General features: G+C 48.6%; 5 protein-coding genes across 6 annotated transcripts; 2 read left to right on the top strand and 3 right to left on the bottom strand.

Moving 5' to 3' along the window:
* The first annotated feature begins 737 nt into the window (after nt 1–737).
* LOC124463541 (nuclear factor 1 C-type-like) lies at nt 738–3,458 on the top strand. The gene is made up of 5 exons (XM_047015283.1): nt 738–882; nt 989–1,161; nt 1,279–1,444; nt 2,208–2,293; nt 3,196–3,458. Exons 1-5 carry the CDS (start codon nt 771–773, stop codon nt 3,214–3,216), a joined length of 558 nt encoding a protein of 185 aa, XP_046871239.1. The 5' UTR covers nt 738–770; the 3' UTR covers nt 3,217–3,458.
* A 12,180-nt stretch (nt 3,459–15,638) lies between these two features.
* On the top strand, nt 15,639–20,145 carry LOC124463545 (regulator of G-protein signaling 5-like). Of its 2 annotated transcripts, XM_047015289.1 has the most exons (6): nt 15,639–15,994; nt 16,413–16,511; nt 17,292–17,359; nt 17,769–17,882; nt 18,075–18,238; nt 18,845–20,145. In XM_047015289.1, the coding sequence occupies exons 1-6, from the start codon at nt 15,951–15,953 to the stop codon at nt 19,088–19,090; spliced, it is 735 nt and encodes a 244-aa protein (XP_046871245.1). In that variant the 5' UTR covers nt 15,639–15,950; the 3' UTR covers nt 19,091–20,145. The 2 variants fall into 2 exon arrangements, with proteins under 2 accessions (XP_046871245.1, XP_046871246.1); XM_047015290.1 differs by lacking the exon at nt 17,769–17,882 and having other exon boundaries at nt 15,673–15,994.
* Nucleotides 20,146–24,886: 4,741 nt separating this feature from the next.
* Nucleotides 24,887–31,809, bottom strand: rgs5a (regulator of G protein signaling 5a). Its single transcript, XM_047015285.1, has 5 exons — nt 31,664–31,809; nt 30,265–30,378; nt 29,376–29,437; nt 27,606–27,772; nt 24,887–27,090 (listed from the first exon to the last, which is right to left on the bottom strand). Exons 1-5 carry the CDS (start codon nt 31,705–31,707, stop codon nt 26,926–26,928), a joined length of 552 nt encoding a protein of 183 aa, XP_046871241.1. The 5' UTR covers nt 31,708–31,809; the 3' UTR covers nt 24,887–26,925.
* An 8,049-nt stretch (nt 31,810–39,858) lies between these two features.
* Nucleotides 39,859–42,228, bottom strand: LOC124463544 (regulator of G-protein signaling 5-like). The gene is made up of 5 exons (XM_047015288.1): nt 42,143–42,228; nt 41,817–41,900; nt 41,644–41,705; nt 40,935–41,101; nt 39,859–40,664 (listed from the first exon to the last, which is right to left on the bottom strand). Exons 1-5 carry the CDS (start codon nt 42,184–42,186, stop codon nt 40,452–40,454), a joined length of 570 nt encoding a protein of 189 aa, XP_046871244.1. The 5' UTR covers nt 42,187–42,228; the 3' UTR covers nt 39,859–40,451.
* Nucleotides 42,229–47,783: 5,555 nt separating this feature from the next.
* Nucleotides 47,784–55,314, bottom strand: rgs8 (regulator of G protein signaling 8). Its single transcript, XM_047015291.1, has 5 exons — nt 55,219–55,314; nt 50,753–50,863; nt 50,291–50,352; nt 48,158–48,324; nt 47,784–47,978 (listed from the first exon to the last, which is right to left on the bottom strand). Exons 2-5 carry the CDS (start codon nt 50,851–50,853, stop codon nt 47,784–47,786), a joined length of 525 nt encoding a protein of 174 aa, XP_046871247.1. The 5' UTR covers nt 50,854–50,863; nt 55,219–55,314.
* Nucleotides 55,315–55,901: the final 587 nt, after the last annotated feature.

Here is a 55,901-nt window from a genome sequence, read left to right as displayed (position 1 = left end):
TCCCCTCTGCTCCTCTCTCCTCCTCTCCTCCTCTGCTCCCCCTCTGCTCCTCTCTCCTCCTCTCCTCCTCTGCTCCCCCTCTGCTCCTCTCTCCTCCTCTCCTCCTCTGCTCCCCTCTGCTCCTTTCTCCTCCTCTCCTGTCTTCCTCGCCTCCTCCTCTCATCCTCTCCGCACAATTGCCTCTTCCTCCACGTGTCTCTACTTCCTCATCCTGCTTCCAGGGGCAAGGATCAGTGAAGAGGTCAGAGTGCCTCAAAGATACAGACACGTGACCATGATTGGGGGATAAATGACAGGTATATCACCTAGGAGACCATGACAGAGAGAGCAGATATATCACCAAGGAGACCATGGTAGAGAGAGCAGTATATCATATCGGAGATAACGACAAATTATGAGAGAGCCAAGGAAGGCAATATCTGTTCTTCAGATGTCCCCAATTGAGCCTGAAGCCCTAATTAATTCACGGAACGACGTATTCATGAAAGTCTGCAAACAAGCCGACGGACCAGAGAATATACCCAACACTGTTTCATAGAAAGCTTTTGTGAAGGATATAGGTCAGCAGAAAGTTAGTTAGGTATTGCACAATTTTGACACAATCAGATTCCTGTGTTGTCAGCCACGAGTTCAAAATGTGAAATACACTCAATTTAGCCTGCCATCTAGTGGTCAAGGGCCTGAACTACACCCGGAAAGATCATGCAAAGTTGGGCCACTAACAAGCTCTATGCATGTGTGTGTGTGTGTGTGTGTATGTGTGTGCAGGCATGTCCCCCACAATAAAGAAGACAGAGATGGACAGCCCGTCTCCCCAGGAGAGTTCCCCTCGTCTAGGCAGCTTCACACAACACCACCGGCCTGTAATCGCAGTCCACACTGGTCAGTGCACACACACCCACACGCGCACGCACTCCTGTCAACACGCATGTGCACACCCACTCACGCACACACACATAACCCCCCCTCCCCTCCGCTCTCTCTCCAGGGATATCGCGGAGCTCCTCCGCGTTGCACTTCCCGCCCTCGTCCATCCTCCCCCAGACCACCTCCTACTTCCCGCACACGGCCATCCGCTACCCCCCTCACCTCAGCTCACAGGACCCCCTGAAGGACCTGATGCCCCTGGCCTGTGACCCGTCTAGCCAGCAGCCCGGTTCCGTGAGTACCCGGCCTCGCGCTGACCTTTAACCCCCCGGGGTTTCCACTCAATCTGACCTTCAATGTCCCACCATGATCCCTGACCCCTGACCTCTCTCTCTCTCTTTCCCTCCCCAGCTCAACGGCAGCGGGCAGGTCAAGGTGACCAGCTTGTCCAACTACATCTCCTCCCAGATGCTGGCCCCTCCCCCTCCGCCTGCCATGCCCCGCCTCTCGCTGGCCCCGGACTCCAAAGCCAGCACCACGTCCTCTGATGGGGGGGGAAACTCCCCCACCTCCCCCAGTAGGTGGACCAGCCCGCCACCACACTCAAGCACGCTTCACGTAGCGGAGGCTTTCGTCCCAACGCTAGCATGAAAGACGCGCAGCAGGTCATGGTTCAGAAGCGCATAGTTCTGGGTGGTCAGAGTACACTGAGCACAACACAAGCGTTTCACTACTCCTGCACAGTAGCCAATTGGCATGCAGCGCGAAGACAGTAGACTGACCAGCAGTAGAGTAACCAGCAGTAGAGAGACCAGCTGTAGAGTGACCAGCAGTAGAGTGACCAGCAGGATAAAGTAACCAGCAGTAGAGTGACCAACAGTAGAGAGACCAGCAGGAGAGAGACCAACAGGAGAGTGACCAGCAGTTGAGTGACCAGCAGTAGAAAGACCAGCAGTAGAGAGACCAGCAGTAGAGAGACCAGCAGTAGAGAGACCAGCAGGAGAGTGACCAGCAGTAGAGTGACCAGCAGTAGAAAGACAAGCAGTAGAGAGACCAGCAGTAAAGCGACCAGCAGTAGAGACTAACAGTAGAGAGACCAGCAGTAGAGAGACTAGCAGTAGAGAGACCAGCAGTAGAGAGACTAGCAGTAGAGAGACCAGCAGTAGAGAGACCAGCAGTAAAGAGACCAGCAGTACAGAGACCAGCAGGAGAGAGACCAGGAGTAGAGTGACCAGCAGTAGAGTGACCAGCAGTAGAGAGACCAGCAGTAGAGTGACCAGCAGTAGAGAGACCAGCAGTGGAGAGACCAGCAGTAGAGTGACCTGTGGTTCTCCCCTCAGCGTACTCCGGCCCCGGGACGCCCCCGGCCAGTCGCTCCTTCGTAGGACTCGGCCCTCGAGACCCAGCTGGACTCTACCAGACTCAGGTACCAGGACCTGTGTGTGTGTCTGTGTGTAGGTGTGTGTGTGTGTATGTCTGCATGTGAATGTTTGTGTGAGCGAGAAAAGGCAGACTTGCAGACAGACAGACAGACAGCAGAAAGACAGGCAGTCAGACAGACAGGCAGTCAGACAGACAGACAGACAGGCAGTCAGACAGACAGTCAGACAGACAGACAGACAGACAGGCAGTCAGACAGACAGACAGACAGACAGACAGACAGACAGACAGGCAGTCAGACAGACAGACATGCAGACAGACAGATAGGTGAGGCTGTAGGGATGAGGACCAAGGCTGCTGCATTGCAGTGTTGCTGCTCCATAAAACTGCTAGAGCAGCTCAGAGACTGCTGAGCCAGGAGTGTGTGTGTGCGTGTGTGCGTGTGTGTGTGTGTGTGTGTGTGTGCGTGTGTGTGTGTGCGTGTGTGTGTGTGTGTAATGAAACTTGAGTAGTGAATGAGATGCAAGTTGAAATGGCAGAGTCAGCTCAGTTTAGCCAGTTGAAACCATAGATATATAACCAGCACTGTGTTGTTGCTTTTTGCTGAAACATTACGGTCACGAAGGATCATGGATTTTGTCGTTTTCTCCTGTGACTGGAATGCTGGAGTTTAGTGCATCAATGTTTCTCTCTGTCCATGTGGACCTCGAAGAACATGCCAGCCTGAGTGTGGTGTGTGTATGCGTGTGTACATGTGTGTGTGTGTACGTCTGTGTTTGTGTGTACATCCTGGGATTTCCTACTTGTACCTCTGTCTCCCCCTCCTGGCCTTTGATCTGAACTACACAACAAAACACTCCCTTTGAATCCCTTAAGTGTTTCCGTCGTTTTCCCCATCAATGAACTCTGACCCCAAGTCTGACGCGTGTTCCCTCTTCTGTGTTGCAGTCCTGGTACCTGGGAAACTAGACTCCGGTTGGAGCAGAAGCACGCCGATGAAACACTTTATCCGGAACCAAGGAAAGAGACACTCGGACAAGCCTGAGGAAGCTGTATATAAACGTGTGTGTGTGTGTGGGTGCCGTCTGTCAGTATGTCAACACACGCATCGGTGTTAACATCAGGCTGCTCCGGCAGCTGTGTCCGGAGGGGGAGGAGGACGGAACGAGAGGGGGGGGGGGGAAGGTGGAGGGAGAGAAGGGCTGAAAGAAAGGACGAAAGAGAGAGAGAGAGGGGCCGAGGACTTGGAACAGAACCCCCCCCACTCCTCTACCCCCCTTTTTCAGGGCTGGGCTGGGGGGGCCCCCCCCAGATTGACCATCAGGCCGCACATCACCCGCCTCCCCCTCCCACCACACCTCTCTCGGACAGTGACCCCCACCCCCGCTATCTGCAGGTGCTGCTTTCTCATTTATGCAATTAAGTATCCTTTTTTCCTCCCCCCCCCCAGTCAACAAGAAAGAGAGATGGATGGAGAGAGACGGACGACAAGGTAGACACGCAGAGGAGAGAGAGAGAGATGGAGAGAGAAAGAGAGAGATGGAGAGAGAGAGAGAGAGCGAAAGAGAGAAAGAGAGAGAGAGATTCTTTCTCTCCGGGACACGGACCTATTCACTGACAATCACGGACACGTTCCGGTCTGTTTGCAGCCCGGGGCGTGGGTATGGGTGGTGGTGGTGGGGGGGGGGGGGCAGTTTGTTGTGGAGGCGGAAGATGTAACAGAGCCTGCGGTGTGTGTGTGTGTGTACTTGCATGTGTGAACGTGGGTGCTTCGGCACGCGCCAGCTGAGGTTCTCTTATTCGGGGGGGGGGGGAGCGGGGGGGGGGTCACTGTTCTCCTTCTACTTCCTGTTTCCCCTCGGTTGGAGTCATCAGAGAGCGACGCCACGCAGCTCAAGGACTCCCGTCTCTCAGTGCTCCTCCCCCACGGGGCTTCCTTTAACAGCTTCCTCCTGGCGTGTGATTGGTGGATGGGGACAGGTATCCTGGCGTGTGATTGGTGGATGGGGACAGGCATGGGTGATTGGCGGAGGATGACAGGCATTTGATCGGAAAGGGATGACGAGCATTCGGATTGGTGGGGGGTTACAGGCATTGTGTATAGCGGGTGAGCACAGGCGTGCGACTGGCGGATGAACGCAGGCTTGTGATTGGTGGAGTCTGACCGGTCCGTCCAAGCATGTAGAGAGGTGCTGTAGATATGGGTGTACATATTGCTAATAAAGGTCAACATTTGTAGGGATTTTTTTTCTCCATCGTTTCTCAAATACCCAGTGCTAACCCTTCTGGCTTTGTGATGAGTGACAGTCATTCCGGAAAGTTCTAGAGACAGAGCCGCTTGGAAGAGTCACAACAAGCGTATGTAATGCATGGTGCTTTCTAGACCAGCCCATCGACACTGCTGGGTCTACCGGACAGCCACTAGAGGCCTGAGATACCTGCATGATCTCTCTCTTGCTGCAGTGGAACCTCCATCCCTCCATCTCGCCGGCCGGCCTTTCTCCACCCCTCCATCCCTCCAACCCTCCACCCCTCCACCACTCCACTCATCCTCTCCCATCCCTCGATCCCTAGCTCACCGTGTTATCTCTTCTTCCCTGTGTGCCTCCACTACATATCTCCCTCTATCCTTTTATCGCTGTCCCCGGAATTCCACCTCTCCATCCCTCCATCCCCCCATCCGTCCTTCTATCCCTCCATCCATCCCATCCTCCCTCCTTCCCTCCATCCTTGTACCCCGCCACCCGTCAGCCCCTCTGCCCCTCCATCCGTCAGCCCCTCTGCCCCTCCATCCGTCAGCCCCTCTGCCCCTCCACCCGTCAGCCCCTCTGCCCCGCCACCCGTCAGCCCCTCTGCCCCTCCACCCGTCAGCCCCTCTGCCCCGCCACCCGTCAGCCCCTCTGCCCCTCCACCCGTCAGCCCCTCTGCCCCTCCACCCGTCAGCCCCTCTGCCCCGCCACCCGTCAGCCCCTCTGCCCCTCCACCCGTCAGCCCCTCTGCCCCTCCACCCGTCAGCCCCTCTGCCCCTCCACCCGTCAGCCCCTCTGCCCCGCCACCCGTCAGCCCCTCTGCCCCTCCACCCGTCAGCCCCTCTGCCCCGCCACCCGTCAGCCCCTCTGCCCCTCCACCCGTCAGCCCCTCTGCCCCGCCACCCGTCAGCCCCTCTGCCCCTCCACCCGTCAGCCCCTCTGCCCCTCCACCCGTCAGCCCCTCTGCCCCGCCACCCGTCAGCCCCTCTGCCCCTCCACCCGTCAGCCCCTCTGCCCCTCCATCCCTCCATCATGCGTCCCTCCCTCCACTCCTCATCAGGAAGTGAACGAGGGACTTGCGGGGACTCCTTTTCTCTTCTTAACTTGTACTTGCACGGTATTTTATAAAACACAAGATGTGCCTTGCCTTTCGTTAGCAACAGTATTATTAATCGAAAACTATTAGTAATTATGTTCTTTCTTTTAACTGGCAACAGTGGGGTAAGCTTTCACATGATGTTGGGATTGGGTGAACAGTCACACGGACCAGGCTGGTGTTCTGATGGGGTGAAATGTCACATGACCAGGCTGGGCTTGATGATTGGATGTAGATGGTACTGAACGGTGTTGGTTTAAGTTGGGCTTCTGGTTTTACAGTATGTAATGTACAGTTCAACCAATTGGTTTTGAAGTGGCCACATGCTCGAGTTAAACTTATTTTGAATGACATGAATATGCATTCATATTAACGCATGCACTAAACCTGTTTCTTGTACCCTCGCCAAGTTTTATAGTTATTGTTATTATTATAGTATTAAGATTGCTACACTTTGGACACAGTGAAACTGTGTATAAATACTTTTAGTATATCAGTCAAAGACTAAGTGTATATAAAATGTTTTCTTTTTCTTGAGTGTGTATCTAATACGGTGTTTTTGCCTGTATTTGGCCTGTGGCCAAGCCACATAGTGCGTGCTCCATGGGACACGTGCAAGAGGATTGTTCCGGAACTTAGACCGACCTCACACGAGGGTCTGTCACACGTTGAACTTTGACCTTTGACAACGGAGAATCAAGCTTCCCCTTGCTATCAAACAAACGGCACCAGACGCATTTGCAGCCTCTTTGCCAATCAATTCTGTTCAATTAAATTCATAGATTTTTTTTCTTATTTTTTTCTCTCTACATACTTGTACATCTAACCATTGCGCGTTTTGCCGATTTGCATGTGAGCTTCAAGGTGTCAACTCCCCCCCCCCCCCCACCAGGGTATTTGCACTAGAAAACCTTGTTTTTCACTGTTCCGTTTAAGGAAATGTATTTAAAAGACGTGCTTCTGTGGAAACATTGCCAAAAACTCTTCTTTGTGATGTACAGTTGATGAGAGCGAACGAGAGAGAGAGAAGTAAGAGAGAGAGAGAGAGAGAGAGAGAGAGAGAGAGACTGGGAGGGAGAGACTGGGAGAGAGAGAGAGAGGGAGAGACTGGGAGAGATGCAGGGAGAAAAAGATAGAAAGAGAGCGAGAAAGAGATGAGGAGGGAGGGAGGGTCAAAACCTAGACATGGATCTTGTCATCATAGTACTCTGTGTTTTTGCTGTACGCCCCGCTTGAGTCCTGGCTGAGAGCCACGGGTCTTTGGGCTTCCTTCTAGAAGGATCTGCTGTGGGCCGTTGTAGTTAGAGGACCAGTCTTTGAGACAAAATGCACTTATGGAAAGATCGATCCAACTCAGCTGTTGGAGTGTGGGGGGAGAGGGTTTCCATCTGTCTGATTGTTAGTGTGTGTGTGTTGTGTGTTGTGTGTGTGTGTAGGACTGTGTTAAATGAGGTTAGGGTTAGGGTTAGGGTTAGGGTTAGCTGATTCTTTTAGCCCTCCAGCCCCCCAGTCCCCCAGTCCCCCAGTCCTCCAGCCCCCCAGTCTCCCAGCCCCACCCAGGGTCCATGGTGTGTGGCCTTGCTGTGGTCTGTGGATGTGTCGGTTTGGATGAGGTGAAGTGGACTGGGATTGGCTGGTCCAGAGACTGGCTCAGTGCTGCTGCTTGTGAAGGGTTTGAGTGTGTTTGGGGGGCAGCAGGGGAGAGATGTTGGGGGGGGTGTGTGTGTGTGTTGGACGAGCGAGGGTGTGTGTGGGAGGGCGGTGGCTGTGAGGAGGTGAGAGGGAGGGAGATTCACATCATGAAGTTCTGAGGCAGGTTCAGAAGATACTAGGTCAGACGGCGGCACGCCAGGTGGGACCCAGGGATCCACATTCCTTTGCTCCCCAGACGGGAGGGGATCAGCCCCTCAGTGGCTGTGTCGCTCTGCGCTGGCAGCCAACCAGAGAGCCTGACTCCTCCCCCCACCTCCTGACCCCCCTCACCAACAGTTTTTTAATTTTATTTTTTACCATCCGAAGTCCAGCGGATTTGAGTCACAACCACTGACGTAAGCGGAGGGTCCCCTAGCCTGACTGGATAAGGGTGGCAGTGAGGGGGGGAAATGTGTGTGGACAGCTCATGAACGTGTGAGAGAACCACACTTGTGCGCTCACGTTGTGAACCAAGCCCGTTTCGATGGACGATATGTTGTCTTAAAGGTCCACTGATTCTGATGGTCCCAGGTCATTCTAATACAGGCAGCAATGTGATGTCATGACGACACTAGACAGAATACTAGTTCAATGTTTTTACAAAGGCTTTTTATTGAGAACATACATGTTCTACAGCTAAAAGGATGGAAATGTGAGAAGTTTAACAATCCATAATATTGTGTGGAAGCAAAATTTTAAACCATAAACAGAGATACTTTTTGTGTCTCGGTAGGCTTGCATGTCGTGACAGTGGACCTTTAAATGTGTTGAAGTTCATGTTGTATTGAATTGAATAATGAACGTGGTGTATTTATGCAAACTGGAGACCTTGTCTCTCCTCTATCCTCCGGCTCTCCTTTCTCCCTCCTTTCTGGGTAAAGATTTTACAAGTTACAAGAACTTTTACAAGTTGTCAGGATTATAGGCTAAGTTCTGGACTGTACACATAGCTAATTTAGTGCACATGGTGTTTTAACTTGGTTCCTTTGGTTCTTTGTGTCCTACTTTCAACAAACCAGCAAAAGCAAAACTTTCATAATATGTGAAAACTGAATACTGATACCAAAAATGATTTCAACAAGCAGTGCCTGCCATTTTACTGCTAAGTTAGTTTGATTTCTTTTTCTTTTTTTGTTGGCTAATGACCTTGTATGCGCTTGTGTCTGTGCTTGCGGCTGCGTGTTCTGGGTACCGCTGTCAGAACTGCACTGGATGAATCCAGACCTTAAGTAGACGCCCAGGTACCTCACAGGCCTATAGCAGCGGCCCTTACAGCTAGCAAGGAACCCAGGAGCCAATAGCAGTCGTCCTAACACAGGTACAGAGACGAGAAGCCATACAAAACCAAGTGCAGTTATGGAAAGGCGTGGTACGGCCGGCCCTCCTGATCACTCATTGGCTGGTGGAGACCAGGAAGAGGGAATCAGGCAGAAGTCCAGGAAGGACCTCTTTCTTGTCTTGGTCCTAAACTGCTTTGCCTCACCTTGGTTCCTGCCTCTGTCCAGCGACTGGTTCTCCTCTGCTCACCCCAGGCAGGCCCCCGTCTCCTCGTGGTCAACTCCGCAAATGCAACCGTGTCGTTGGTTTAAATACCTCCAGTATAAAACACCGCCCTCCTACGCCGGAGCCCTTGCTTTTCGGTTGGCGTGGCTGGTTGCGGCGGGGAGGAGGTCGGGCACGCGCACGCGAGTCAGAGCACCCTGGTTCAAACCCCCCGGACAACGGGCGAGAAAGGGAGTAGGTACTGACGAGCGAACCCATGACATCTGTTCCACACGGTTGCTGCTGTGGTAGGGGATGAGGCGGGGTGGATTCAGAAGTCGGCGCGTCGAAATGCAGTGTTCAATTATTAGGATCTTTTTGTTTTTGTCCAATTATGCTTTTGTCATTATACAGATATGACCATAGTAACGCAGTATATCGCTTGCTTGCAGTACAAGACATTGCTACAATCTTCACACCAGAGCATGCACTTATGTGCTCTCCTCAAACAGTAGAGTGGGTCAAAAGAAAATTAAATTAAAAAAACTTGAAAAAATAAACACGTTTTTATTCCATAAACAAATCACTTTAAATAGCTTGTTTCCCCCCCCCCCCCCTTCCCCCGTTTTACAGGAGTGTATTATCAGCAAAAGTCGGTACTCTGCTAATTGTTTGCAATCATTCTGATACTGGAGGACATAATTTTTACCTGGTGTGGGGGAGATCTTCAGCTTAGACAGTATTTCATAATGACTGTATTCAGCCATCGCTGTTAGCAAACGCTCATGAGTTCATGACAGGAAGTATGTTTCCCTATGCAAAATGTACGAAAATAAACAAGCTATGCCAGAATGCAGAAATGAGTTTCCTTCATTCTTTTCGGAGTTCTCAGGCCTCTTGGCAAATGTGTTGGCTTCCTGTGAGTGGCTGTGTTCACGTGGAGATCAGGATTTATCTCTTCCGGAGGTTGTCAGACAGGAGAAAGGAAGACTATAGCCTTGAATGACACAAGTCAAGTCTTAACTTGTGTAGTTGTAGTGATGTTTGTTCTAGATGTTTCCCTGCTCCAACACACCTGATTCGAACCATTTATTTGAATCAGGTGTGTTGGAGCGGGGAAACATCTAGAACATACAGGACAGAGGGCACTGAGGTCCAGGGTTGAAGACCACTGGATCATGTGACGACCTGTAATGACGCTGTCGTATAATGACTGACTTAAAGAAACCACTAGAGGGCACTATGCTTCTACAAAATATTCAACAAATGATCTATGAAATCTCCAACAATGAATGATAAAAATCTCCAACAACGATTTACAAATCTATAGTATATATATGAAATATGCAACAGATGCACACAAAGCACTTTCAAACTGATGCACGCAAAGCACACTCAATCGTCAGAATAATACATTTGATGAACGACGCCAAACACAAAGGCTTGTATTCATTCACAGCGTCAGGCTATTCAAACTGAGTAAGGGACATACGCTGTTGCTTCCAGTCAAATGACGTAACCTCTCTCTGGAGGAGAGGGCCCTGACATCATCCCCCAGTGGACGAATCGACCCGGCTTGGGACGAGATGTCCTAGAGGGGAACAAGAAAGAGCAGGGAGACGAAGGAGGGGGGATGAAGCGTCCTCCCCTCCCCCGAGGCCCCCCGGACCCTCTCACCTCGGATGACGGCTGGACCACACCAGAGGATGATGTGGAGCCCAGGCTGCGTCCTAATCGTGAGGGGTTGGGGTTGGGGTGAGTCTCAATCCTGTGGAACGGCTTGTCTTTCATGTCTTCTTCCGGAACCATCCATAACTCCTGGTGAGCTTGGAACCCGATCCTGAACCACAACCCACAATCCTTTATTTTGTACCACCAAGTAAACCCAGGCACAAAACAGTAAACATCTTTCTTATTCTGCACCACAGTAACGTAATACTGGATCTAACAGTATATAAATACAGGATATTACAGTACACACACACACACACAGACATAGTTTTATTAGGAGGTCATCAGTGTTGACCAGGCCAGACTAATTCTGCCTCATATTTTATTTTTATGCAGACAATCATGGGCGCCTCTTACGTAAGGTGTGGTTTGTTTTCCAACCTTTCAGGTGAATTATTGCAAGGGTCATTTGATTTAGTGGCACTCTTTGATTTTAGGCCAGCGCTTCGATTTTAGTGCTGCTCTTATCTGTGAGCGGGAAACTGGTAGAAAGCCAGGATGACGTGAACTTGATTTTGTGCAGCCCCAAACTCAATGTGAGACATTGGATGAATTATATTCGTTTTTATTATTATTATTCATTATTATTATTGTCAAATTGTGAGATTTGCCAGATTAAAAAAACGATAGAAAGATTGTCTGTGAATATCCCTTGTGATGTGTGTTGTATTCTGAGCTGTCGTGCTTCTGTTTGCGTGGCATGTTGGATGTGGGTACACGGTAATGTGGATGCGACCACTGAAGCAACCAGTCTGGAACACCAAATGAGACGCTTCATTACCAATAGCTTTCATCCTACTGACCCTACTTTCGGAACTTTTAGAACTTTCTGCGTTGAAAATGGTGTACAAATACACATGCACAGACACACACACACACAATGGGTGCCAGTAAATGTGTCATTTATCCTCAGTTATGTCTGAGGTTACGCCCCAGCCCCCCCTTCCAGTCTTCCAGCCCCCGAACCTCCCAGTCCCCCAGCCCTCCAGCCATCCTCCCAGTCTTCCAGTCCTCCAGCCCTCATTCCTCCAATCCCCTGGTCCTCCAGGAGCCAGGCATCTAGCCCTCCAAACTTCAAGCCCCACAGCCCCCCAGCCCTCCAGTCCCCCAGTCCTCCAGCCCTCCAGCCCTCCAGTCCCCCAGCCCCCCAGTCCTCCAGCCCCCCAGCCCCCCAGCCCTCCAGTCCCCCAGCCCTCCAGCCCCCCAGCCCCCCAGTCCCCCAGTCCTCCAGTCCCCCAGTCCTCCAGTCCCCCAGTCCCCCAGTCCTCCAGCCCCCCAGTCTCCCAGCCCCACCCAGGCCTCCAGGCCTCCACACCACAGATCAAAGCGTGGAAGGTGGTCACTCAACGCCATCTGGTCTGATATCCATCTGGTCTGATATCCATCTGGTCTGATATCCATCTGGTCTGATATCCATCTGTTCTGATATCCATCTGTGCTGTACGGCACGTAGCCCTCTGATCCCTCAACATCCCTCACCTCCTGACGAACGAGATCCCTAAACAAAGAGCACATGTTCCCTCCTCCTCCCCTCCCCCTCCCCGCCTCCTCTCTTGATATCAGGGTCAATCGGTGAAGAGTGGTGAAAGCGTGTTTGTTTTCCCTTTCGAGACCCACGAAAGACCCCGAGAAAAAAAACGCTTCGTACCAGATGTTGCCGCGTCGTTGTTGTGATACGCGCCAGTCGCTCACCTGAAAGAACGTGCGTTTCTGGAGCGTCTCTGGTTGGAAGATGTAAGTCCTAGAACGACTGCTCCGGGCCTGGACTGAATGTTCCTGCTGTGATGGAGAGCAGAGAGACCCTTTAATCAGATTACGCACATCTGTAAGCATTACAGCAAGGCTGTGGTGACAAAGGAGGTTAGACATTCAACATGAGCTTGGATGGCAATTTCACATGCATTCTGTGTCGATGGGGCCATCTTAGACATTAAGTGTTCAACTAGATGTTGCACTTGACCAAGCGGTTCATTAGGTTTTTCGTGCACATTCCCTCTCTTTTGGTAACTAGATCTTTTTTTGATGATTCCCTTTCTTTGCCCCTCTCTCTGTCTCTCTCGCTCCCTCTGACTCCATCTCCCTCTCTCTCCCTCCCTCTGACTCCATCTCCCTCTCTCCATCTCCCTCTCTCCCTCTCTTTCTCTCTGTCTCTCTCTCCCTCCCTCTGACTCCATCTCCCTCTCTCTCTCCATTTCTCTCTGTCCCGTTCCCTGTCTCTTTATGTTTCCCCCCCTCTTCCCCCTCCCTCCCTTTCTCCAGCCGTCTCACATTTTCGTGCGGTTTCTGTCCCCCTCTCTCCCCCTCGCGCCCCCACCTCCCCCCTTTGCCCCTCCTCTCTTGCTCTGTGTCTGTTAACCAGTCCCAGGTCCTTCCTGATAAGGGTGACGATGTCGGAGCAGCTGCGAGACAGGGCTGCTGCTGGTGACAGGTCACATTCAGCCCTGGGGGCACCTGGTGGTGCTCCAGCCCTCCAGCCCCACTCGCTCCCCTGGCTCCCAGGCCCCAAACTCCAGCCCCCCAGCCCATCAGGTCCCCCCTAGCTCCTCCAGCTCCAGACTCAGGGCTCCAGCACCCCCCCCGACACCTTTTTCTAATCCAGATCTGAACCCCCGGGCTCCTTATTTGTAGTTACAGGTTTGAAGGTCAGAGATCAGCGGGGGGCCTCTCCACAGTATCTGCACAGGCCCAGACAGGAGAGGGGAGAGTGGCCACGGGGCTTATTGAGACACAGCCACGCCTGACCTGACCTGGTCACCTGACAATGTTTACAATGTAACAATACATTGGTTTCTCCAGGTGTGTGTGTGTCAATGCGAGGCGGCGGGGGTGGGGGTCTGCGCACTCTGTTCCGCCCAACTCTACTCTATTTACGTGGTTCTCTTATCTCCTGGGTGTATTGAGGAAAGTGTTAGCTACAGCACGCTCAGACTCTCGACCCTTGGACTCCCCTGTATTTCTTCACCCACCGGTTTCTCCCTGCGAGTCTGCTGGGATTCCTCACGCTCGGATTAATTTCCCATTTCGCCGAAAATAGAATGTACTGGAAAGTCTGCGTATAGCTCTCTTGTGTGTTGTGGCCACAACGTAGCCCAGGGGATGAGCCGCGATGACGCTCTGCTTTGTCAACACGATTCAACACGATTTGAGTTTCAAATGTTTCCGGTGTTAGTGGGGGTGAGATGTGAGAACCGCCTTTGTTTGAGGGTCATCGCCTCACTCCAGCCGCTGATGTGAAAGCCTGGAACCTTCTGTGGACGTGAGACTGAGTTGTAAGTTGTAAGCTATATGAGTATAGCTCAGTGGTACAGCGTGGGGATGAGTATAGCTCAGTGGTACAGCGTGGGGATGAGTATAGCTCGGTACAGCGTGGGGATGAGTATAGCTCAGTGGTACAGCGTGGGGATGAGTATAGCTCGGTACAGCGTGGGGATGAGTATAGCTCAGTGTTCTACTTCATGGTTCTGTTACACAGGGACCACGGCGCTATGATTGTCCCTTAGCTCCACCCACTCTCCTGTAGTGATGGGCAGTCATGTTCCAGAATGTTCTTGACAGAACTTGTAATACGGTGTCATATTAGCATTCTAATCTCGATTAGGCGTTGATGGATCACACACCTTTGAAACAATAATTCTGATGACCGGGTGCATTAAATCTCGTTGGTGAGTGTGTGTGTGATTAGCCTTCCTTGCCTGTGGGGTTGTACTGTACAGAGCCATATCCTGTATTGTCTATCCGGTGTAACCATGGCAACATTCCCTCGGGGATCAAATGAGATCAGTCCTAATCTTTGATTGGAAAACCTTCGAGAACTTTGATCAAACTCAGACGCGGGCGGTGATGTGGCGCGCTTGTACGTGCACACACCAGCATGCTTGGGTGTTGAGCTCAAGGCTCTGTCGAGCTGGCCCAGTCTGGCTCACACCGGTTTGATTGTTCATGTGGGTCTGGATCCATTACGAGGAAATCCACCCTAGTCTGTAAGATGTTTGCAGAGTGCAATAAAGATTCCGTCGTCCTGTCGCTCTACAGGCATTCAGAGGTTAAGGACACGTGCTGATTTGTTGTTCGGTTTCTTGCTCTGCTTTTCTCTGCAGCTACCACACACACACACACACACACACACACACACACACACACACACGTACACATTCACACACATACAGGTGTTTCAGTAATTGCAAATCCTGTGTTTTGCTTTGAGCTGAAACATGAACTCTGACTGATGTCATCCGATGACGATGTGCCTAAAGTAGCCACACACGCATCATGCTTTCCTCTCAAGAACTCCTGGCGTCCGACCTCAGTTAAAGTGCTTACATGTGTTGGCTGGGAAAGCTAAGGTTTATGTCTGCCCTGTCCATCTAGAGCCAAGATTGGAGAGTAGAGGCAGGCTCTGGGCAGGAAATGAAAGGAAAAACTGGCCAAGGGCCATGGAGGTAGAGATGCCATCTCCCCTGGAGCTGTTGCCGAACAGATTATGTACCTCTAGAACCTTCTCTGAAACCTCCCTCGTGGGAGGAGCCGTGTTTAGGACATCCCACTGGGACCAAGACAGAGGCAGGGAAGGCAGGGAAGTGGGGAAGGCAGGGAAGTAAGGGAGGTGGAGAGGCAGGGAAGGCAGGGAAGTGGGGAAGGCAGGGAAGTAAGGGAGGTGGAGAGGCAGGGAAGGCAGGGAAGTGGGGAAGGCAGGGAAGTAAGGGAGGTGGAGAGGCAGGGTAGGCAGGGAAGTGGGGAAGGCAGGGAAGTAAGGGAGGTGGAGAGGCAGGGAAGGCAGGGAAGTGGGGAAGGCAGGGAAGTAAGGGAGGTGGAGAGGCAGGGAAGGCAGGGAAGTGGGGAAGGCAGGGAAGGCCGGGAGGTGGAGAGGCAGGGTAGGCAGGGTAAGCAGGCTCAGTCTGCTGGAGAGACTGAAACACAGGTACTTACATTTTGATATTTAACATTATTATTACTTCTGCCAAACCATCTGAAGCCGTCTAAAAGCGAAACATCGTCCTTTTAGAATCATTAGATGTTGAACGAAAGGCAAAGAAAGCCTGTGCTCCGTCAACAAATGACATGAAATCAAAATGAACACAATGCTGCTCAAATGGAATTTTCTATTGTGAGGATTTGTGTATCCAATGAAATTATTGAGACAAATCTGTTTAGAGGAGGATTGAGTGAACAACAGCATTGATCCTTCGGGGGTAAACAGCATTTGTTTGGTGCCTAACTCCTTACTTTTCTCCTTGTGTGAAAAAACACACACACACGTACACGCAAACACACAGCCAGTCTGCCAGGCAGCACTGTGATTGGCCAGTCCTCAGTCAGTGGCTTATATATTTCGAGCTAAGGGAGGAGACTAGCAGCTTGTTGACTAAGAGGCCGAGGTTCTAGAGACTGCTCGGATCACGCTGTGGATATCTCCACGTCCGTCTGACCACACGACCAGGGCCTGAGACATCAACATGTGTAGGGGATTAGCAACACTTCCTGCAACATGTCTGAAAAGGTAAGACTCTTATTGTGGCTCTTATTGAGGTTTTGTATTTGGGTTCTGAGGTTGTGTATTTGTCAGACACTGTTGACAAATATTGAAAAATGATTCAGTGTCTTAGATGCTTAGTTGCTGTGCTAGGAAGTTAAAGTACAAAAAAATATATATAATAATGTTCTCTACTGTATAGTTTGTTTAGTGTATTGTATAATGTGACTAAATATACACACAGAAAAATGTACAGTTAAACCAACAATTTATTGTAAAATAAAAACAATACAAAAAATGATAATAATATAGATACATGCTTATACATAATATACTGTATATAACAGTTGAACAGTTATTCAAGTTCAATACTTGACTTCAGTGTTGTTGGTAAACGAACATGTTACGTGATCCAGCTTTCTAACCGTGTCGATTTCCTCTCCAGTGCCAGAGACATAAAACACAAGATCGGCTTTCTGCTGCAGAAACCAGATCTGCTACCAGACTCCAAGAATGTCAAGGACAGGAGCATACAGGCAGACAGGTTAGCGCGGAACATGTACACACGCGCTCACGCGCAAACGCACACCCACATTCACTCACCGTTACAGTAGCGCGCGGCACGTAGTACACTAGACAAGGTGACATACTATGTCGGAAGGAGATGGAAATGTTTTCAAATGCATATTGAATTGCATATTGCATCCTAACCTCACCATAGACCATTGCATAGAACAAAGTACGCAGCCATCCATAAGTCATGTATCGTCAATGATTAATCATCATCTAATCATTCATAATTTTTGCAGCTGATTACCTTGTGGCCATTGTGACAAGAAACGAATGTGTTGCGTTCGCACTATTTCCCACCAGAGATTAGCTTGCCTCAAAGGAATTAGCAGTGACACTATTCACGTGGAATTGTATTATAAATGAGCGCTCTCCTGCTAAAAGCTAATTGGACAAGAAATGGAGATTCATGTCGTTGAACGCTGAAACTACTCATGAATAAACTACATGAATGAGCTAAATGAAGAAGCTTCAAGAATAAACTGAGTTGGGTATTGCGTTATGTTTGGTTACTCATTATCTTAGCTGTTAAGTATTAAAAGCACGTAGTAATAATACATCACATATTTACGTGGTGTTAACTAACAGGTAAGATATGAGTTCAACCGTCCACGGCACGTTGCGCAACATTGAAATGGAATTCAATAAGCAATCAAACACGTCTTACGTAATACCACGGACAGGCTGTGATAGTGAACAAAAACACCTTTCTATGAGGTCTGACAGCTAAATGAAAAGACCTCTTGTGTTTCAGAGTCCCTGATGGGCCCTCCAAAGTCCAGAAGTGGAAGGAGTCCTTCAACAACGTGATGAACAGTGAAGGTGAGATGATGTGATGTACACCGTACTACTGTAAACGTCTTCAGATCGCCCTGATCCCTTCTGGAGAGACTGTCGGATGACGTGGGTGGGGGTGGAGTGTGACTTGGCCGGTGGTTTGTTCAGGACTTGGCTGGAACACACACGTTTAGACTTGCGTTCTCATGCTCTGAACGTTTTCTACGTGTCTCAAGGCAGAGCTGGGTGGCCACTGAGGGACTGGTGTACTAGACTGTGTGTGTGTGTGTGTGTGTGGGACTGAGTGCCTCTGTGTGTGTTAGTGTGTGCATGTGGGTGTGTGATTATTGAGTGACTGTCTCTCTCTCTCTCTGTCTGTGTGTGTGTGTTGGTGTGTGATTATTGAGTGAGTGTCTCTCTCTCTGTCTGTGTGTGTGTGTGTGTGTGTGTGGAGGGCCCCCAGAGTGTCAGTCTGCAGGGACTAAGGAGTCGGAGCAGTGGCCTCTTGAGAACCTCCAGAGCCTTGACCTCCTCATTCCACAGCTTCCACCGCGACCCCCAGGGAGTGGTGGGACACATGCACATCCCACACAGGGAACATCAGCTTGGATCGATGCCTCGAGATCCCTCTGCGAGTTGACTGACCCCTTCTCTCTGTCTCTCTCTCTCTTTCGCTGTCTCTTTCTTTTCCACGTTCTCTCTTTGTTTCTCTTTCTCTCTCGCTCTCTGCCTCTCGCTGTCTTCTCTCTCTGTCTTGCAGATGGTCGCACGGTGTTCGCTGACTTCCTGAAGTCAGAGTTCAGTCAGGAAAACATGGAGTTCTGGAACGCCTGCGAGGACTACAAAAAGACCCCTTTAAACAAGATGGTCGCCAAAGCCAAACAGATCTACGAGGAGTTTGTAGAGGCAGACTCTCCCAATGAGGTAACCGGCAAGTTGACAGGTGCTCGTCTAGATGTCCTGCAGCGTATGCGTTGCCATGGTGACAGACACAACCTCAGAGCCGTGTTTCTACCGTTTTTCCAGACGTGGTTAGGCGGCTGTGTGATTTCACTCAAAAGCACTTTTACTGTGATCCACACCAGTGCTCCCAGATATACTGAGATCATTTATGAATCTGTTCTTTGTCTAACTGCGTCTTGACACAATACAAGTCGGACAAATGTAATCCCTCTTAAGTACTTTTGGCTTTGAAAGTTCCCAACACAGGAAACGTTGTGTTGATGGAGTATCCAATACATGACTGAAATTCTATTTTGAAATCTTCTCCTGATCATCAAAAAACTAATAAACTTAAAATTAATTGAATAATAATAATATAGGTCTGACAAATGTAAACCCTCTAAAGTGCTTTTGGCTTTGGATCTTCCCAACACAGGAAACGTTGTGTTGATGGAGTATCCAATGCAATGCCCAAAATTCTATTTTGAAAATCTTCCCCTGATCATCCAAAAACGAATAAACCAAGAATGAATTGAATCATAATCATCCATTTGATTTGAAGACCTCCCTTCCTCCTCCTCTCTCAAGGTAAACCTGGACTCAGCCACCAGAGAAGAAACCAAACAGAACCTTCAGTCCGCCGGGCCTTCCTGTTTCCACGAGGCCCAGATGAAGATCTTCACCCTGATGGAGAAGGACTCCTACAGGCGCTTTCTGTGCTCCAAACGGATCCAGGATCTCAGTGCCTCCGCCGGCCCCCCGGCCCCCCAGGAGGCCTCCAGGGGGGTGGGGTGCGTCCCAGGGAGCAGAAAGGCTCTCATGTCCGGAGCTTAGATTCACTTCAGAGTCCCAAACGCCTCGTACTAAGTTGTCTGGGAAACTGTGAGAACACATGATTTGGTGTTGTAATTTGAAGAGGCTGCTGGAAGTAGAGGTGCAGGTAGAAGGGGGGAAGAATGAGTCGTGATTTTTCTTGTGTTTGGGACTGATTGGATGATTGGGCCTCAGCTATGAATGTTAAGAATGTTTCATCTCTGGCTACTTTTCTGACTTCTCAAGGTCAGATTTTAGTCAAGTCTTTCTAACAGAACCTTAAGAAATACTTTTGAACTTTGTCCTTCTGCCAAGCATCCGTAAGGGGTCCAAAAGTGTTGTAGAACTTGTCATATTTTGAGTTTTCAAGTAAAACCATAACCAACGATGAATTTTGTTCATTTGACAAAAGTTAAACTTACATTTTGAGTCTGTGTCTTGTGAGTTTTACAGCTTCAAGCTCACTTGACCTTTGTTGACCTTGCGGTCGAGTCACGAATAGGTGTTGTTTTGAGGCGCAACAAGTTACCTCGGAAACCAACACCCATATGCTGACACATCCATGCAAACACACACAAACATCACCAGTAATCATTCAGACTGGTTTGTGAAGAAAGTGTTTGCAATCACATGACTGTTACAATTTTTGTTTCTGGATATATCTGTATTCCGGGGGGAAATTCCAATGTGTCCAATTGGCGTGAAAGTTGAATCTGCTCACGATAGCTTCCCCCACATAATTACATTGGAAATGCTGCAACCTGACTTCATTGACTTCATGTTTGTAACTCTTTATATTAACCCGTGAACTTTACATGATATTATTGTTGTTGTTTCCAGTATATGTTGAGGCAGTAATTAACGTCATGTAGCATTGTAATTGTTGGTAGGCAACCAGGACCAATACATGTGCTTTGTTACTATGGTTTGTGACATGTGATGCTTTATAATGTACCAGAAAGTCATGGTGCTTCAGATCTCATATGGAAATGTTATATTTATTGTAAAAACGTCATGGCTATATTAATGTGCTCGGTAATATTTATAATCCTATCCAAATAAAAAGATGTGCCACATAAAGTGATTATTATGTGTTTGACATTTCAGACAAAATGATCTGATTGAATGAATGTTGGATTGAATTGGATGCTAGTGTTGGCCTACGAACAAACTCTTATCTTAGACAAACAGTTTAGTGAGAGCTCTAAGTGGAATATGAAAGCCTGAATCCGTCTCTATCTGCGAAACATTTGCACACAGTTTGCTTGACAAACAGGCAGGCGCAATTGAATTACCAGCAACAATGGGTTCGACCATGAACATGACTCCTCCCTCAGTGTCAGTGAGGTGCACCTGGATGGGATTCTTATCGTGTTGCAACTGCGTCCTCTCCATCAGTGCGATCTCCTTCCTCTGCTCCTTTCTCTGCCAGACACCGTGACGACCACAAACCCTCCAAATGCTTTTCTGAAGTCGAGGCATTGTCCAAGGACAACCCAGTGAAACGGAGAAGACGTGTGCGCTCGATTGCTCAATCAATGAGCAAAGAAACGCAATTTGCATTCTCGTCCTCAAAGGGAGACATCGATACGTACCTGCGTAGCCTCAATTATGCTTCGGTATCGTTCCCCGAGAGCCTTCCGGTAGCATCCCGAGCTTGAGGGAGAGACTACGGGTGTAAAAACAAAAACAAACAAATGTACACACGCACGCGCACAAATCCAAGTAATCTCTTGAAATTTGTTGCATGAACTTACTCTTGAAAGTAAGTTCATGTAACAGCTCAGTTGTCTGTTCCCACACAGACCACGTCACCTTGACAGATTCTAGGTCAGGGAGACCTCCGTTTCACAGGGGCAGAGAAGGGGGTTACGTAAGAGCGGATGATTGGGACTAGAAACGAGGTTTAATCTGAAAAAAAGAGACCTGGTTTTGTTGATCTGAAATGACCAAGACAAGCCACCAGGCCTTGTAGGCCTCCTTTGGGTGGAGGACAAATGAGAAACAACGGATCTTGGCCAGGTCGCAGTTGTAAATGAGAACTTGTTCTCAACTAGCCTACCTGGCTAAATAAAGGTGAAATAAATAAAAACAACCGAGTTTGTTCGGAAAGTAGGCGAGAGACTGGAGCTCGATTCAGCAACTTTAGCATATGTACGTGTAAGCAGAACATTGGCTGGATTGTGTTCTATCGTTCAGTCGTAACACCACAATGCTGAAGGAAGGAGGAAAGGTGATGTCTCATCATAATGGATGACCTGCTCCGTCCATCCATCCCCAATTGATGCTGGACATTATGGTGTATTTCCCTACAATAATTACGCAGGAGACCGTCCGCCATTTGCTTCAAACACGGCCTTTACTCAAATCAATCACGATACAGGTATCCCAGCATGCATCTAGTTAAGCTAAGAAAACTACGGCACAACAGAGTATCCAAAAGTGCAAACTCGGGATCTAAATACATCACAGACATCGAAGGCTTTCCGGTTGGAAGATAAATGTCGATTTGACAGTCCAGGGAAGATGAACAGTGCGTTTTCTGTTGGCCATTATGGAAGGGTGGGGATTGTGTGCCAGGATAATGAGGGTTTAACTACACAGGATGTCTGCAGGCGCTGGAGGAGTTAATGGTCTCTGTGTCATTAATAACCTGTTTATCACTCCCTCTCCACTCCTCTCCTCCTCTCTGCTGCTGTTTTCTGAGTGCAGGACGTCAGCAGACAGGCAGGCAGGCAGGCAGGCAGGCAGGGAGGGTGTCAGACAGGAGCCAGGGAATGAGGCAGGGGGCAGGCAAGAGGCAGGAGGCAGGGCCCAGTGAGGCAAGCAGAAGGCAGACCTGCTCATTGGAGGTTAACAATGGGTTCAGTTTTTGTGACGTAATCACACCAAGCCTCAGGCTCCCTGTGTTCCTGTGTAGTGCAGACACTCCCATTGAACACATCTCTCCCCCCCCTGCCCCCTGCCCCCTCTAAAATAGCACATCTTTGCTCCCCTTCTCTATCTCTGCTCTCATGTCTAGCCCCCCCCCCCCCCACACACACACACACACCCCTCCACCCCCCCCATTCCCTCTATCTTTGTTCTCATGTCCTTCTGACTCAAATGTGGCTAGTCTCTGACCCCCCCCCCCCCTTCCCACAATCTATCTTTCTCTGTGTTATTGCATTACGTCTTCCAATTGCGTTATGAGTGGCTCTCGGGAAGACCACAGCTGCAAACGGCAATCAAGATAAAGACCTATGAGTTGTGTATATATACATGCATACTTACAATATGTTCAAATACAGAAGCAGTCTGTCATCTTTCATATGTGAGCGTGTGCATTTGTAGGTGTGGGCGTGTGTGTGTGCAAACACTTGTGTCTGCGTGCAAATTTGTATGTGCACACTTGTGTGTGGGTGTGTGTGTGTGTGTGTGTGTGTGTGTGTGTGTGTGTGCGTGCGCGTATGTGCGCACCCACGTTGTGGTCCTCGTGAGAGAAAACCATAGAGCATTCCAAACTAAAATGGCACCAAGTGAGTCATTTTTCCCCTGTGCAAGCGAGTACCCAGGAACTCTGTTTTGTTTAAGGGTATGTGAAACAAAATATAACAATATGGTTTAATGATGGCAATCCATCAGCAAGAGCTAAATATGTAGCCTGCCTTCTCCACAGGACACCCATCACTCAGTCGGCCATGTTTATTAGGCCTCAAATGAGCTGAGGAGGTTTGAACTCCCCCGTCTGCTCGTAAACTCCATGTGACCATATTAAGTAGTTTTATCTTACCATCTTCATTCGGTTTGTGGTTTGGTCTCTTCGCTCAAGCATTGTTTGCGCAAAGTAGACAGCTGTGGACGCGTTCGTATAGACGCGGCGGCCAAACCTTCTTGTCCGCTGCTTTCTGAGGGTGCTGGCTGGCAACGCTTCACGAAGACGAGCCCCCGATGAAGTGTTGGATCCACGTCTAAAGTGATAGAACTACGACTCCCATCTGTGTGCCGACAGTTTAGGTTGGACTTACGGAACCTTTCAGAGATGTTATAAAAAGCTCTGGTACTTCTTGTTCTCCGTCTTTGAGCCATTTACGCATTCTAACATTTCATATCTGCTCAAAACACGCACACACAGGACACATGGCAACGCACACTGTTAGGATCCCGGCTGCCCGGGGAGTGACAGGTGAACCCAAATGCAACACTCAAATGCTGATGTGATATAGACCAGGTTTATTGTAGCCACACAGAGAGTAATGAGGGTGAGGTCTGTGGATTCCAGACAGGAGGGAGTGAGGATGGTGGTGTCTGTAGCACACAGGGAGGGAGGCAAGTTAGCAATCTTCAAGGCAAAGGCAGAGGCAGAGGCAGAGGCAGAGGCAGAGGCAGAGGCCCAACTACAGTCAAAGTAGCAACGTTGAACTGGCAACGAGTCTGTGGGAAGCCAGGGTAGATGAACTGTGCAGGTAATGATGGATGGGTAACAGGTGTGTCTGGTTGGGAGGTGAACTGGAAGATGTGGACTGGAGTATTGGGGTACGTGACCTGGAACAGATCACGTAGCTGACTGGACAGACACACACAAAACCAGGACTGGACATAACAGAACATAACACATACCACACACACATACAGTCCAATGTGTGTATGTGTGTGTGTGTTTCTGTTTCGGCCTGTGCTGTACCAAGGATGTGACTGAGTGCGGGGGGAACTAATGGCTCTGCAATTGAGCTACGCTCACTGCGATGATTGCTGGCGAATAGGCTACACTTATTCGATGAGGATCCGTGTTCCAGTCATAAGGACTTAATTGACATAAGTGATATTGTTTAGGCGTTAGAGCAGCGCTGTTGAACAAGTCAGAGCAGAGACAACTTGGACAACAACAGCCACAGTCTGTGATGTGGCGTTAATGACTGGTTCAGCATCGAGACCCCTTCACTACGCTTCTGGAAACTCGGGTGAGAGAGGGTCAAGATGCGTAGGCCTGCAAGCGAGGCTGTGTGACAGTGTTTGTGTTGGCTGCAAATCCTAGCTCGCATCTGTTTCTTTTCAACTGTCCATCCCCCCCCCCCCCCCCCCCCCCCCTCTCTGCGCCAAAGTTTTATTTTGCTTTCCTCCACACCCACACACATATCCACGTTTTGTTACTCAAAACAATCATTTTAATTTCCAATTCATTTTATTTTCAAAGGCAGTATTGTCGTAGAAATGCGCACTGGTGTTTTTCAAGTTCATAAATCTCTTGAAGTTGGAACAATTGCCTCCGTTCATCTTATCTGTTTTGTTGACACATAATCAAGACGATGTCAAATCTACTGGTTGTAGATTTCCACCCACCACAGTATGGAAACCCCTCCTATTGTATGAGAGGCACTCACCGTACGGAAACATGCACTAAGTAGAAAGCTTGAGGAGACTTGAGGATGTCGCTCTGGTTCACAAAGCTGTTGTTTGTCATTATTCAATCTCACGTTTTTAGTGTTTATAAAGGGGGCCAAGGTTAATTATAATAATATACTAGACTGTATCATTATAAATAGATGATTATTTAATCTTTGAACATCATGATTATGTTGTCTGTATTTGTTGGAGATGTTTTGTATGTGGTAGGTGTAGACCTCTTTATCGCCTAAATAGTAGGACTATTCAAGACATGTTGAAGGTGTGCAGGATAAATGAACAATATAAGATAAGAAAAACAGCGTTGACAATTGGAAGTCAGGTGTTCTATTTTTTATGACAGTGAAAAGACTATGCTGGACCAACGATGCTCTCTCAGGGAATATGCACCCCATTGTGGCGTTCATTAATAACTTAATAACACAAACAAAACGGTTGATATTTACATGTACAAAATAAATACATCTTCAGAACTTTAATGTATTGATGCATTTTATGTGATCGACTACAGGTAAGATACATGCAGAGACTATATATGTCCAGTGACCAGCCGGCACTAAAGAAATCCTCATTGATTATGTTCTTTGTTTCAGTTTTGAAAACCCATCTGATATGGAAGGCAATGCTATAGCTCTAGACTGGCCAATCTATGCCACTGCAAAACCTCGTGCATGCCACATTGAAACCAAATCATAGCAATAATCTTAAAACTCAAAATATGACGTTTTGTTTTTGAATAACCATGACATAAATCAACAGCACACCTGAAGTGTTACATGCAACAATAAGGATTTTTTAAGTACCATGTCTGAAGTAATAATGTTTTCGTATTATGCTTACAACAGCTGCGTGTCAGTATAAAGCATGCCAGAGTAGATAGATTCACACATAATAATCAACTGCTGTGTGGAGACGTTTTAGTGAAACACTGCTGCACACCAAAACTCCTGACATTTATAATGGAGGCTTGTGATCAATTACTGGGTCACAATAAGGAATGCAAACAAAGGCAGTATTGTGGTATATAAGTGATGATAAATGAAGTCCATAAACATCTTTACTTGGGGTTGGGACCATGGCATTTTATCAACTGAGTAGTTATGTGGACAATCAAAGACACATTTGGAATTATTTAGTTTGTTTATCACTTTACAGGCACTATCAAGCCCAATTTGGGAAGTAAAAGAGTGTTTCTGACTTAAGACTGCTTGGACAAATGTTTAAACTTTCTGGACACAATAACTCTCAGAAGGTAATAAAAAAAAAAATCCCAGAATAAATTCAGAGTGCACTTGTAGAGATTCCATCCTGCTTGATGTCCCATCTTAGCAACTTACAATGCAGTGGTAGCCTAGAGAAGCTGACCACTTAGCCAACTAGCCTTCCTCATTCCCAGGCATGGTCATAAAGAATGCCAGACGCGATACACACCGTCTCCTACAGTAACCTCACTCCGGCACAGTCCTAATCGAAAAAATACTTTTCATGTTTTTATTTAGCAGACCCTATTTTCTAAAGCAACGTACAGGGGAGATTTGAACCTGCAACCTTGATCAACAGTCATATGCTCGACCACTGAATTGTACCCACCCCCTAATTATCACTATTGAGGTTGTTTATTGCCCAATATTTAATGTAGGATCTGGTGGTTTATGGGAACAGCTCAATGGATCAAAGCCTGGCTCTTCTAATTGTTTACCGCATGTCTGTGTGAATCTTTATGTTTCCTGGAAAGCACTCTGCTAATCTAACAGACCATTTGATGGCCACTGGACATGGAAGGTCACATATCACTTGACCGCTTAGTTCTTGGGAAAAGCCATGGAGCTTTTGGTTTCTTTTGTGTTTAGACTGGCGCCGTGAAATTGAGGCCAGTATAAACAAACTTGAAAGTTCGTCAGGAAGAGGTGAACTTTTGGTTTGTTTGTCTATAAAAAAATGTGATGTTCGGAGACTTCCATTTATGTTACAGTTTAATTCATAGTTTTGCATTTGGACTTCTTAGGGGGTAATGATGTCACATTGTAGCGTTATCTACTGATATAAAAAATTGTAAGGGGTGTTCTTTTCAGCTGCAGGCAGTCGGGTCAATATCTTCTATTCATGTTTAAGTTTTGAATTTGGTTTAGAATCTTGTACAGAATTAGCCTGTTGCTTAAACAATCACTCTAGAGTCTGTCTCATTGCACTGTAGCTTATTTGGTCAAATTTATTTCAAATTTAAAGCGATGTCGGTTTTACTGGTATTAAATTTGGCTGCTGTGGCCTTATTCAAAAGGGTGCAGCTTCAAAACACTCAGATGATAAACATAACAGAGCAGACCTGGTTCGTTTATTTGAAAAATAAAGAACCGGATCTGTTTTATAAAGCCACATTTCCATATCTGCAGTGTTGCACATGGTGCCCGATCCTGAATAAGGGCCAGCTCTCTTCCTCCTCTTCATCCTCTTCCTCCTCTTCCTCCTCTTCCTCCTTAGTTCTCCAGCAGCTCCTGGTACAGCTCGGATCTCAGGAAACGCCCAAAGGAATCCTTCTCCATGAGGGCGAAGATCCTCTTCTGGGCCAGGTCAAAGGTTGCGGAGGACAGGTCAACCAGGTTTCTCAGGGTCACGTCCTTGGTGAAATGGTCGATGTTAACCTGGGCAGGAAGACCGGAGGATGAGGATTTAGATGAAGACAATGGAGTGGCGATGACATGTGAGAAAAGAAGCAGTAGAGATGAGCTTAAAGGTTTTAAAAGCTGTGTCTTAACCGAGACCTCTACTTTTCTGAAAAGAGAGAGAGAGAGACACTCCTCTCCATCCATGAGCTCATGATAACATCTACACTAACCGTTCCACTGAATGAGAAAGAGAAGATTCACACGAAACTGAGTCGACATAGAATGTTCCGTACACCGACAGTGCTCTCTGCGCCCCGCGCGTCCTGTCGATCTCAAGGACAAGACGAGCAGGGAACGAGGTTTGTCCCTGTAAGGAGGGGGGATTTCACAGCCCTGGGCTCTGGAATCAAGGCCATCTCCTCACCCATTAGACTGTCCTGTTCTGTCCCTAGGAAGAGAACGTTCCTAATCTAGAGGCCCACGTCATGCGGACGGGCCGCGGGGCTGCGTGCACTGGATGCAGACACTCGATACACAGGAAGCGCGCTGACCTCACGTGGCCCCTCGGTCTGGATGAAGTCCTCGTAGATCTTCTTGGCCTTGTCGGCCATCTTGGGGGGGGACTTGGTCTTCTTGAAGTCCTCGCAGGCCGCCCAGAACTCAACGTTCTCCTCGCTGAACTCGGACCTGAGGAAGCTCCTGAAGGTAGCCAGACCATCTGTTACAGATCAGGCGGAGAGGGAGAGATTAGAGGGGGGGGGGGAAGAAAAGTGTGAGAAAGGAAGGGGGGAAAGAAAGAGCGAGGGATGTAAGGGGAGAGAGTGGGGAGGTAGATCATTCGGAGGTTATTTAATAATGAGTTCTAGGAGCAGTCTAGAAATCGTGATACGTACGGTGTGTCGAGGGTCCTCTTTCTCTCCCTCTTTTTCCCTACTCTCCCTCTTTCCATCGCGTTCTCTCTCTTATTTCTCTCTCTCTCTTTCTCCAGCAGCATTTATCTGGAGCAAAGAGGGCATCCAACTTCCTATTCAATGGTCTATGTCAGGGTCTTTTGCCCTAGCACTCTGAAAGTCTACATTTAAAGTGCCTTTGCAGTGGCCCTGTATTTATGAAGCTTCCTGTGAGGCCAGGCCTGTCATTGCTATGGTAATTACGTTCTATTGTGTAGGCTTTTATCGACTTTTATACGTATGGGTGCTTTGTCTCGACATGGAAAATTGAGACCATCGATTCAAGGCAGATGAAAATAACAAACCTTGACAGTGCATAGAAGAATTTTGCTCTGAACACAAACATCTCTCATTTCCATAAAGCTAGTAGTCCAAGTTACATTGTGGGAGAAAAGCGCAGAAGGGAAATGAATTGACAGAACTGCATACATCATAGAAAGAACGAGTTGGAAGCAACATTGTATTGAAGATTTTTGAAGGTCTGCTTTCACTTGGTGAAACATTTGCATTGGTAGTGGTCCAATTGTTGGGGAATCCATAATGAGAGAACATGTCCTTTAAAATCCATCAGGAAACTACTGTTAGAATTTGTATTGAATGGAATTTGAGTGTAAAACAAATAATCAGAGCGTAGCATTTTCCAGCTCAAGGGTACTTAGTTGTTTTAGTTGAAATCGTTGGATCACTCTCTGGAGAACTCACCATGACAGAAGTAACCTCAATGGTCACACACACACGTACACACCCACCCACCCACTCCCACCCACCCACACACACACACACACACACACACACACACACACACACACACACACACACACACACACACACACACACACACAAGGCCGGTTCGACATCTCCCAGACTCCACCGCGCGGCACCCTGCGTAGTCCATTATTTGATGATAATATACATCTCGTCAGGCATTATAATTCATATCATTCACTTCTTGCTGTGGTGTTTTTGCTTTGGACTACCTTGTAGGAAAAACAACACTAACATGGAAACGGTCACTCTAGGAACCGTCTGGAGATGTGAAACAGACCTTCAGGGCCTCATACTTTCCAGGATTTTGGCTATTTTTAGTCCCAGGTGTCACACTTGAATAATAATGACCTATCCGCGTGGTGTAGTATGCTGTTGGGAAACATTAGCAGCTTTGGGAAGGGGATTGAAAGCGTTCATTATTCTTTATCATGTCTCACTTACATTCACTAAGATCCTATGATGGGATAATAAAATATAATTTAAAAAGCAGAGATTTTTTGGACACATGACAAAGGCTGAAAACATTCTGGTTCACGGACGTTGCCATGGCAGCCTCATGTTCCCGGTTGGGTAGACAGCTAGTTATTTTGCCCGGTTACTTACAGCCGTTGTTCAGCACACGGTCCAGAGATTCACGCCACTGAGAAGCCTCCTCCGGGGTGGGCCTGGAGGCGAAACAAACACACCCCAGTCAGGGGACGTGAACACTTTCCAGTGGATGGAGTAGTAACATTTGTACAGGGGGCATTTATTTTTTATTGTCAATCTTTTCCTTTAGAGTCTGTACTCTGTACACTGAATGCAGCCCAATAGCTGTCAATCTGCTGAGCCGTGGTCCTCTCATGGTCCGGCAAAGAGCTGTTGATGAAGTGAGGGAGCTGGGGAGGGGAGGGAGAGGAGAGGAGAGGAGAGGAGAGGAGAGGAGAGGAGAGGAGAGGAGAGGAGAGGAGAGGAGAGGGGAGGGAGGGAGGGAGGGAGGGAGGGAGGGGGGGAGGGAGGGCGGGAGGGAGAGGGAGAGGTGTCGGTGCCATGCCGTGGCTGGGATGAAGTCGTTCTCAATCCCTTCCTCCCGCTCGCGTTATCCCCTGTATGGGTTGTGCTCACGCACTATAATAAGTGGCCAAATTCCACTCAAATGTACCCTGCATGCGCACTCTGTGGCTCTCCACGCTCTCCTGCTTCCCAATTCCTCGCTTCTTCTCCCTCTTGTGTCCTTTTCTGTTCAATTTGAGCCCCACAGCTTCACCTCGCAGGTACACCCCCCAGCTTATGTTGTGTCCCCCCCCCCCCCGAAGTTATTTCCACAAGGGTGAAACGTGTGACTGAAAAATGTCTGCGATCGTATTACAAAACCATTGGCAGCATTCCACGATTTAAGCTCGGGAATTTCAAAAAGCGTGTGAATGTGTGCGCCGTGTGAGTGTGTGCGTGTGGGACTGAATGTTGCTCAGAAAAGAGTCAGGAGTTTCAACTCTGGGAGGTTACCACGCACTTCTGAAGCTTTTCCGGCTTTTTCTCCGGCTTCTCCGGGTAGGGGATGATGAGGTCAATGGCATTCTCTGGTTTCTGGAGCAGAGTGCCCAATTTGGTCTTGATCTCTTTAGCCCTGAAAGATAAAAACACACGATGAAACAAGAGGAGTCTTTGTCTTTAATCACCGTCTAAAGCCCCCATTACAGCGAAATGAAATTACAGCGCATGATTTGTGTCCCTGTTTGTGAAGAAAACCATATAGATTCATTTCACAAACTAAATTTGGCGAGGACTTGGCTAAAACATTTATCTCACCACAAAAAAAAAACACATGACAGAAAATGGATTATTTACATAAATTAAGAAGACAACAAACAGATGTATTCAATATCATTTTAGAGATTCCACATCAGCTGAACCCTGTACATGTACTGGAAAGAAACATAAAAAAACTAATATATATGAATGATCCACAATTGTTAAAGTGACGTGGTTATTACTGATCCAGTTCAAAACAGATCAATAATTCAGTGGACCTGCACTGCCTCCTTTCACATCAACAAAGATCACTTTGCTTTATTTGAGTTTCATCACTGATACTAGACAAACAGAAACAGATCCTGTTTTTCTTCAGAACAAAAGTTTTTCATGAGGCTACTTTTTGACAACCAGGAGTTTAAGAACGTAATGGTCAATTGGTGGTTCTATTGTTTTCAAAATTCAATCATCGACAAGATATTATTGTGTTATACTCTATGCTTGTCTCATGTAAAGTCATTGTAAATATTATACATAATTTAGTCCTTCCATGAATGAACGTAGGGATAATATGGATATTTATATATTTAAAGTAACATGAAATGATTTTTCTTCTAAATCTGAACTTTATGATATGACTATAAACATCTTATTTTACAACCACATCTCTGTGCAGTCTGTTCTGCAACAGATGAATCTGCTCTAGAAAGATAATTTGTCGCACTTAATTGCTTGTTTTGGTTTATATTAAAGACTCCTGAAAGTTGGGTGATAACTGGTCCAAGGAGGAATGGAACAAAATCCACAAAAGGTTCCTGAAGTCAGACTTATTGGAAATCGATCCTTTTAGCCGTTCACAGAGGTTACATCATGACCAGCTGTTTACCCCACAGTTCATCCACCAAACTTGTGTTTTATGACACACAAAACGAAAATGCTATATTTTGTTTGTTTTACAGACAGAAAGTACTACTTTAAGATCACATAATCAGTAGCTACCATTCAGCAAACAGAACATCAGTTATAATAAACCATTTAACATACAAATGGAACAGCACTTTTGCTGTTCCTGAAAAGACTTTGTCTAATAAATAAATGAGGCATGTCAAAACAGCCTCAGGCAGAGTAAGAGAACCAAAGAAAACTCTGGCATATCTCACCTTTCCAGGCATGTCTGGGGCAAGGCTGCTAATCCTCTACACATTTTCCCAAAGGCTCAGTCTTCGTTTTTGTCAAACGTCCGTTCAGTCCAGGGAACAACCACAAGTGTCAGAGTACCTCTTCTTTTTGAGTTTGTCGTCCAGCACTCGGGTTTGTTATATACAGACACCCTAATGGCTGTGGGCCAAGAGCTGAGCCAATCCGAGGAGGATCTGCAGAGCATATGCAGAGGTGGGCCTGGGGTTGGCTGGTTGCGAGTGACCAGGCTCTGAGCAGATGGGAACCTGCAGGTCCAGACTCCCACCCTCCTCACCTTCACCATGGAGACCAGAGGGGTTAAAGGTCTAAGCCAGAAAGGGTCAAGCACAACCAACCAGGCAGACATTTACAAAGAATGACCCAGGTATGTACTGAAAGCTGGGATTTTATGGGCAGAATATAGATAACCTTGACTACTTTTGGCAGAACCAAGTGGACTTGGAGTCCTGGTAAAATGGATGGCAAACCTTCCCTCTTGGCGTGTTATTTGTGTGTTGCCACAATAAACAACCGCACATTAAAATAGCACAAAAAAAGCCTTGGAAGTTTGCCTTCTCTTACCGACTGTAGTTTCTCTCTGGAGATTTTATGATACACCTGCACAAAGATAAAAGAAAAATGCATGTGAACTAACGAACCATTAAGCCTGCAGTCTGTGGAGAGGCATCAGACTTGATAGATTCCTATCATTAAATCATGGCAAAACATTTGAAATCATATCAAAACACCGGGTGTTTTTTTGTTTGGGAATTGCAAGGCCATCACGCAATACTGCAATCTCACGTTGAATCAGACGTGATTGTACATCTCTCTCTGTCTGTCTAAGAGGACAAAAACGAGGCCAAGCCAGGTCCACAATCAGCCATGCTCAGATGGGATCCAAGAGTCGGACTGCAGAACACCGAATGTAAACCCAACTTCAAAACCTTCCGTGAAGAATGTCCATTTAATCAATACCCACACAGCAAAGGAGATGGAAGAAAAAAGGAAAAAAAGAAAAAAACGGAAAACCACAATCACAAGTAAACATACAAATCTGCAATTACAAACCCTGGCAATCAGTCAACAAACACGCATAATTACGTGCAATCCCAGTTTCCACAGAAGATTTATTTTTTTGGAACAGATAACAAAGAGCACTTTAATGGAACAGATCTTATTTGTGAGTGGAGTCGGAAGGTCCAGAACCGGACTCAAAAAGTTGTGATGTCTGGGGAGACAGGAAGTGATGTGATTCACCCACCACTCTCCACGCCGACCATCTCTCAGACTGAACATAACAGGACCCCACTGGTCATGTGGATCCTGGACAATTGGGGACTGGACCACACCAGCTACATCAACATGGCTCTGGGCTGGCATTGTCCAACTGAAATACCAAACCTCCTTGATAACAATGTTTGTCCTCCTCTGATATTAACAAAGGCTATTGAAAGTCAATGGGGACTTATTGTCTCTGTGTGGCTCTGTGTATGGAAGAGTTGTTTGCTGTTCCTTCCCATTGGGTATTGCCCAAAGTGAGGTACAGTACAGACGGGAATTCGAACCCGCGACCTCTTGATCTGCATTCTAACCGCTAAGCCATCCCCCAGCGGACGTACGACAAGGCCAGAGGTGGTACAGAAAAGGAGAGAGCGAGCGAAACGCTCGGTCGCAGAAATGGCGCCAGTCGCGGCTAATCTGATGGGGAGCAATATGTTTTCATTCTGTTCACATCCCTTTATTGTTGCAGTGCCGCTGTCGTGGACCAGCTGTGTGGAGTCTTATCTCCAGGCCGGGCAAGGCTAGGGCCCCGCGTTAAGAGGCGGCCTATCAATAGCAGTGATGTTTGTGTGCTCAGGGCTGCTTCGTCCGTGGTAGCCGGTCACACTCAAACACAGACACACAAAGGCCCCTCGGATTTGTATAACCGAATTTACTGGAAGGCCAAGTGTGCGTGAGTGAACGCGCGTGTGTGCTTCGGGCCCCCGGGGGGAACTTGTTTCGCTGTTCAAATAAACAAGGGGCACATGGCAGACGGGGCATAGCACACACACACACACACACATATGGTGCTCCATGGAGTCATGTTCTACCCTCCTCTGAGGATCAGCATCTCATCTGACTGAGGGGTTGAGTTTATCGGGAGCAGAGCCTGATGGTATAAAGAGTGTTTGTTCACGCTGCTTATTACTTGGCATTATATTAGTATGTTGGTCATAATTCACAACATGAGATTAATATTACCCTTGGTAATACTGACGTGAAAAGAACAAAGTACTTGTATATCTATTTATTTGTCTATGTATCTATGTAGTCTGTCCGTCCATTCATTCAGTCTGTTATTATCTAATCCACCAAGTATAACAAATTGAAAGAACTCCTTGTAAATGTTGATCTCTAAGACGCTGCCGCACTTTAAAACATCTCCATCAACAAATGAGCGAACACCTTTGTGGGCACATGAGCTGTGTTATAGTGAGTCATTCTTCAGTGATGAGGAGAGACTGCCCTCCCTCCCTCGCCAGCCCCCACATACCCCAGCAAAGAACCTGTCTCCAAATAAGGAACTCTCCAATCATTTAAATCGACATTTGATATGAACTATCCTGTTGTTATTTGGCCATTTAAGTGCATTAAGATGTGGCAACTGTCGTAATCGCTCTCCTCCAGGACAAAAAACGAGCACAGGCTCTCCACGGTTGATATGTGTGCCAAACAGGAAGGCTGGCGTAGCCTAATCTCCTCCTCGCATCTCCAGAAGTCTCTGGAGACTGTGCTAAGCTCACTCATGAGTCATGACCCAGCTCCCCCTGGCAGAAAGGTCGAGAGCGTGAAGCTGGATGAAGCCGAGTGGGCTGGTCTCAGACCAGATGGGCCCTTCACCAGGTCGTGTCCACTGGAGAACCGGCATATGCAGTTGAACTGGACTGGGATCTGTGCTTAACTCGAGCGAAACCCAATGTGCTGAGGAAAGAAATGCTGAGAGGGAAAGCATGAATTAATCCGTTCAACAGCCAGGGCTGTCCAGGTGTTTCCTTCTGCAACTTCCACAAGCACAGTGTGTGTGTGTGTGTGTGTTTGCAGAGGCGTGCAGAAACGCTGGGTGTTGAACAAAGCCGGTTGACTCCACAAATGTTTCGTCAAAGTGGAGGACACTCCATCAAGCTATTGGTTCAGTCTGGCTGGCTGTCAACATTAGATTAGATTCAACTTTATTGTCATTACACAAGTACAGGTACAAGGCAACGAAATGCAGTTTAGGTCTAACCGGAAGTGCAATAGCGGCAAGTGCAGGATATATTGTGTAGTGCAATAAAGTGTGGACAGAAGCCATCCAAAAAAAGTGTAAAAGTGGAAAGTGATTGGATATTACAGTTAGAAGTACGGTGCAAAATGCAAACTTTGACCCCTGACCAAGGATGCCAAGTGAAAGGATGATAGGTCGAAGGCTACTAAGTGTAAGGATGCTCGGTTGAAGGATCCTATTTGTAAGGATGCAAGGTTGAAGGATCCTATTTGTAAGGATGCTAGGTTGAAGGATCCTATTTGTAAGGATGCTCGGTTGAAGGATCCTATTTGTAAGGATGCTCGGTTGAAATATGTAATGTGTAAGGATGCTAGGTTGCGTGGAGGACACAACTCCATGTTCTCTCTGAGCTGAAGCCCAGACCCAGGCCTGTCTGAGAAGGTAAGGTGTCCTCTTTCTCAGAGAGTCGTCGCCAACCAGAAGAAAGGATATTAAACAGCTTTTCCCACAACACTGATAATTGCTTATCCAGAACAGTTTATTTTCAGAGGGGGCTTTTCCGGGGAGCTTGCTACTTAGAAGCTATAGAAAAAAGCTGCAATTATTTGCTTTTGAATTACAATGCCTTTCCTCCATCAAGAAACTCTGGATTTAGCTGAACAAAAAATAAATAAGTATGCATAATCATTCCTCTGTTGGAGAAATAAATTGTTCTTCATTGAGACAAAAACAAAAATCCATCATGTTCTTGAAAAAAGCACAAGTAACAATAATTTAGGCTATCGTACAGATTCCATTAAAAGGAGTCAAATCATCATGTATGATGGTTGTGTAACTAAACATCATAACCAGATTTCTTATCCCAGTGTATGTGCGAGAAAGTTGAAAGTGTTTGTCTTGAAATGATGTGACAAGGAGCCGCCAAACCAAACACTGCCCCTAAGCTAGTATGGAAAATACACGACATTGGAGCTGACCAAGTCATCCTGGAGATGCAGGGCAAACGGAAGCCAGAACGCTTCTTATGCAACGAGTCCATGCTGGGAAAATGTAAACGGGCCACGTAGTCATGGAGAGCGACGAGAGAAATCCATGTTTTGACTGGAGGATAGGAGAAAGACAGCACACCGAGAGACGTTTCATGGACATCTGACAGCCGATAGCGATTGCCAAAGTATAAACAAAAGATGCCCACATTGGCCGACATCGAATTTCAACCTCGGTTCCCTTTCAGCTGTTAGGCCGTCAAGTGTTGCAGCTTCTAATAAATACATTTCTTCAGACCTTCCAGGGTTGCTATTTGGAGCTTGTTACACTCATCTTTCTGTCCGAGCGTAATAAACATTTTGAAGAGCACTTATCTCAACTTCGCCATATTTTCCGCCGTTCCAAAAGTACATAGAGACGGGAAAAGCTTCGTTATGTGTCAGACGCAGAGGGTCACTGATTAGGCACACTCCATTTATAAGATTTATTTGTTCTCCTTGTAATCTACCGCTCCTGATTGAAGCTGGGCACTGAGCTCAGAACTCAGGAACGCCATGCTTAGAGGGCTCAGAATCGATTGCCGTCGATTTGACACCGTGGTGTTCGTGGACGACGTGTCATCCTGGCTCAAATGACAGTCGTTGACGTCACTAACGCAGAGCTTTTGATGTAAACTTGACAAAGAAAAGCAGGTTCAATTATTGGTGCACGGCCCTAGGTGGGACCCGCAGGTCATTGTCTGCGACACTGATCGCATCGCACAGAGCACCGCGATCGACCGCGACGGGATTGGACAGCGATAACACACTTGGTATGTGACGTCAATGCCCCCCACAGGAAGGTGTCATGCATGACAGACACGGGGTGGCTTTCAGTGAGGGCAGGAAGAGAGACGCAGCAGAAATGCGACGTGTTGTCCTCCTTCTATCTCTCCTCTGAGGCTTCTGGTCCTCGTGGACGCCGAGGTCAGGGGATAGCATAGTTTTCCCATCACTCCGGGACGACGAGCAACAAGACGTTTCCCACGCTTGGAGTGTAACATGCTCGCCGCTTCTCTCTCTTCGACACTCTCTCTCTCTCTCTCTCTCTCTCTCTCTCTCTCTCTCTCTCTCTCTCTCTCTCTCTCTCTTTCTCTATCTCTCTCTCTCTTTCGCCCCCCCTCCCTCTCACACACCCTCTCTGTCTCTCTCTCCCTCTTTCGCCCCCCTCCCCCCCTCTCCCCCCCCCCCCCCTCTTTCTCTTTGTCGGCCTGTCTCACCTTCTCTTCTTCCCCGCAGAGATGGTCTGTCATAAACCTTCCCAGCAGTAATTGCAATAACATAACATCACCCTGCCAAAATATTATGGGAAGTATTTCATGGGGAGGGAGAACCACAGAGGGGCCCGAACAGGCTGAGGTGTGACGGGGGGGGGTCTCAATGGAATGTGTGTGGGGGTTGTGTGGGGGTTGTGTGGGGGTAGTGTGGGGGTTGTGTGGGGGTTGTGTGGGGGTTGTGTGGGGGTTGTGTGGGGGTAGTGTGGGGGTTGTGTGGGGGTTGTGTGGGGGTAGTGTGGGGGTTGTGTGGGGTCGAGAAGGAGTTCTGGGCACCGGGGAGCTGGAGGGCCGGCCTCAGACGCAGGAAAGACGACTGACCTCGTCATCCTGGCCTGTGGGTTCACTCCAGGTCACTGTGGAGGACATTTTGGGTGTACTGTGGGTACATAGGACACGGCTAAGGCCCTTGAGTCACTTGTTGTATCATGACAATGTGTTCACTGAGTAGAGGTTTCACTCCACCGCCCCTCGTACTTGCCTCAAAAGTGTCGCCGACATTTGAAAGATGTTTCAAGTGGTCGGTGAGCTTCTAGCGCACGCTGATGTTGAGTTTGTCGAACAAATTCCGTGTTGCATGGTGTGGTTGTACTGTATACGTTTCTCCACTAGATGTCGCTGTGGCACTTTGCTTCCGTTAGGCCCACTTATTATTTGTCATCATGTAGCAGATGCTTTTATCTAAACAGACCTACAGCAGCACAGGGGGAATTTGAACCAGCAACTTCTGGGTCTGCAGTCAATTCTTACGGTATTATGTATCAAGGTACTGATATATACCCTCAGCCCTTAAAGCAATTTATGGTGAACTAAACCCCCAAATGATCAAGATTCACTTAAGTCTACCCTGTGAGTTGATATAACAATGTCAGGCATTGGCATATTCAGCAGTTGTGAAAGCTGGTGTTCTCCTGGTTTTCTGTGGAGGTGAATATATTCAGCACACTGATTTGCACGTGCCGTTTGGATAGCCGTGCTGCGGGGCCAATGTTTTGAGTTTGCAGTGACGGTCATCTGATTCACTGCACACTGTGACGCTACCTCATCGAGTGTCACACAGACGTAACGTGTACCCTACATGGTGGACGTCTCTCTTCAAAATCCACTCGGAAGCAGAAAAACACTTCCGAAACCGTAACACTTTCGGACACTCATCAAATCAGAGTCCCCCCCCCCCCAAAACCCCCCCCCCCCCCCCGAACGTCTCGTTTCCATGGAGATGGAGATGAACATGCAGCGGATCGGAGCAGCACCTGCGGCCCACCTGCTCTCGCCGCTAATGACATTAGCATAGCCAAACGAGACGCTTCGGCCCCCGATAAAAGTCTACCTTCGCGGATGCAGACGCTGATGTGGGATTGCTGTTACACTATGGTACATGCTAGAGGCAATGCATGACATTAGATAGCCTGGGGATCAGAATCTCCACGGTCACGTTACCCAGGCCTACGGGTTCGGTCGAGGGGTTTTGAACCCGAAAAGGAACCTTGTGATGTGTTGTCGTTCTCAAGGGGCGGAGCTCAGAGAGGGGAGCTGTGGGGGGGGGGGGGCAACAAGCTTGGGCCCCCCCTTGTGAACCCCATAAATGTAAAGTCTGAATAATTATAAACATGGCATTTTGCCTCTTAATACCTGCTATGCAGTGGAGAAAAATGTTTGTGGTTTATATGGCCCATATAACAGTACAGTTGGCCCCTGCACCGCCCCCCCCTGCAGCCCGGCTGTCCAGATTATAGTGCTCAACCCACTGCCACATTTCTTTCAGTTTAACGCTTCTTTTATGGCACGAGATATATTGCTTGTGCAAACACGCGGCGACGACGAACTCCAGGTTTTCTTCGATGTGCTACGTCGACACTCCCAGTCTTATCTCCTCCAGCATCCTGTTTCCAAGAGCCCGCGTTCACTTTACACCTTGGGAAACAAACCCTCACGGTCGGCAGCCGGGCGGGATTTATTGTTCTGCAGCAGATGGGGAAGTTGTGGTTGGAGTGTCGTGGACTGCGTTTCCGTGGAGACCCGAATCAGTGCACCTGTGCCTGCAACTTCCCCAAGCTACAGAGCGGGCTGACTGAACAGAATCGATGCGACACGGTGATGATAAGGAATGAGCTGGCGCACTCATCGTCACAGTCATCACAATCATCCGGTCCCAGGAAGTGCTGAATAGCCAACTAATGATGAAGTACATAGCAACAGTCGCATCCGGCCTAATGTGGCTTCGTCTGATTTCCACTTCTCAAAATAGATTTGCTTCGAATGAATGCACCGCATTATTCTACTGAAGCCCATTTCAAGGGATGCTAGTGTAGACGCGTGGATAGGGTAGTTCTGTGTTCAGTCGTGTGAATTCGGTGGCAGATGATGTTGTCGTCCTCTTCACCTTTATCCTACTACAGTGCGTGTGCGTTTGAATTATTTACAGCTCGTCCATTGGTTGGATTTATACCCTGCAAGTTACTGCAGCAGTGTGGTGTGTGTGGAGCTGGATCGATATCTTCTGTGCCTTAGCCAAATTTGAAGTGAAGAACTCCATAAACAGTGTAATTAGAAAGGCTAACTCCCCGTTAATAAAATAAGTACACTCTCTGAGAAGTCTGAAATAATTTATTGTTCCAATAAATTGACAATCAACGTGTTTCAAGTAAAAAAAGCATGCCAGGGCATGCATATGTTTGCTTGTTTGATTTATTTTTCAGAAAACACATACCAAGATCTTAAAAATAAATATAACATGAAGTAAATACACATCTTTTCCATTTCAACTGAACCAACATGTGAGGTGTCGAGGAAGTGGAAAAAGACATGAGATATGGAAACAACTTTCTCTTCATATCTTCTTTTAGATGTTCATTCCTTTCTGCAACACTTTTGCAGGCGAAGACCAGTACAAAGAACCCCTCTCCCATCCTGAACATGTCCGAAAGGGGTCTTCGACACCCCATAGAGTCTCCTGGCAGGATACGGACGTCTGTCCATCCTTCATCCTCTAACACTTCCTGCAGAAGTCTCTATTGGTTGTCTCCCTCTCCTCTTCTTCCTGACTGGGCGACACGCTTCCTGCGCCCCTGCATGCAAGGAGCTCGGCGTCTTTGCCCCGCCCCTAAAAGGCCTCGGGCCCTGGGCGCCATCCATCGCAGCGCGTGCGTCGTTTGTTCAACTCCACCCTCGGGTGACAGCGTTCAATCTCGTCCATCGCCGGTTTCCCCCTCAGGGGCGCTCACACCTTCCTCCCCGGGCGTGTCTGCTTGGCCCCGCTCCCCGCGGCGAGCTGGCTGGCCATGTCCCTGTAGGCGGCCGAGCGCAGGAAGCGGGGGTAGCAGTCCTTCTCCATGAGCGTGTAGATCTTGTGCTGGGCCAGCTCGAAACACGAGGCGGAGGGAGCCTGCAGGTTGGCTTTGGTGATGTCACGGGTCTCGTGGTCAATGTTGACCTGAGGAGGGAGAGAGAGAGAGAGAGAGAGGATGGGTCAGCGATGCAGGAGACACTGGAAGGGATGTTCACGTTGCGCTGTGCCTGGTAGCTGGGATATGGTTACTTTTCCCAGTTCCTGGGAAATACAGATCGTTCCTTGACTCTGACTACTGGTAGACCTATGCACTTTGGATACTACAAAACCGAGGGAGGTCCATGTTTGGTGGACAGTTGTGGTGTGGTGCGTGGATGGAGAGATGCAATCTCCTGCGTTCGCTTAGAACCTCACCTCTTTGGGCGCGTCGCAGGCGATGAACTCGTCGTAGATGCTCCGGGCTTGGGCAGGGAGCTTGGCAGCAACCCTGATCTTCCTGTAGTCCTCGCAGGCCACGTAGAAGGCTACGTTCTCCTCGCTGAACTCGGACACCAGGAAGGCCGTGAAGGCACACAGTCCATCTGAAGAGAGGAGAGAGAGAAGGAGCCAGGGGTTAATCACGGCGGAGTGTGCGTCGGGCGTGCGGCGGTCTTGGCAGTGTGTGTGTGCAGTGTGTGTGTGTCTGCGTGGCCTGTTGGTGTGCGAGCGGAGTGCGGAGATTTGGATACGTTTGAGAGGCTAAAGCACTGATTGTGTCGTGTCGAATCTGTCTGCCCGTGCTCTCTGCTGTGGGGTCTAGTGGATGGCGCGTGCCTGAACCACAGTCCCCATCTTGATGCTGGGCGTAGAAAGCTTTGATTTAGGCGTAGCTGTGGTGCTTTTGCGGTGTCGAATGTGCGAGTGTTGGGGCGTGGGCAGCATTTTCAACGTGCTGGTGTAGACTAAGTTGTGTTGCCAACTTGGGGGGGGGAGGGGTTTGTGTGAACTGTAGAGTAAGTGTCTGCCTGGATCTTGGTGTGTGTTCGTTATGGTTGCAGGTGGATCTTGGCGTGTGTTCGGCGTGTGCGCAGGTGTGTTTTTGGGTGTGTTCAGCGCGTGCGCCGTTCTGTGTGTTGCGACTTACATTTGTTCGACAGGAGCCTTTCGAAAGATTCACTCCACCTCAGGCATTCCTCAAGGGTAGGACTGTGGACGAAAGAAGAGAGAGTTCCAGTAAGATTCACGTCAAAACATAACAAAGATGAGAAATTGTCAATCCGCACATGCTGAACATTCTGTTAAGGCTTTTCTCCTTACCTGTCTTTGCCGGCTTTGCTACTGGCATGAGTCCAGTCGTGTTTTTGCAGCATGCTGCCCAACCTGGCTTTCAGTTCCTTTACCCTGTGAACAAGAAAAACATTGCACGTCAGATGAATTCATTCAGAGTCCTTGGACAGCCTATTTTTTCGGAGAACCTTGATAGAAAAAAAACCCACTTTAACTTCTAACTGAGAAATTTCCGTTACACAACGTCTAATTCAGTGCCAGGCTTCTCATCTATTGAAAATAGAACAGTAAAATCCAAACGCCACTTTTTTTCTGTGCTAAGAAGTTAGCAAATAGCCTGGAAGCGTTGAGCATACCTTTCCAGGCAGGCGACAGACAGATAGGTTAGTCCTTTGCACATGGTAGCTGGTGGATGCTGGTAGTCTGGTGCTGTGTAGGGAGACAGAGATCAGTAGAGCGTGCCGACAGAGAGCTGCTCGAGGGATTATATACCCCTACCACTGACTCATCACCAGCATCTACAGCCAATCACAAGGCTGTCTTTGTTTGTGCATGCTCGCTCTCTCTTTCTCTCTCCTGTCTCTCTCTCAGTCTTGCCCTCTCTCTCTCTCTGTATGTAAACTGGGGCAGAGAAAATAGGCACAGTGAGTGAGGGAGAGGGAGGTGGGGGGGCGGGGGGTGAACGATGGAGAAGGATAAGTGGGAGGGGGAGTTGGGGGGGGGGGAAGCTGGGAAATGACAGAGACCAAATGATGAAAGCCTCTGACATGTTCTGCCGTTGTTTTTCAATGTCCCTGAAATCAAACATGGGAACACAGATCTGTTTGTTATCTTTTCTCTTTGCCTGAAAACATGTTATTCTCCTAGCCTAGATTATTAATTGCTCCTCATTTACCGCTGTGTGTGTGCGTGTGTGTGTGTGTTGTCCATGCATCGGGGTGAGTGTTTGTGTGCTTGTGTCCGAAACCTGCCTGTCATTTGTTGTCTGAGTGAAGCCCATTTCTTGGGCACACACATGATGACAGGGAAGCTGAGATGGGCAGTTCCAAAAACACCTCGCTGTAAACCACGTTAGACGCAAGTTTTTATTTGTCCATGCTGGATCTGTGTTGTTGGTGGCTCAGACACACAATTTCATTCAAGTTTTTTGTCATATGTACAGGATACACAAGTATACAAGTACAATGAAAAGTTTTGTGTCGCTGCGCTACCTACAACAGTGCAGTTTTTAATGATCAAATAGATAATAGCGGACAACAATAACAATAAAAGATACAATTATAATAATAATTTTAAAATATATTATACACAATACTCACTGACCTACGTAATGAAACAATGATGGTAGGCAGTTGCAAGGTGGTTATAATAAGTGCAAATGTGCAAATTCTATGCTAGGCAGTGCAGTACTCAGATTGTAGGAATGAGGTTGGGGGTAATAAGAATCCGTTTCAGAAGGGAGGTGGGGGGCGGGGGTAGTTATCTGTTCAGGAGCCTGAAGAAGGCTCCGGAAGGGAGACAGTTGACCAAATGGAACCAAGGAAGAAGTCCAGTGATCTTTTATCTTCAACTGTCTTTTATGATAACAGATAATCCTCTCAACAGTCCTTTCAACTCTCAGGATCGATCTGAATACGAATAGCTCACCAGAAACAAAACAAACACGGTATTCATGTGCGACCCAACAACTTTTGAGCAGGTAAAAAAACAACAACAAAAAAAAACACATTGAGCCTGTCTTTGGCAAAAAAACAAACATACGATGATTCTAGCAGTGTTTGTGTTCCTGGATGGACGACACGCGGACACACAGATGTGTACTGCTGTTCTCCGCCACGGTGTCCTTTCACCAGGACGAGTCGCTGAGAGATACTGCTACTGTACGATGAGTCACCGTGCCAAACTCACAGCCCAGGACAACTCCCGCGCACCGCAAGGTAGCCATTGTGCTCCTAGGGGTTGGAGAGAACATCCGATTAGGATTTAATAGCAGGGAATAAACGATGTCTGGCTAGCAAAGAAGCCTAGGGGCACACACACACACACACACACGCACACACCATCATGTCAATTGTCCGGTGCTGATGCTGTATCTATTCCAATTAGGGGGATAAAAACAGGTTTGTAACAATATTGTTATGTAAGGTGTCACAGTACGTTCTAGAAGGAGATAGGGCCTCCGGAAACTTGGGAGTCTTTAGAATCTGGTGTCTCAGGTGATGTAACGATTTTGTCTACCGAGCAACCAACCGGGACTTCTTACGCAAGGTGATTCAAAGACAGACAATCGTTTTTCTGTCCTTTTCATGAGGCCCGAAGCAGCGGATTTGTTGTGTATCAGCAAATATACAGCCACCGAGTGCTGACTTGAAGAAGGTAAGAAGACTTTGGAGAAGATCTCCAACAAGTCTGAACACCGTACGGATTCTGGAGTCCTCGTCATGGAACACACCCTTCCTGACCCCTTCTGATCACTTCCTGGGTCACTGATTTATAACATGATGTTATAAAACCTGACTTACAAAAGCAGTTACCCTCATTTCACTGTCTCTTGGCAAACAATTCCTATTGGCTGAGTGTTTATGCATTCATTCCCATGAATTAACACCAAATATAATTTCTCTCACACACACTCTATTAAATGCTCGATCAAGTGCTTGCTGCATGTGACAGAGCCCTAGTTATATCACCTGCCCACTCTCTCTCTCTCTCTCTCTCTCTCTCTCTCTCTCTCTCTCTCTCTCTCTCTCTCTCTCTCTCTCTCTCTCTCTCTCTCTCTCTCTCTCTCTCTCTCTGATGTGACAGAGGTCTCCTCATCACATTTGCCCACTCCTACGACGCTGCTTCGTTTGTCCGAGATGCTGGCGGCCACGGGGCAAGCATGTGGGGAGACGCGGAGACACGTTGTCCTTTTTGGATGGCCTGAACCCTTATCTCACCATCTCCTCATTTTGGTTCACTTTTGGTGTTGTCCCAAGGTCTCCTCTGACATCACCTGAGTGGAAACCCGCTGACAGGACTTTTTATATCATTCATTTATTTGGTTTTATTATCAAGTGGTAGCATTTGAATTTACGAGTGCGAAAGCCCACAAATCCACCCGTGACATTCAAGTTTATGACGGAACGTTATCAAAAGTTCCATCCGCTCTCTCGTTGGTTCCTCTCTCTGAAGCAGAGCTAGCTGGTGACACACACTCCTCACAGCCCCACCTCACTCTCTCTCTCTTGCGCACACACACACACACACACACACACACACACACACACACACACACACACACACACACACACACACACACACAGGGAGCGTACACACAGACACACTAAGAAAGGAGAAAATGAAAAAGCGTATGCCAGCAAGCACGGCGCCCTCTCGCCACCTCACCTCAGGCGTCCTCGTCACTGCCTCCGGCTCCCATCCGGCTTCAGAAGCCGTCTTGATTTGGACGCAGCTGTGGGGAGCAAATTAACCCGCGGGATGAGAGAGGAGCTACTCAGGTGAAGAGCTGCTCACCGTGGGAAACAGAGGAGCAGGCAAGGACAGTCACCCAACACCAGGGTTTGAACCTCAACGCTGGGCCAGCTTGTGAGACTAGCCTCTCTACCTCACTTCCTCTCTGTATTATGTATTTCGATTCAACCTGTGCTGATGTCATGCCATTGTAAACAGACTTTCTCCTTGCCATCTTGTGAACTGCTGGCAGTGTTTATTCCAACGTGTTTGCGTGTGTTTGCGCGTGTTTGTGCTTCCGGTGAATACCCCTCGGTTCAATGCCACGGGGAAGATTACCTGACAAGCCCACCTCCAGTACCTCGCGAGTTTGTTTGTTTTTGAAAGCCTTCGAAAGGTGACTCTCAGCCAATTCAAGGGTGGTGGAGTTTCAAGTCATTTCCGATTAAAACGTTTCCATTCAGGCCTCGACAGCAACAACAACAGATCAGGCTGGGAAATCCTTGATGTGTCGACGAGGTTGTGCAACCTTTGAGAGGAGGGTCTGCATCTGTACTTTCTTTGTATTTTCTCTCTGTTGTGTTGTTTGTTGAACAGGAGTCAGTTACCGTAAACCTTTTTATTTCAGCTAGCTGTGACCAGAACCTTACTTGTTTGAGCGTGTGTGTGTATGTGTGTGTTAGGCAGAATGAGTCCCAAGCCAACAGATGCTTCCTTGGCTGTGTCTGCTTGAACAGCAGTCACTCTACAGCTCCCCTGAGCCATGACCCTTTGCGAAATTCTCACTCCCCACTCACTGTGTCTCGTCAAAGGGACAATGGTATATGACTACATCTTTTTTTCTTTCAGATGTAAAACGTTTTGTATTGGCGTGCAAACAAAGGCGGGCGTGTCGCAGAAGCTGGAGGAGAGCAGAGAGAGAAAGAGAGCCAGACAAACAGACAGACAGACACGGACAGCATGTTTATATAATTCCACGTGACACGTTTGTTGCCTTGACTGCGGTTTTCCCCCCGTGTCCCAGTGTGTTCATGTATGTGTATCATGTATGTAACTATATTCGATTTTCCAGGGTCCCTGAGGCATACCGTGAACTGTCCTGGTGCACACAAGACCAATAATTGACAAGAAGGAAAGACATCAAGCTGCTATCCCTTGCATGACCCCCTCGTCTTTATTAAAAGATCATCCTTATCCTCTTACGATCATTTTCCTGATGAACAGAGACCTCGGCAGCAATGATTCCCACAGATGATTCTCTGTCGATCTGCTGGCCCATATTACGTGGGTGCTATGTCTGCAGGACAGGATGTTGGCCTATATTCCCATTGAATTTCATCCCTGTAGTAATTCACAGCCTTAAGTGTTACATTTTCTGTGAGACTAGGGTCTCTTGTCCCAGATTTTCAAAGGACAAAGTTCCCTAAACAACTTCTCTGGCTGATGCAGACGGAAAGACACTTTAAACATAAATGTTTTACGTCTTTCTTGCCGGGGACCAAGAAATAAACCTCGACAAACAAGCGAGAATTTTTCTTTTTATGAGTTTCGCGACGTCTTTCCTTCCTTCCTGTATAGCCGCTCTTTCGCTCTTGTGTGAGGATAAAGGGAGAGGAAATAACAGTTTTTCTTTTTTTTACTCATCTCCAAGAAAATTACATTCAAGCTACCACAGCTAATCAGTTTCTGTATTCAGTCTTTTCAATGTATTTCCAGTGATATTACATAAGTCACACATTACAGCTTATTTTTTAATTTTTTTTTATCATATTAATTAATAATATTAAAAGCAACAAATACATTTGCAGATGTACGAACGTTTTCAATTTCGCTTCAATAATCCATAGTTTCTATTATCTAGTTTTCTATTTGGCTAGTTAACAATGAACAGTTAACAATTCTCTCAAAGCACACAGTCCTATTCACACAGTAAACAAATATGTCTTTGTCATCTAAAAATAATGATATTGTGTCCATTGACATGCAGTATATTTCTGATTAGCAAAAGCGGCCGTCTACTGTCAGGGGTCATGGAAGATCCACAGAAACATCAACAGCATCTCGTGAACCCGTACGAGTCAACACAGGACAAGGTCACGGGGTTTGTCCTTCTCCAAGTGCAAACGAGCCAGACCCCGTTTTAACAAGATGGGGTGCCCTCTAGCCTCTTAGTAAACACACACACTATCATGTCTAAGCCCCCCCCCCCCCCCCCCCCCCCCCAGAGCCCCAACCCTGCTAGCCCCCAACCTGCCTGCCCCTTCCCCCCCTCCCCCCCCAGCCCCTAAAATGGTGCTTTAAAGGGAAATAAGCATTCACCATCAAAAATGTACATGACAACTACCCTTCCCCCTTACATCCCAAGACACAAACATGGAGTGGGGAGCGTGGAGGGCAGGCCTGGCAGGATGTTGTCCCGGGGGGGGGGGGGGTGGGGGGCGGGGGGGCGGTGAGGGGAGCGTGAAGGGTGGGCCTGGCAGGATGTCGTCCCGGGGGGGGGGGGGGGGGGGGGGGGGGGGGGGGGGGGGGGGGGGGGTTGGGGGGTCACACGGACCTCCGTTGGCAGTGTGAGCGTGTGTTGTTGAGGATGTCCTGGTACATCCTCGACCTGAGGAAGCGCGGGTACGAGTCTTTCTCCATCAGGCTGTACACCTTGGCCTGGATGTCGTTCAGGCTGGAGGAGTTGGGCTCCTCCAAACACTGCCTGGTCACCTCACGGGTCCTGCAGTCGATGTTGACCTGGAAGGAATGATCATCTTTAATCATCGGAGGTCGGCAGTTGCTGCAAAGTCGAGACGCAGTCTTCCTGACTAGGATGGGCGCATGGCATGCAAGATGGGCAATCTCAAATTTCAGTGGTGTTGGTCAAGTAAATCTACAATGATTTTGTAACACAAACAAACAAACACTCAACACACCTCTCTTGGAGCCTTGACGTCGATGAACTCCCGGTAGATCTTATTGGCCCTCGACACCAGCTTGGCCGAGCTCTTGATCTTCTTGTAATCTTCGCAGGCCATCCAGAACTCGATGTTCTCATCGCTGAACTCCGTCTTGAGGAAAGCGCGGAAGGCAGTGAGGCCGTCTGCGACAACAAACAACAAACGAGGCCCTGACAGTGAGAGGAGTCGACAATAATAATAACAACAACAACAGAAATATTCCGGAAACAAGATTTGCATCGCCCAACTCCCAATTTCCGGGCGAAGCATACTACGGTCCTCCCCTCTTAAAACTGCTCCTTTCTCTGCGCTAAAAGCAACTCATTCAGATGAATTAGCGGAAGATAACGACTGGATATTTACCCTAGGCTGACGTTTGCTCCGATGCATTTCTCTGACATCACAGGAATCACAACATCAACACTTGTCCACTCAGGGACCCCCACTGAGCCTTCGGCAGTCAAGAGAAATGATCATTGTGTTCAGTGTTGCAGACAAACGGGGGGTAAAGTTATTTTATTGTCCGTGTCATGTTGACCTGTTCCCTTCCTCCTTCGCCGTGTTTGTGTTACATTAGTCCGGAAGCAGCGTGAGAGAGAGAGAGGGAGAGAGAGAGAGATAGAGAGACAAAGAGAGAGAGAGAGAGGGACTTGAGAGTGCAATCAGACTGAGCCCTCGTCAACATGGCTCACACTGTCTGAGCCCCTGTCGCCTCGAGGGAACAAGCCGTCCTCTTTCAATCCCGGTCATGTCCTTTACACAATGATTAAGCCATCACTGTGTGTGTGTCTGTGTGGGTCGGAGTGTTTTTTTCAGTGGGGACTGTATGTCGGAGTGCGTGTATGTGTGCCTGAGTGCTTGAGCGTGTGCTTGTGCGTGTCAGAGTGCGTGAGTCGGTATGTATTTGAGTGCGCACACGCGCGCTGGTGAGATCCTTTTGTCCGCTCGATCGGAAGCCTGACACGCGGGTGCCCTCTCGCGCGCGAGGAGAGCTTCCAGAACATCCTGTGACTCCGTCTCCTCGGAGGGAGATGAGCAGCCTATCCCAGGTGCCGCCCGCAGCCGTTACAGTGTGATCGTCAAGTACAATTACCTGATTTTGAAAAGAGGCTCTATTCTGGCAGAGCCACGACGTCAGCATGACGCCGTGACACGCGTCCCTCCTTCCTCTGGAAGCAGGGGGAAGTGGTTTCTGTTTTGTGGGAGAAGGGAAAGAACAATTCCATCCTCTTTCCCCGAGGACAAAGCCCTTTCAGATCCACCTCAGAAACAGGTCACCGACAGGGTGCAATGGACATGTTACTGCTGCACTGTCGTAGCGTCCAGGTAGCGGACTTGGCCATTTGTCATTTGATATTCTCATCAATGTTTACTGGTCCTGGCAAACTCCGACACAGAAACGAGAGCCAACAGGAAGTTTATGCAGGAGGACTCAACTCTAATGGTTGGCCGCGTCTGCTGTCCTCGACAGTCAGAAGGCTAATTTCCTGCTTCAAGTCATGTGCCAAGCTTTCGGAGCTATTTGTAGTGCTCTGAATTGGTCCTCTGGTGTGACTTATGGACAAGGGAACACAGACAGGCTGTTCTCATAGATGTCACCCAGTCTCAGATCTTGTGTGTGTGTGTGACAGATAGATGTGTGTGTGTGTTTGTGTGTGTGACAGAGAAGTGAGTGTGTGTATGTGTGTAGGAGAGATGTGTGTCTGTGAGAGGGAGAGATGAGTGTGTGTGTGTGTGTGTGAGAAAGAGAGAGGGAGCGTGGTGAGTGTGTGTGTGTGACAAGGTCACTGTCAACTGTGTGACTCAGAGAGTCTCTGGCTGTATCCATTAGCAGAGCTGAATTAGTTCTAGAGAGTTAACAGGGCAGCGAAGAGGATGGAGAGAGACACAGGCAGGATGAAAAGATATTTGAGTGGTCTGTTCAACAAGGTCACCAAAATGAGGGCACTGGCTGTCGTCAACAACCCCTCCCGCCCTCACCATCCTCTCCTCCCCACCGTCCTCTGCATTCTCAATTTAAGATGCTTCTCCCTGGCCCTGCCTCAGAATGGCCAAGGTCATGTTTTAGACCAAGGTCGTGTTTTGAGAGTCAGCTAAACAAAGACTTACATTTGTGCGAAAGCAGGACGTCAAAGGAATCAGACCATCGGACGACCTCGTCTGTCGACAGCCTAATGGAGAGAGGGTAGAGGAGAGAGAGGTGGAGAGGGAGGAGGAGAGAAAGGAGGAGAGGGAGGAGTAGAAGAGGGAGGAGAGAAAGGAGGAGAGGGAGAAAGAGGAGGGAGGAGAGGGAGGAGGAGAAAGAGGAGGAGAGGAGGGAGGAGAGAGAGAAGGAGAGAGAGGAGGAGAGGGACAAAAACAGATTTAATGAATTTATTGGTTCAAATACCCCCGAAACTCTTTGTTGCTTTGGATAAAAGCCAGATGAACACATGAATATTTCATTGACAACAACAGGAACGGTAGCAGTAAAAATGGCCTGTTGTCAGCGGACTGAATAATGCATCATTTCCTGCATGAAACATGCAAAACACAGCCTCTCATCTCCATGTTTCCGGAAGGTTCACTCACTTGATACACCTGGCCGAGGTCTCCTGAGCCGGGGGAAGGAACTCGCTGAAGTCGCTGTAGGAGTCCGACTTATTGGACAGGCAGCCCAGTCTGGTCTTCATGGTTCAACTCCTGTAGAGGATGGCGGAGGGGGAGAAGGGGGAGGGAGACAGAGGAGGGAAAGGGAGGAGGAGGAGGAGAGGAAGGAGGGTCAGGTGTCTGCTGAGGAGTCAGTAAACCACCTCAGCGCCTTGCAGGGCTCAGCCAGGAGAGAGAGCGTTCCGACGGCTGTCGGGGAGAGGATGGAGAGAGCTTGGGGGAACACGTGCCCTGCGAGTGGAGCCCTCGCGCACGCCAACCTCCGAGAGAGAACTGGAGGAACAGAAAGAGCCATCCATCTGTCCGACGATTAGTACGCCCACTTAGCAAGTCAATTGTTTTAAAGGCGCAGCGCGTGTTTTTCCTCCGGCCTGTCGGACTCGAGGAGGCGTCGTGGCAGAACGTCGGGTGTCTTTCACGGGGAATTGGGAACATTGCCCGAGATGCTCTGTTCATCATCCACTGGAAGCACTTAGAATGAATGGTGTTGCTCATCTCTCAGACGAGCGAGCTCTCCAGACGTGCCCCTCTGGATTCCCTCTCAGCACAGCACATTGTTATGGTATGTGTGTGTGTGTGTGAGCGTGTGTGTGTGTACACAAGGATAACAAGCGTTCACGTGCGTGCATGCGCGCGTGCGTGGATTCGAGTGCCTGATTGTACACAACGACTGCAGGTGTAACACATGACATACATTCCGTGCTTCCAAATGTGTTTTTTCTTCCATTCTTTACTTTTCCAGTGACCCACATCCGTCTAAAGCCATTCAGCAGTCTGCGGTCTGTTGCGGTTTTCAGGGCCCAACGGTACTTTTCGGTCGGTTTAACGGCTGAGGGCTGAATCCCCAGCACCCATTGGGTGCAAACACGTGCCGAGCTATTTATAACGTTTCCTGACAGATCTATGTAGTCAGTTGGAGTCGGCCAGTTCATGTTCTATTCAGTCAGGCAGCAGCGTTGTATCCTAAGGGAGGTTGCTAAATTTAGCATTCCAGAAAAGCAAAGTTGCCTTCAGAATTGTTACCCCCCCCCCCCCCCCCCCCCCCCCCCCCGCACACACACACACAGAAAAAAAAAGCAAAAAAAAAAAAAAGAAAACCTTCCCCCTCCCTTTTCCCCCTGAAGTAAGTAAGTAAGACTTTATTTATAAAGCACTTTTCATACAAGCATTGCAGCTCAAAGTGCTTGAAGGAGAGTCTGCATGGGATGAGAACTGTGTAAGTGCTGCGTCGGAGAAAACCCCTTTGAAGTTTGCTTTGGCGCATTGCAGTGTTTCCACTTTCCCCCTTGCCCTCTTTTGAAGTTGGAGCTACTGAGATGGGAGATGTGCCCGTGCCGCAGTGTGTCTCTGGCCAGCGCGTGCTGCTATGCATTGTGGGATGAGCAGTGGCGCGAATACAGTCGTCATGAGTGGTCATGCGATCATTTGGTTGCATGGTCACATGATCACATGGTCACATGGTCTTGATAAGCCCTGCATCTCAGGCTGTATTCGTTTTTAGTTTCTAAGTACTGCAGCTGGCCTTACAAAGTGCGACTGCAGAATGCATACAATTGGGACACATTACTTTGTCAGAACATTGCGCCTTGAACTTTGACCCCTTGCTCTGACATCCATCCCAGTTTGCATCCTGGTACTTTGGCCAGATTGCACTTGACAGACTTTGTATTGGGACATACAAAATATTTAGCTGGCATGCTCAATAGTATGGTAGCATGGGTCAAACACAGAAAAGCTGGTCACATGGTCCATGGTGGCATGGCAACATGGTCTAGACAGGCTGATTTGGTCACATGGTCACACCACTCACTGCTCCCTTGCAGTCATATTTCCCTACTTTTCCATCAAATGGAGTTACACGTGTAGAAAATAACCTGCCCCATGCTACCAGATGGTGTTTCGCATACGCAGCATCACCATGGCTGCATCTCAACAGGCTCCGCGCCTGTGAGTGTGCACGCTGCTGCAGCGTGCGCTGCGCACGTGAGCCTGCGATCTGAAGCGAACCTCTGAAGAGTCCCTGTCAGCGGTCTGAGGCTTCCCGTGGAAGCTGTGTAGCACACTGAGGGCCATCTGATGTGCCGATTCCACCAGGAGGGGGCGGGGGCGAGGAGAGGAGGGGGAGGCCAGGGGGAGGCCAGGGGGAGGAGGGGGGGAGGAGGGGGGGAGCCATCTTTGTTTGGGTTATTTCTGGCTGGTCAGGACTCTGGTTGACCGTCTGTGATCTTGTTTCTGGGCAGGTCAGACCTCCTGGGTCTGTCTGTCTGTCTGTCTGTCAGCCTGCGTGCCCGCCCGCCTGCCTGCCTGTCTCACTGTCTGTCTGCCTGCCTGACTGTCTCACTGTCTGTCTGCCTGCATGCTTGTCTCACTGCCTGCCTGCCTGTCTCACTGCCTGCCTGCCTGTCTCACTGTCTGCCTGCCTGTCTCACTGCCTGCCTGCCTGCCTGTCTCACTGCCTGCCTGCCTGCCTGTCTCACTGCCTGCCTGGCACATCCGGAAGGCCAAACGTGACTCAGCCAGCTCCATCTTGCACTCTCTCTTCTGTCTTCTCAGCCTCCCACTCTCCATCCCTGTCTCCATCCCTCTCTCCATGCATCTCTCCATCCATCCATCCCACTCTCCATCCCTCCGCCTCCTCCCCTCCAATCTCCCTGTCCGTTTGACACAAACAATGTCTTCTACGGACACCTGTTCCCTGCACCCCCCCCCCATGTCTCACCTCTGAGAGACGGACAGTGGTATCGGTGTGGCGGGCCACCCGGACCTCGTGTGGCCAGCCAAGGTCAAACAACAACTGACTTTCCCCAAGGCACCTTTCACATCCTGTCAGGGAGAGGCTTCTCATGGCCACGCTCGACGACCCCGGAGAGCTGAACGGTCTATTTCAAGCAGACGGATGCTTCGAGTGGCCACGTTGGAATCGGTCGTGTCTCTGGTGAAGTCTCGTGAACGGCAATTGACGGAATTGTTCGCGATGTTGCAGTCAGGACAGGACCGCTGTTCAGGTTGCTCAGTGCCACGTTGTACACGCTGTTTACAGCACGGCCTGGGTTCCAACCCACCGAAATACCCTTCGAACTATGTATTCTCTCCTTGATTTTCTGCCATTAATTATGCACTTTTTGCGTGTCGCTTTGGAGAAATCTATAAGATGAATGAATAACGTATGATGGGGCACATTGTGCAAGGCTGGGTTTGTTTCATAACTGGATTCGTGGAATTCATATAGCATTTTAGTTTCAACCCAGATGCGGGTTTATCCGAATTGGGTGGCCTAGTGTAGAGATGTGATTGACCTCTTTCCTCTGTGGATTACGATGAGGAAGGTTTCGTCTTGTTTTAATCTATTCCTCCAGCCATTAGACTTATGAAATCAATGTATTTGGGAGATATTCTTGTCAAAACCCCCTCCCGTGAGGTTACAAGCCACCAAAACAAATTGAGTTGAAAGCTTCGGTGGCCCAGGCAGCTAACCTTCTCGCTTTTGCACCAGCGTCTCTGCGATTGTGTACAGTGCGGTACAGTTTGTCTCGTGTTAAAACCGCCCCAGAGAAGACCACCCCCCATGTCAACACAGGTCCTCACGGCTCGCACGCACACACAACAAACACGCTCGCGCCAACGGCCGCAGTCACCCCGCTTCATGTCGGTGGCGTTAGACTTCTGCGACGGCAGAAGCGAAATCGGGGGTTTGCCGACCCAGTGATGGACGGACCGTGAGGAACGAAAGGGAGTTTGTCGCCGTGGACCGGAGACTGAAAGGATGACCTGATGAGCCGGGGAGGAAGACAGCGTGGGTGGTGTGTGTGTGTGGGGGCTTCTAAGCTCCTCTCCATCTGTGGAACATCCACGGCCTGACATTTACAGGGCTCAATAAACCCCTGGGGTTGTGGTATGAGGGCAGGAGAGAAGGGCGGTGATTGATTTCCCTTTCTGCCTATGTGGTTTACTGCACAGACATATACGTACACTGGCACACCAACAGCATAACTTTTTGGAGGTAAAATAAATAACTACAAATGATTAAAAGATAAAACCATCCAAAATATATGTTTGTATAACATACAAATACATGCTCATACAACAGTTTTCTTTGGAATTGTACACATAATGGTCACATTTTATGCACCGTGTAAAAGCAGTTAATGTTTATCACGATTGACCACAATCTGTTTATGTTCCTTTAAGTATGAAGAAACCTCTAAATTCAGCATAAAACAACATAGAAAAAATCTCTTCTGTCCAGATATCGGACCAAACCACAATATTAGTATTCATTCTCAACCCCGACAGAAACACAGATTCTCCTTCAGATCCCAGCCTCACCGAACAAAAGCTGCCTCATGTTGCAGACTCGCAAATCAGTGATATGAATATGGATCCATTACCTTCAGCCTGGTGTTTGAGCGCGCAGGAGGTCTCTCTCTCTCCCAAACGTGCCTTTCAGAAGGAGCAGGCTCCGGTTTATCCAGCGATGGTGTGTGCGTGTGTGTGTGTGTGGGGGGGGGGGGGGGGGGGGGGGGAGGAGGATGATGTGATGCGTGTCCTAGGCAATGGTAACAGCTCTCTGGTGTGGAGACATGCACAGCGTCTGTAACCAGGGAGTGGGAGTGAGGCGGCAAGCTCCTCGCTGTGAAAAACGTGGCGGAGAGAGAAACAGAGACGACGGAGGGAGGGAGGGAGCGAGGGGGAGGGGGAGAGAGGGGGAGGGAGGGAGGGGGAGGGGGGAGGAAACCGAAAGGAAGGGGAGGAGTGTTGTGGGTGCGTCAAAGCGTCTAAGGACAACCCAAGCTCCTTGCCACGTGGTCGCGATGGAGATGATGCGCAGATGTGTGTCTGTGGGGTCCGCACGGTGGACCAGGGGGGCACGGTGGACCAGGGGGGCAGGGTGGACCAGGGGGGCAGGGTGGACCAGGGGGACAGGGTGGACCAGGGGGGCAGGGTGGACCAGGGGGGCAGGGTGGACCAGGACCAGGGGGGCAGGGTGGACCAGGGGGACAGGGTGGACCAGGGGGGCAGGGTGGACCAGGGGGGCAGGGTGGACCAGGACCAGGGGGGCAGGGTGGACCAG

The sequence above is a fragment of the Hypomesus transpacificus genome, unplaced genomic scaffold, assembly GCF_021917145.1.
Source record: "Hypomesus transpacificus isolate Combined female unplaced genomic scaffold, fHypTra1 scaffold_297, whole genome shotgun sequence".
Classification (NCBI taxonomy): Eukaryota; Metazoa; Chordata; class Actinopteri; order Osmeriformes; family Osmeridae; genus Hypomesus; species Hypomesus transpacificus.
Note: the sequence above shows the minus strand (reverse complement) of the source record. Positions and strands in the feature narration are given on the sequence as shown.

Bases quoted from the DNA above. Each gene is read 5' to 3' on its own strand.
- LOC124463545 (XM_047015289.1), top strand. From the start codon at position 15,951: ATGTGTAGGGGATTAGCAACACTTCCTGCAACATGTCTGAAAAG. The intron at 15,995-16,412 runs GTAAGACTCTTA...TTTCCTCTCCAG, and splicing joins CCTGCAACATGTCTGAAAAG to TGCCAGAGACATAAAACACA. The intron at 17,360-17,768 runs GTGAGATGATGT...GTGTGTGTGGAG, and splicing joins CAACGTGATGAACAGTGAAG to GGCCCCCAGAGTGTCAGTCT.
- LOC124463541 (XM_047015283.1), top strand. From the start codon at position 771: ATGTCCCCCACAATAAAGAAGACAGAGATGGACAGCCCGTCTCCCCAG. The intron at 883-988 runs GTCAGTGCACAC...CTCTCTCTCCAG, and splicing joins TGTAATCGCAGTCCACACTG to GGATATCGCGGAGCTCCTCC. The intron at 2,294-3,195 runs GTACCAGGACCT...TCTGTGTTGCAG, and splicing joins CTGGACTCTACCAGACTCAG to TCCTGGTACCTGGGAAACTA.
- LOC124463544 (XM_047015288.1), bottom strand. From the start codon at position 42,186: ATGTGCAAAGGACTAACCTATCTGTCTGTCGCCTGCCTGGAAAG. The intron at 41,901-42,142 runs GTATGCTCAACG...TCTTGTTCACAG, and splicing joins TCTGTCGCCTGCCTGGAAAG to GGTAAAGGAACTGAAAGCCA. The intron at 40,665-40,934 runs GTGAGGTTCTAA...CTCCCTCCTCAG, and splicing joins CCTGCGACGCGCCCAAAGAG to GTCAACATTGACCACGAGAC.
- rgs8 (XM_047015291.1), bottom strand. From the start codon at position 50,853: ATGAAGACCAGACTGGGCTGCCTGTCCAATAAGTCGGACTCCTACAGC. The intron at 50,353-50,752 runs GTGAGTGAACCT...TCTCTCCATTAG, and splicing joins ACCTCGGCCAGGTGTATCAA to GCTGTCGACAGACGAGGTCG. The intron at 47,979-48,157 runs GTGTGTTGAGTG...CATTCCTTCCAG, and splicing joins ACGTCAAGGCTCCAAGAGAG to GTCAACATCGACTGCAGGAC.
- rgs5a (XM_047015285.1), bottom strand. From the start codon at position 31,707: ATGTGTAGAGGATTAGCAGCCTTGCCCCAGACATGCCTGGAAAG. The intron at 27,773-29,375 runs GTAAGTAACCGG...GATCTGTAACAG, and splicing joins CCGTGTGCTGAACAACGGCT to ATGGTCTGGCTACCTTCAGG. The intron at 27,091-27,605 runs GTCAGCGCGCTT...CTTCCTGCCCAG, and splicing joins AGACCGAGGGGCCACGTGAG to GTTAACATCGACCATTTCAC.